The 72089-nt window shown below is 36.5% G+C and overlaps 1 protein-coding gene and 2 long non-coding RNA genes across 3 annotated transcripts; 2 read left to right on the top strand and 1 right to left on the bottom strand.

Annotated features, from left to right (window-relative positions):
- Positions 1-29537: 29537 nt before the first annotated feature.
- On the bottom strand, positions 29538-46168 carry LOC112205235 (uncharacterized). Its single transcript, XR_002939098.3, has 6 exons — positions 45900-46168; positions 42085-42169; positions 41708-41835; positions 41340-41466; positions 40727-41055; positions 29538-29942 (listed from the first exon to the last, which is right to left on the bottom strand). It is a non-coding gene; the product is annotated as an uncharacterized LOC112205235 (long non-coding RNA).
- Positions 46169-47250: 1082 nt separating this feature from the next.
- Positions 47251-56670, top strand: LOC107967923 (uncharacterized). The gene is made up of 3 exons (XR_002939053.3): positions 47251-47450; positions 53983-54056; positions 56362-56670. It is a non-coding gene; the product is annotated as an uncharacterized LOC107967923 (long non-coding RNA).
- On the top strand, positions 52500-52948 carry LOC104001860 (keratin-associated protein 21-1-like). The gene has a single exon (XM_009427032.5). It carries the CDS (start codon positions 52588-52590, stop codon positions 52855-52857), a length of 270 nt encoding a protein of 89 aa, XP_009425307.1. The 5' UTR covers positions 52500-52587; the 3' UTR covers positions 52858-52948.
- Positions 56671-72089: the final 15419 nt, after the last annotated feature.

Raw genomic sequence — 72089 nt, 5'->3', positions numbered from 1 at the left:
TTTCTTAATTTATACAATACTGTATTAGTAGGTGCATCCAGTTTAAGTGGTTATATTTTCCTGGTGAATTAAATATTTTTATTATTTTATTAAAATGGTGGTCTTCATCTTTCATGATATATTTCCCTTAATGTCTCCAATGTCTCATATCATTATAGGAATGCTAGCTTTCTTTCGGTTAGTGTCTATACATTCTATCTTTTTCTATCTTATTATATCAATATTACTGCACCTGAATAATTGAAATGTCTCATTTGTAAAGTGTATATATTTATTATTTTACTGAAGAGTCTGTCTTCTAAATGTATTAGTCTATTTACATGAAAACAATTTGTATTTAATATGTTTTAGTCATATGCCATTTATTTTCTATTTATCCAGTCTGATCTATATTCTTGCTCTCTTTTTGACTTAGAGTTTTTAAAATATTATTATTACATTTCTCTTTGTATGAGCTTGATAGTTGTATTAGTCCATTTTCTCACTGATGTAAAGAACTGCCTGAGACACAGAGGAAAGAGAGCAAGGTAGCTCTCTGATGTCATCTTATGAAGGCATGAACCTTATTCATTAGGGCAGCACTCTCATGACCTAATTACTTCCCAAAGGCCCCATCTCCAAATACCATCACATTGGGATTAAGATTTCAACATATGAAATTTGGGGGAGCACATTTAGTCCATTGCAACATCTTTAGCTTATCATAGAATACCTTCAAGTAATATTCAACTTCATCTACAGTATAAGATATCTATAATTGTATACTTCTCTTTCCCCTCTCCTAGGCTTTATGCTACTTTTGTCATACATTTACTTATTCAGTCTTATAAACCTTATAACATGTTTTAGTATTCAGGATACTAAACATGTATACTGTTTCAGTAAACAGTATAACATGTATAGCATTCAGGCTGCTATAATAAAATGCCATAAACTGTGTGGCTTATAAACAATGAAAATTTATTTCTCACAGTTCTGGAAGCTGAGAAGCCCAATATTAATGTACAAGCAGATTGGTTTCTGGTGATGGCCTGTTTCCTAACTCATAAAAGACGTATTCCTGCTGTGTCTTCACACGGTGGAAGAGGCACACTAGCTGTTTGGAGTCTCTTTTATAAGAGCATTAATCCCCAAAATTAGGGTTCAAGCTAATTACTTCTCAAAGACCTCACCTTTCATCATAGTGGTTAGTATTTTAACATATGAATTTTGGGGATACGAATTCAGAGCACAGTATAACACATTATTATTATTATTATTATTATTATTATTATTATTATTGCCTAATACCATCAGTTACCTTGTGAGGATACTTTAAAAATATTTCATATTCATTGGTATGTCAATTTTAATTGGAATCATAAACTTTTAAAGCAAGAGTAAATAAAATACATTCCTCAAGAATAGAATAAGACTTAAGTATTATAACTGTCATTTTGCCTCATGTCATTTAATAACATTAAATAACATAAGAAATATTCTTAAACTATTGCTAAAATTTAATTATCCATCTAAAAGGTTGTCAGTTTATTTAAAAATTGGATTATAATTATTTTATTATAGGACTAAGTCAAGTTAAATTTAAGAAGTTTCCTTATTCACTTTTGTAAATATCTTATATTGAAACACAAATGTGGACTTTCAAAAATATTTTCTGTATAAAATAAAATACAAATGCAAATGTTCATTTTGTACCGATAATAATTCTATGAATCAATCGTTATTTATAGCAGAGTATGTGAGAATTTGTTTCTCACAGTTTAACTCTTATTAAGAAACAAGAGTTTCTAAATTTCCTAATGTTCCAGGTTTAACTTTAATAATTATGTTTATAGTTAAAAATTAAACAACTAATTTTAAGCTTTATGGATACATGTATAAAGTTAAGATTATCTAAAATAATATTCAAAAATTTACAGAATTATTGCTTTTAGCACTCAACTTTTAATTAAACATAATTATAGTCTCAAATCTGCAAGAAATTTTGACCTCATAAAAATACACATTATACTCAGTGTAAAAACGGTAAAAAAGGATACCAATAGTTTCTTTTTACATCCCCTCTCAAACATACACACTGCCTGGTATCTTATTTACAATCATTATTTCTTATTCCACAACTGAAAGTTAATTTTGTAAAGAATGGCAAAATGGCTTTACCAATGAAGATTAATGTAACATTAATATAAGCAGAAAACTAACCACCTGAGAGGATTTTGATAGTATACTACAAAAATTATTTGTGTAATTGAAAAATATCCTTTTGAATGTTGATTTCTTATACATGGAACATATCAGTTGTTATTTTATATAAAAAGTGAATAGTAGATGAACTATAGACATAAAATAATTAGATACTAAAATAGCAAATCAGGCATAGATACTATGTTTATCACTATCTGTATAAATCCTTAAAACACAAACATGATTAAGACTGTTTAGGGTTGATTAATACTGTTTAAAAGTGTTTAAGAATGATTAAAAATGTTTCTTAATTAAGACTACTTAAAAATACATAAGGATTAAGGAGAAAAGAGATTAATTGTAATCCAACTTAAAATGTCAATTGTATTAAAAAGAGGCTGAAAAATAACTGTAGACTCATATAGTAATTACATTTTAATATCCCTATTTAAAAACTCACTGTGAATAGTGTAAGGAGAACATTTACAATGAAATACACTGCACAGGTGAAGGAAAATAAAAATATGGAGACAATTGAAATGTTGGCTCAGTTTTATAGGCACACATTTCAACACATTTAGTAGTATATTATTAATATATTATTGCTAACATAATGTTCATAGATAATTTCATAATATTAAGAAAAGTTAACCCATTTGAAAAATGTTTTCACAGATTATTGTCTTATATTGACAAATATAAGGTAAACGTTACATAAAATTTAACAGTGCGAGGCTAGTATGAGCTATCTCTCTAAGATTCATTGTTTCCCTCAGGTACAAAAATGTGATTGCAAATATGTTGAGTAGTCTCATAACTGTTATGAAGTGAATCTTGAACATACTTATATTAGATTGTGTTACTACTAGATTATGTTAAATTAAGTATTGGTGGTATGCCCAGCACTATGTTGAAGCATTAATACTGAAGGTATTGCCCTTTCCTAGAGAGATTGGTAATTGGCAAGAAAGCCTATTTATACTTGGCTCAAGAGATAATAATAGAAAATAAAGTGCCAGTGTCAAGTTAATTTTCAAAATTAACTTTTCAAAATTGCTTTTATTCAATTAAATTTTCAAAATTGCTTTTATTCAAGTATTTATGCCTCCATATTCTCTTTATATAGTTATATTACTTGACACCGTTAACAACCCAATGGGCAAGTTATGCAGAAATTATTGTCCCCATCTGACATTTGAAGAAAGTTCCTTTATCTAGGTGAAGAATTACATAGTGACAGAAACCTTGGGTTCTCAACTTGTAGTCCAACAAATTATCCAATCCACTTCCTTTGCTATATAGTGGGTATACATTTCAGGGATACACAATATGGATATCAAAAATTAGTAGTCATGTCATAAAATCAGTGATTGGTTTAATTATACAGAAATTCAGAGATACGTAGAATTATTTTTCATTAGCTACTTCAGAACAAGTCAGTTTTGAAGCTCTTGTGGATGAAGTTGAGTGAACTGCTCATCCTCATATCCCTAGGGTCTTTCTTAGTTTTAGCACTAAAATTCCTGCATCCTCGGAATCCTCTTAGTCCTAGATAAATCGAGATGTATTTCTTGAAACAATTGGAATATCCGTGTTTTGAAAGGAAAAGTCCTACATGATGAATCCTTCCCTCCACCAGTTCTAGGAAAAAACAGGAAATCTGGTCACCTTAAGAGAAAAAGTAAGCCTTGTTTGTGTGTGTGTGTTTTTGTTTTTGTTTTTGTTTTTTTGAGACGGAGTTTCGCTCTTGTTGCCCACACTGGAGTGCAGTGGCACGATCTCAGCTCACTGCAACCTCCACCTCCCAGGTTCAAGCAATTCTCCTGCCTCAGCCTCCCGAGTAGCTGGGATTACAGGCGTGTGCCACCGTGCTCGGCTAATTTTGTATTTTCAGTAGAGAAGGGGTTTCTCCATGTTGGTCAGGCTGGTCTCCAACTCCCGACCTCAGGTGATCCGCCCGCCTCGGCCTCCCAGATTTCTGGGATGACAGGCGTGAGCCACAGTGCCCAGCCTAAGCTCTGTTTTCTTAACTGTAAGGGCAAAGAGTAGAATTGACATGAGGTCAGAACATGAAGGAAAATATTAAAAGGACAATAGAAAATACATTATTAGAATTTATGTCCTGAAATAGGAGAAAAACCCTGAGGAAATTTCATAGATAATGATTTGTCTTGGTTTAAAGAGCGGGAAAGGGACAAGAATTTTTTGAGCCAGTCTAGAGAAAGGACAGGAAGAGAAAGCCTGCCACAAGTTCAAATAAATTATCAAAACAAAAAGAAAGCATTAAAAAGTTATAAGGACAGAAAATAACAGAAAAATGTATCTTTTTCTAATAGGTTCTCTTGCTGCAGTTGTTCAAATTTTATTCTAGCACATATGGCAGAAGGGTAAAGTTAACAAATTAATTGCCGGTAGGATAAAGAAGACAGGTTTTTAGATAAGAATAAGGGGATAAATCTTTTATTATTGTGATGGATTTATCTTCCTATATTTTTCCTAGGTGTTTTTACCCAGAATTTTTACCTTTATTTGCATTCATTCACTTATTCATTAAAAATACTTTTTATGAGAAGCTACAATATGCTACAGACTGTTGTAAATTCTAAAGGTATAGCAGTAAGCAAAACACAAAAAAGCTGTGTGTTGGAAATTATATTTCTAGTAGGAGATACAAAATACATAGCATTAGTTTCCTATTGATACTATAAAAACTAACACCAATTATTTTAGAACAACAAAACCTTTATTAATTTACAGTTTTGGAGCTTATAATTCCAACGGAGGTCTCATTGAGTTCAAATAAAAACACTGGCTGTAAGGCATTGTTTTTCAGAATCCCAGGGCAAAATCAATTATCTTGCCATTTCCAGCTTCTAACAGGAAAGCTGTTCACATTCACTGGATTATGTCCCCCTTTCATCTTCAAACCCAGCAACATTCAATTTAATCTTTTACACGTTGCATCACTCTGACATCTTAACACTTGTGCCTTCCTTTTTTGCTTTTAAAAGACCCTTGTGATTGTATTCGGCCCACCCACAAAATTCAGGGTACACTCTTTATTTTAATGTCGGCTGATTGACAGCCATAGGTCCATCCACAATCTTAATTTTGCCTCATCATACAACTTAACACATTCTCACATTCCAGGGAATAACACATGGACATCTTTGGACCATTATGACTCTTCCTATCACACAACTAATAAGTATAGCATAATGATTGTTAGATGCGAGTTAGTGTTTTGGCAAAATTTAAAAACAAGAAAGGAAGATAAAAGGTCGTAGTGTGGGAAGAAGGCACTATTTCAAAATAGGAGGACTTGAAAAGCTCTAAATGTAATATTTTTGCAAAAATATAAATGAGAGAAAGGAACGAGAGGCATGTATATTCTCATTAGAAGTGAAACAAGCAGTAATAACAGGAAATGGAAAGGCTCTGATGCAGCTAGATATCGGACATGTTCAAGCACAGTAAGGAAGCCAATAAGGTAGAATTCAGTGAAAATACAGGAAGGTAATAGATATTGCAGGCAATGTGGTAATGGAGTCTGAGAAGTGCAGATCACTTAATACATTGTGGAATTTGGGCTTTTGATTTACAGAATATGGGAAGTCACTGGGTAATTTTAACATAACAATTTCTAAATTCTGTTCAAGAGATATATTTCAGAATAGATTACAGGAGAAAAAGTTTGGGAGCAATGAGGCTAGTTTGAAGTCTCTTGCTTAATCACGTTGCAGGTGATAGTAACTTGGATCTGAATAGTATGACCGAGATGGTGGGAAGATTCAGATTCTATTTTCCTTTTGAAGGTCAAGCCAACAGATTTTGCCAACAAAGTAGATAGAATAGAAAAGAATCAGAAAAGTCTGTTTAATCTAAGTTTTTTTTGGCTCAAAAAATATATATATATACTCTCTCTCTCTATATATATATATATAGTATAGATATACTTGGAATTTTCTACTTTAGAATGTCAAGCAAAATAAACACAGAGAGGCTGTCTATAAGAAAATGATATTTATTTGGGAATAGGACATTGCAATGGGAATATGTGTGCCATAGTAAACTATGTGCATATTCAGGGAAGTAAAGGACGATAAAGTGTTTTTAAAGGTAAAATGAAGATAATTCATAATTGTTTATAGATAATTAAGCTGGACAGGCAGTTGCTTGGCACATGTCTTTGCAGAAGTAATTTCTGGGTAAGAGTGTGATGAAATTTATGCAAGGTTGCAGTATTTGCAGAGTCTTGTGATACTTTTTGCTATCACACATGTATGCATGAGAAGCCTATACTTACAGCCTTCCCTGACTGTCAGTTTTGGTTTTTTTCTAACACAAGTGACTCCATGTTAATTCTGACTACTTTCTCATTTTCCACTTTCGATCAAGATCTTTCTCTGAAAGCATAACTGATTCATCATTCTGTAATTAGGTTTTGAGGACTCTTGGTGCCAGGATGGACCTATCCCAGGTTGCTTACCTGGTCCTGTTAGAGAGAGTGAATGGCAGCTAGGAGTCAGTGTTAAAACCATTTTAGCCACATTTGACAAACAAGGGAGGTGTGAAGAGAATGGCTGTCAGGAAAAGTCTGATGAGAATTTATTATTTAGTTTTATTTTTATATGTTGTAGCCTTTTGTTATCTCAATGTGCTGGACCAACATTATTTTGTCAGGAGTTACACTTCTGCAAAAAATTAACGTAACAGATGCAAAGTTTAAAAACAGAAAATATGAAGTTAAACTTAGTAATATGACAATTCTAATTTACACAATAGTTTTGAGCCATATACCTCAACTTAAAAGCCGCCAATTAAAAAAAAAAAAGATAGGCATTAAGAGGGATAAGAGTTTCAGTATGGAGTCTTGTTCTGACATCTTGGTAATAGCTATTTTCAGCATGGAAATATCAGTCTCTCATCCAGGGTTGAAGTTTTATTGTCTCTGGTTAAGGCATTGAGCAGTTTGGTGAATTTTGTGTTGTCCACACATCAAACATGAGACTTCTTCCTTAAAATTTATCTTGTTTCAACTTATAGATCTTCAGGAAAAAAGAAGTTCCCATTTTTAGTAATTTTATGAAATAAAGTTGGGTTGCAGGAATCTAGAATAATTCACTATGTATTCTAGTGTATAGGTAAATAACAAGAACTCAAAAAGAATGCTCAGAGCTACATTCTATATACAATCAGGTATATTATACTTTCTCTTTTGAAAACTTACCTACATTGATCACATAGAAATCTCATATTTGAAAACATCTGGATGCTAGCAAGCCAAACCAAGGCAGAATTTAGATTTTACTTATAGTCTCAAAGTTCCTGGGCCTATTAGAAAGTGACAACTTTTACTGACTGTAAGGCTGAGAGCCCTTGAAACCAGATATTGCATGCACATTCTCAAGCGCTATATTTCAGTCAAAGTGTTGGTAGCATAATCAATGTTTCCAATTGTACCTGCTATAAAGAGAGAGTTAACTTTAGTGAACTTATACAAATAACCATATTGCCATATAAAACAAGAATACTGACAAATAATTTCTGCATTTTGTAGAAATCAAGCAGAAAGAAAAAACCATTTTTTGATCTTTGTTTACAGAAGTTATACCAAGTTGCATAAACTATAGATAGCTATTAAAGAACATTTTCTTAAATCTGGGAAACAAAAAATTTAAGTAAAGAACCAACAGCGCTTTAACTAAAACTCATAAAAACAATATCATCATCAGTTATTTAATCTCTTGTAAATGTTTTTCTACTTTACCTTGATTAGCAGTTTTATGAACCCTGTTTTTCCATTAGAATTTTGAAAAAATTATTTAGTCAATTGATCTTAAAGTTATGAGAAATCTGTATTCAAGAGTGCTTGTTAGCATCATTTCAATGAATCTGATTGTAAACACCTTCAGAGAAGAACTCAATGTAATAAGTACAAATGACAAAAACTTAGAATAATTATTGTAAAAAACATGATGAAAGTTTATTATCAGCAACTGACAAGGAAACTTAGTTATTTTTGTGGCTACAACAGTATTCAGAGGTATGACTGCTGAAATATATATCTAAGAGTTTCATATAATTTTAGAATATTTATATCAATGAAAAGCCCTTACATGCATTAAAAGAAGATTTAATATCACTCATCATTTGACAATGTTAACCATATGACTTACCAAAGAAGCCAAATTCTTTAATATCTCCAAAGATAATGTCCAACTAAAAAATACCAAAGTTAGTTATAGATCAGAAAGATTTAATTAGAATTTTGATCCTAAGGAAGATTTTCAGAATGTCAAAAGGTTTGAAAAACTTGAACAAAACAAGATCACAGGTCAATGTAAAATAACAGTCATTTATTTAGCAAAAGTCATTGTGAAACAATAGTCATTGGTGAAATAAATCATTCATTTAACAAAAGTGATAATCAAAAGTCTCCAACAGTCTTTCAAAAGAAAGCTACACAAATGTAAAAAATAATTAAACTTTTCAAAGCTCAGTTTTCCTAAACAATAAAAAATGAATAAATGCAACACCAAAAATTATCTTGATAAAATGTAAAATCTGTGTTTTTTACACCAGTTATCAAATGTAAAGAAAAACCTCCTGCAGTGCGATTGCTTTCCCTTGTAGAAAGCTCATTTAGATTACTTTGAGGTTAAGCCTAAAGAAAGGTACTTGAATTTGTCTAGACACGGGAAGAATGTGTCCAAGGTTGTAAGTATATACCACAACTTAAAGAAATATAAATAAGAAAACCATTTCCTTGAGCAAGGGAATATATGGCTCTGAAAAAAAGTAAAAGTATGTGAAATCTCCTGGTTACATAGAAGAATTCAGACATATCCAGAAAAGCCAAGCATACAGAATCAGGTTATCCTGTAGGAAAACATTGCTTTTCTATTCCTTTAAAACAAACATCTCAGTGGTAGGTAATGACATTTTAGTTAGAACCAGGGGGAGAAATGCTACATAAGCAGATGAAAAAGTTCAAAGTGAGTTATTATCACAGAACTTCTCAAGGAGAAAAATACCTGAAGAAAATGATGCATGACTTACAAATCATATACTACAAAATACTGCCAAAGTAGAACTTCTTTTATTTTATTTTAGGTTCAGGGGTACGTGTGTAGGTTTGTTATAAAGGTAAGGTAAGCTTGTGTCGCAGGGGGTTTGTTTTACAGATTATTTCACCACCCAGTACTCAATAGTTATTTTTTATTTATTTAATTTATTTAATGAGTACTCAATAGTTATTTTTTCTGTTCTTCTCCCTCCTCCACCCTTCACCCTCACGTACGCCCCAGTGTATGTTGTTCCCCTCTATCTGTCCATTTGCTCTCATCATTTAGCTCCTGCTTATAAGTGAGAACAGGCAGTATTTGATTTTCTATTCTTGTATTTGTTTGCTAAGGATAATGGCCTCCAGCTCCATCCATGTTCCTACAACGGATATGATATTGTTCTTTATGGCTGCATAGTATTCCATGGTGTATATGTAGCATATTTTCTTTGTTCAGCCTACAACTGATGGCAATTATATTGCTTTCATGTCTTTGCTATTGTGAATAGCATTGAAATGAACATATGCATGCATGTGTCTTTATGATAGAATGATTTATGTTCCAAATTTGAACTTCTGAAATATGAATTTGAGAAACTATAAGAGGAAAAGTCTACCTCAAAACATTGAATTACTATTTTGAATGAAAAGACAGCATTTCTAAACTGAAACTAGAAAAATTAAATTGATCTCAGGAAGAAATATGGCAAAAATAAAAACTGTCTGCAGGTTAGAAGATGGCAGGCCAAAAAAATTTTCAGAATTAAAAATTAAAACTTCTTGTAACATGTACTAAGAGCAAACCAATACTTTAAGAAAAACTTGTTGTTCTAATGTAGGGGACCATATTTTTAGTTTTGTATGTGTATTTTTAACATAAAAGCTCAAATATTTAGAAAGAATTAGAAATAATTCCCTCCTATTATAACCAACTTGATCACACACAAATTATTTTTATAAATTCATCCTTCACCAACCTTTTTACAACCTACTGAGACTTTTGACATCATGTTTATACTTTCTTCTATGTCCTATACTTCCTTATTCTTAAATAACTAGTCATTTTACTTTAGGACAAAAATGTACCACATAAGATTTTTTCCTCATACAAAATTTTACTCTTTTCTTATTAATCTTACTAGTCAAATATAACATTTTTATACTCATGACTTGCTTAACATCTGTCTCTCCTACTTACTAGTTCTTTCTTTCTATTAGGTTCCTATTTCTTGCCTAATTTTATATTTTGAAACAGCATTTAATAGCATTTAAATTTAGTCAAAATTATTATTTTTCCTCAATAAAGAATAAATTTTTATTTCTCTCTCATAATTTTTGTCATCAAAAACTCTTTTTTGATATACTTCGTATATGGGATTATATATAATGAACTCTTAGTAACCTTAATTTCCAGCGAAAACCTAGAAAGCAACTAATTTTGAACCATCATATATTAGTATTTTATAGATGAGAACCATTTTATAAGTTTTAAAAGAATATTTCTTCATAACACAATTTTTATGGTATTAATAGACTCAAATAAATGTAGTCTTTTTCTAAAATTTAAGAAGCTAAGCACAAACATATTTGTGTTTAACAAATTGTTGCAGTATTTTTATCTTAATTGAAAATGGCCCAAACATTTAATGAGTATCTATTATTTAATTTAGTATAGCTTTAAGACTTCACAATACATGGAAAGTTAATTTGTAAACATTTATCTCATTTACATTTACCTAATTTAATTTTTAACAATTATGCCTAGACTACTTATAAAACCTGAGATATTAGACAAAACTACTCATCATTTCATTACGTTTTTGTTAACCATTTTTATAATCTATGGAATATAAGTTGTTCAACTAAATAGGAATCTTAAATATGTACATATTCTGCCAACAACTCTGATGATCCACCTGTTTTCATTAAATCAACAATATTAGACTATTAAAGAACTGCACAAATAAAGATCATTCTGGTTTAGCCTAGGTTTGTAGTTTTATAAACTTTGTGTCAAATCCTGACACCTTTAAACATCTAATGAGAAAAACATAAAACTGTCTAGATGGGCATGGTGGTGCATGCCAGTAGTCCCAGCTACTCAGTGGTCTGAGATGGTAGGATTGCTTGAGCCCAGGAGTTCAAGGCTAGCCTGGGCAATATAGCAATACCTTACCACTTAAAAAACAAAATAAAACCCCAAAATTGCCTGACCAATAAGTAAAGCTATACAAAAATGCATGCTGACAATTTTGAAGACATTTCTATTTTTATGTTACTGACTACATTACAACAAGTTTATTTATCAAAGATTTACTTAATTCATGTAAACTAAAAGAAAGTTGAGTTAATTACTATATATTTTATATGAACATTCTTTTATGTAATCCAAGCTGCATAAACCATGTTTGGGGAATTCTGAATGTCTATGCTAGATTCTACTACGTAGACACAATACACAATGAAATATGCACACAGATGTAAACACATCTGTATTAGGCTGTTCTTGCACTGCTATAAAAAATACCTGAGACTGGGTAATTTATAAAGAAAAGAGCTTTAATTGGCTCACAATTCTTCAAGCTGTACAGAAAGCTTGATGACATCTGCCTGGCTTCTGGGGAGGCCTCAGGAAACTTACAATCATGGCGGAAGTCCACAAGGAAACCAGCACTTTACATGGCTAAGGAGGAGGAATAGGAAGAGAAGCGGGAGGTGCTACACACTTTTAAACAACCAGATCTCATGAGAACTCACTCACTATTGCAAGGACAGTAACAAGGGAAATGGTATTAAACCATTCGTGAGAAACTGCCCTCATGATCCAATCGCCTCCCACCAGGCCTCACCTCCCACTTTGGGAATTAGAATTCAAGATGAGATTTGGTGGAGACACAGATCCAAACCATATCAAGACCTAAACACATATATACACACACGAAGATCTTGTAGCTTTCCATTTAGAATTTTAGTCATGGCGTAGTAATACAACTCTCTTGTATATAAAATACACTTGAATCCAAATTACATTTCTGATACAATGAGGCCTGTTCACAGAGCTATTTTCCCTACTATGTAATCTAATGAAGACTGTGAACCAAAATTTTGGGTATAGCAGTTTGAGTAAACCATAGCACTTTGGTTTTAAAATAACATTTCTCAGTTTCAAATAAGTTTAAGGTTAAGCTTTCAATGTTTACATTTTAACTAGGATTGGCTGATTTGTACATTTTTAAAAAATAAAATCACCAAATTATCTTGAATTTGTAGTAACAAAATTATCTTTTGTTTGTTGGTCTAGTTTGCTTGACTAGTCAATGCAGGTGGGCAAGCACTTTAGTAGGATCTGTTTCATATTTTTCTTTTTGTCTCCTTCACGGCAGAAAAAGGAATTTTATACTGGACAGCGATATCTTATGTTAGTTCTCTGAGTTCAAAATTTTGACCTGTGTCATTTAATAGTCTAAATTCTATAAACATGTATCATTTACCTAGTTCTTTCCTTTTAGACTATCAATCATTCAATTAACTGTTCCATCACCTAAACAATTGTTAGTTAGAAAAACCTAAATTTACATTTCCAAAAGGTATCTAGGTTGTTGGTTGCCATGTAGCTGTTGTAATTTGTAAAGTCATATTTGAAAATTCTTTAAAACTTTAAAAAATAGTCTTGGCTAGAATGCCATTGGTAGTGAGTTTTATCTCCACACCAGTGTCTGAAGCAGATTCAAAGTGGGCAGCAGAAAAACTAGAGCAATACAGAATTATATACTCTACATGCTAACTTTACAGTTGCAAGTTATTTTTAGATAGTTTAAATAATAACCAAATGAACTCTAAGTTTGTGTTGATGTAATTTTCCCAGCAGTTAAAAAAATGTACGCAAATGTGGGTCATAATATAGCCAAGTGTATTCTCAGAAAACCTTGACATGCTTTAAGGTTTGAGAATCCTATTCGATTTCTTATTAATTTCTCAAGAGCAAAGGCCTATACATCCTGTCACAGAATGTCAGGAGTTTGAACTAGTTTTTGAAAGGGTGATGACTGCTTTAGTGGCTTTTAATTAGCCGTCCTGCACCCATTATTTTGGATGTTTATTTTTCCTCTGAGAATATTTTCAAAAACAAGCCAGGGAAAAGAGCTAAACCATTTACAGACGTGCATAACTAAAACAAAATAAAACCAAAATAAGATTGTTCACAAAATATTAACCCAGGCATGCAGATACAACAAAATATTAAATTAAATGCGCAGAAAGAACCAAAAGGAAATTCACCGGAAAAGCTAAGCCTCAGAGACAAATGTAAATCCTATAGAAACCAAATTACTCAAATCAGAAAAATACTTAATTAAAAAGGACTTTTGTCCAAAAAGGACAAAAAGTCTCTTATCATTTCAGGAGGGAAGTAAAGCCCTTTATTAAAGATGGCCTCATAACTAAACAAATTCCAAATAAAATGAAAAAGCGTCTACCAAAGAAAGGAAGGTTCAGCTTGAGAAGTCTCACCAGGGCAGAAGAGGCAAGCCATGGAACCAGAGAGTTCAAAGGGCTCAAGTGAGTACTCAACACCAGTTTCAAGAATTACTGATTCTTTCCAATAATGAACTTTTTTTGGTTCCATTACTGGACATCGTTTAGGTCAACTAAATAACAGAGAGGGTCTCTCTAAAAGAAAATAACATTTATTTGGAAATAAAGCATTGCAAATAGAATATGTCTGCCATAGTAAACCAGGTGTGTGTTCCAGGAGGTAAAGGAAGACAAAAGCTTTTCAGGAATGTATAAGAAAGATTACATAATTGTTTTGAGATAATTATTATCTTTTGCTACAAGGGCGATCCCAGCTCAAGGCTGGGCAGGAAGTTGCTGGGCAGATGTCCTTGTAGAAGCATTTTTAAAATTTTTGGATGTAGAAGTTTATTTTTTGCAGTCTTTCCTTATAGTTTTTGTTATCAGGCATGTATGCATAAGAATTCTCTCTTCATAGCTTTCCCTATCTGTATTTATCAGGGTGTGGATTTTTTTCAGCACGAGTTACTCCATTTTGATTCTGAAATTTTTCACAGGGGATATAATGAAAAGAAAAGTTTTGATGTTAAAGATCAAGAATTCGTTTGGGAACACGGTTACATTGAAATAACTAATGGACTTTCAAGTAGAAATATGTAGTAAATAGTTGAATATATCGGTCTATGATACAAAGAAAAGATTATAGCGACACATACAAATTGAGGATTATTTGCGTACAGACAATATTTAAAACCATGAAAGTGAATTACTTATATATCACATATGAAATATATTTAACCAGTATTCAACTTTGTTTCACCATATTAGAGGTACAAAATATGCATTAGATGTTAGATATACTAATGGTGGCTAATTCATCAGTTAGAGATTATATAGAAGGTGATCTAGGTGTTTTCTCCATCAATGTGTGTGTAGAGAGAGAAGAAAGAGGATATGATAGCTGCCATCTAGGATATTTCAATGTTTTATGGTTACATAGAAGAAAAGAAATAACACAGGAAATCGAGAGGTAGTAAGGGTAAAATAGGATGACAATTTCAAGAATATGGATCTTGAAAGTCACATGAGAGAAGGAAGATCCTGTTAAACTGGTGTTTTCCTGAGAGGCCAAAGGAGATGAAGACTAAGAGAGCTAACCATTGTGTTTAGCAATTTGCAGATCATTGGTGACCTAAAACAAATTCCTGGAGGGGTGACAGCAAAATCCTGACTGGACAAGTTGTAAGAGAAAATGGTTAGCAGAGGAATTGAGGAGAATACAGATAAACAACTCTTTCAAAATAAACATTGAAAGAGAAATATTGTGGTATCTGGCGTGGTATAAAACAACAAAACAGTGTTTTTTAAATGGGAGAGATTATAGCATATTTTATATTCATTAAAATTATTAATACAATTTGGTAATACAAAAGGAAAATGGTGCAATAGCTGAAGTCATGCCTCAAACAGTCAGGAGACAGAATTACATATTGGAGAGTTTACCCTTAGGCAATTCAACCACACTATCCAGTGGGAAAGACATAAAATCAGTAAACAGAGATGTGATAAAGTGATCTATACAGAGGTCCACAACCCCCAGGCTGCAGACTGGTAATCAGTCCAAGACCTGTTAGGAACCAGGCCACACAGCAGAGGAGGTGAGCAGCATGCCAGTGAGAATTACCACCTGAGCTCCCCCTCCTATCAGATCAGCCTGGCGTCAGCTTCTCATAAAAGGGTGAGTACTACTGTGAAATGTGCATGCCAGAGATCTAGGTTGCCTGCTCCTTATGAAAATCTAACTAATGCCTGATTATCTAAAGTGGAACAGTTCCATCCTAAAACCATCCTCTACCATTCCCCCTTCCTTGGAAAAACTGTCTTCCAGTATCCCTGGTACCAAAAAGTTTGGGGATTGCTGATCTTTAAGTCTCTTATTGCTTCAATTATCTAAGTGAAGTAGGAAGCACAACCATCTGCTGAGAAAGAGAGATCAAGTGTTGTTGACAATAGTTTGAACAGAAAAAGAGCATTTTGGATTAATAAACAATTACTCAAAACCTTTACTTCAATAGTTTTAAGAGCCATTTTGACAGGGTGTCAAGAAATACTCATTTATGAAATATGGACAAGAATTGAATTGATATACCATTTTATGTATAAAATTTTATGCTATGAACACAGATGATATATATCAGCAATTTAGTGGCATGGGGCATTAAATGTCCATGTTACAGTACGTTGTATGGACAGGTGTTGGGGTGTGAATAAATTATATGGTATGTTATAGAGACTTGAAATTCCTACAGATGGTATAAGGTTTAAGGGAGGAAAGTAGTGTGATGAAGCCATCAAAGAAAATCTTATGAAGTAAAGATGTTTTAAAATAATATAGTATGTTGTTCTTTTAGTCTCTGTGGATTGTAGAAGAAAATATAGAATTGTTTTTGCAACTACAATTTGATCCCTGCTTCCAACAAGAATCAGGTTAGAGTGGTAGTTCACCCTTGTTGGTATGGTAGTAGTTTCCTTTGATTAGAGTTTAGATCTTATTGGAGATTTTATGTAGTGGTAATTAAATTCTATTTTAAAGGTTGATCATTTTGAAAATGTAACTCAAACAAAAATTGTAATTAAAATCAGCATAAACCAAGTTGATTGATATATTTTAGACCTCTATTTTAAATCTCATAAAATTAGTAGCTCTGAGTAGAAATTTTTAAAATTTTTTATGATTATTTTATTTTTATTTATTTATTTTTTTGAGACAGAGTTTCACTCTGCCATCCAGGCTGGAGTGCAGTGGCACGATCTTGGCTTACTGCAATCTCTGACTCCTGGGTTCAAGCGACTCCCATTCCTCAGCCTCCAGGTTACAGGTTTACTGGGATTACAAGTTTCGCCATGTTGGCCAGGCTGATCTCGAACTCTTGACCTCAAGTGATCTGCCCGCCTCAGCCTCCCAAAGTGCTGAGATTACAGGCATGAGCCACCACACCTGACTGAAAAATTATTTTATGTCCTCATAAAAATTATTTTATATATTTGTGTAAATTTTGTTCTATTACTTACATAGAATATATTTTGGAAAACAATCCATTTTAAAATATAGGGTTCTTTAGAGAATGTTGTAAGAATTTCATCTTCTGTAAAGAATAAGGTAATATACATTTAAAAAGAGACAGACATATATATTCTAGGCTAATTCCTTTAGATTGGGGTTGACAATTTTTTTTCTGTAATGGGCCAGTTAGTGAATATTTTTGATCTTGCGAGCCAAATAATCTCAGTCACAACTACTCAGTTTTGCCATGGTTGTACAAAAGCAGCCATAGGCTTGAATGATAAGCATAGCTGTGTTGCAATGAAGATTTATTTACAAAAAACAAAAAAGAAAACACAAAAATAGCTGTTGGCCAGCCAGATTTAGCCCACAGACAGTGTTTGTTTATCCTTGATATAGATGATTATATTTAGTATTAGACATTAAGCATGAATAATATTTAAAAGAGAAGCAATCAATATCTCATGCACATTTTTTAACTAGAAATTTCACATTAAAAATAGCAAGGGAGCCAGGCATGGTGGCTAACAACTGTAAACCCAGCACTTTGAGAGCTGGGAGGATTGCTTGAGCTCAGAAGTTTGAGACCAGCCTGGGCAACACAGCCAGACCTCGTCTATACTAAAAGTCAGAAAAATTAGCCAGGCAAGGTGGCACACATCTGTAGTACTAGCCATTAAAAAAGTAGAAAATTAAAAATTAAAAAAATAAAAAGCGAAAGGAAATCTGCGTATGGTGGTGAATGGATATAGGGTTGTTTCTGACATAAGTCCAGAGGTAGGTGGCTGCCAGCCTTGGTTTAGCTGTAAAAGGCTCAAGCATAATAGAGCTAAGGTTTTTTAATATTGTTATGGTCTTTTCTTCATGGTCACTGGATAGTTTCTTCCTTCAAGCTATCATATCTATCTTACAGGAAGAAAGGAAAAAGAAAAATAGAATTATTTTCTAAAATTCTCTCCATACGTGCCATATGCCTCAACGAACACATCTTTGTTACACAGCTACAGTTGACTGAAAAATGCCTTAGAGGAAGGGGATAGGGAATTAGAATTTTGTTACTCACTCGATACTATATACCACAACACACAAGATTTCAAGTCAATACAGTTTCAGAAGTGGTAGTATCATTAGGAGGAATAGGGAGGAATATTATTTGTTTTTATGAAAATGGCAACACTTTGGCTTTTAATTTTTTTTATTGAATCAGTTTGATATAAAGGAAAAACATCTTAAAGAAAATTTCCCATGGAATACTGAACATATGAAAATGTAGAGCTCTGGGAGGATAAAATATACAATAGTAAAGCTGAGAATCACAAGAATTAAGTTATGATGAAACAATATTACAAGATAAAAAATATATAGAAATATAGAAAAATATAGAAGAAAATTTTCCAACACTTAGGGAATATTTTACACATGGGGTTTACACAAGCAAGAAATGTTCACCCAGTAAAAAGGTATGCTTGTTTTGTTTTTAATTCGGAGTTGTAGAAGTCTCTGACAACAAATTTTATTTAATTTGTCTAAAGGTGTATTAACTAAAAATGTATAGTAAAATATTTGAACTATGTAGCTATGACTGAGAATTCAAAGATTTCAAATTTACTGGATGAATTTTGAAGATTATTGTACCAATATAAATGAAAACCCATAGCCTGAATGAGTGTAGAAACAATGATAAGAATCATAATAAAATAGGGGAAGATTTGATAAACTATTTTATTCTTCCTTTTAATAGGCTAAGAAGGCTCTATTTTCTATACTTTTCTTAAGCCATTTAGTATTAAAGCTATATGTATATATATTAACTTCTACTCACATTCGAAATTGAACTTTGCATTTCTAGGGTTTAAAAATCCTGTTGGTCAAATGATCAGTGCTCAGTACAAAGGATATTAGAATGGTCTTTATAGTAAATGTAATTTTGGAAAAGAATTTGATTTTTGCTTTTTTTTCTCAATGACCTCTGTCAGCTACCAGAAACACAAATTTAAGAAGCTCTCAATACAACCTAGTCAATAACTTACTATGATTTTGCTTTTAAATGCCCTCCCAGTTTTACTAAAGTTCTAAAGTAGCTAATAACTTGTCCTCAGAACTGAGGCCAGATTTTGGAGAATATCTTTCTGAATATTGTCCTACACAGCAGTATTCTACACGTATTTGTTAATGTGTCAATCACCATGATATTGAACTTCTCTTTATACTTTGTTTCCATGTACATTGTATTATGTTTTTCACTGAGAAGCATCTAGAAAAATCAGAATACTTAAAATGTCAATTATTTGGTTTTTATGCAAGATTCCGAAGTGTTGATAATAATTCTTGGTATCAAAGCTCAGCTATCTCAGCTTAGTATTTGTGGTCATGCACAATAAACTCCAGCTGTTGTACCAATTTTGTCCCTCTAAATGGCCAAAACACACCCTCTTTAAAGGAAGAATTCATAATCCATATTAACTTTAAAATAAGGTTTACTCAAACTTTTTCCCCAACTTTAACAATTTGTCTCACATTTTGTTTGAATTTCAATACCTATTCATCTCATAACTGAAAAGCTCCATGTCCAAATAAGAACTTCTAATTTTCTTTTCTCTCTGAGCCTAAAATGACTGGACATCTATGAAATATGTTTTGGTATGTCAGGATATCCTACTTGAATTAATATCTATTTTCGATGTTTCCCATTTATCAAGTAGTTCCCAGAGGCAAATCATGCATTTGCTTTGTGTCCTATTCTATCAGTTGTTACAGAAAAATAATTGTGTGTAGCATGGTGGCACATGCTTGCAGTCCCAGCTACTCAGGAGCCTAAGCATAAGTTTAGAAGTTTGAGGCTGCAGTGAGCTATAAACATGCCACTGCACTGCAGCCTGGCCAACATAGCAAGACCCTGTCTCTGAAACAAACCAAAAATAAAAAAGTAAAATGTTAAGTGAATAATTTATAGTAAAAATTATATGAAAAAATATAATGTTGGCTAAATTCAATAATGAAAGTAATGTATGGACTTACAAAATGTCTGTTTGTCCTACTCTATATGTTAACTTATACATAAATATCATTAGAAAGTGATTTTTCAGGTTTTTTTCCGAGTCATCTTTTTTTATTTCTCTGTTACTTCAGATTAGAGACCCACGTTAAATGGAGAAACTATGTTCTATACACTATTTGTATCACAGGCAGTAGTAAAGCATACTGTAGATGTGAGTTCCTCATGAATATTTTATGATGTCTCTTCGATAACTCTCTTCCATCTTACATTCCCCGAGGGGCCCGAATCAGGTTCCCAATCCAGTAGTTTCTACCAGAGAAAGAAGAACTCATGCTGATTTTGATAACTGCTAGATCAGAAAGTGAATATGCCTTTCTCACTGCTGGAGACATTGTCTGTGACCAAAGGTTTTCCCGTTTTCTATTGATGAACATGTAGAACTCTCGTTAACACCATGGAACTTATGCATGCACTTCACCAAAGGTATGTACCTTAGTGTTGAAAGATGAACATTCCTAAAATAAACTCCTTTTACATCTAAATTGCAACACACAGGAGGTCTCACTCCTGAGCCGTGAACAAATAAGGAAGAGGAAGACTCTCGTGGATAATGAGTATATTCAAAATTCTTTAGTGAATAATCACAGACACTGGCTAAGGCAATATGCGACTGTGCATGCATAATAACAGTCTCAAAAGCTGAGCTGCTTGGATCATGGTTTGTTGCTGTGTAAAAGAAGTTAATTTGGGGATGAAAAGTTATTATGGCACTGGCTTAACAAACTATAAAATAAACTTAATGTAACTATATCTGATATGAATTTAAGTATGTGGCATAATCACTGAGTTTGAAAAAGATGAATCTGAGAGGATATGAAATACCTGTAGTGACAATTGTTTAATAATGTCTCAGGAAAACAGCTATTTAAAAAGTTCGGTATGCCTAAAAAGTTATATACAAACAATACATTATTCACATTTATGATAGATAGGATCTGAAAGTTATTCCTCTGCTGAGTAAGACCACAGTTGTTTTGGATTGGCCAAAACCGGGGCTGGGAGACCAAGATCTGACTTAAATAAATAGAAAATGGGAATAAAGCTGACTCTTGGACCCCCTATCCTGGCTCTTCCTCTCCTCTTTTTTTTTTTTCCTTTCTCACCTTGTTCTCTCCTTTCTGTCTCTGATCTCCTGCTTATCCATGTTCTTATCTCCTACTTTATATTTGACTTCTCTCCGCTCACCCTCATATTTTTTCTTCTCAGCAGTGTCCCTCCTTTTTCCTGCATCCTCGCCCACAATAATAACAGAGATATTTTTTTCACAGGGATTAAAAATAGGAGGATGAAAAAGCTGTATGCTTTTTTCTCCCCATACCATTTTCAAGAGTTACTGTTAGTTAAACCATGACTAGAAAAAGGAACCCCAGAAATATGCATAATTGACCATTGAATATTATGTGATCTATTGGGCCAGAGAGAGAAACTTGGTAAAAAACTTAATGATGTTGAAACAGCATGGACTCAAGCAGAAATCAGGCCAAACATTAACTCTGATATTTTGCCTATTAATTTATGATTTACAATAAAAATAGATGATGGATGTAGGCTTTAACACACTCTACAATCTACAGCCTAATCTAATATTCTTACTTTGCACCATTTATATTAATTTTGAATCACTTTTTTGTTGATACATGATATTTGTACATACGTATGTGATACTTAGGATATTTTGTTACCTGCATAGAATGTGTAATAATTAAGTCAGGGTATTTCGGGTGTATATCACCTTACATATTTATCATTTCAATGTGTTGGCCACATTACAAGTTCTCTATTCTAGCTATTTTGAAATATTGAATACATTCTTCTTAATTATAGTCACTCTACACTACTATCAAACATAAGAACTTATTCTTTCTTACTGTATGTTTGTACCCGTTAACCAATCTCTTTTTATCCCTCCCATCACACACACCCTTCCCTGCCTCTACTATCTATCATTCTGCTATCACCATGAGATCAAATTATTTAATTCTCACATATGAGAACGTGCAATATTTGTCTTTCTGTGCCTGGCTTGTTTCATTTAACATGATTACTTCTGATTCCATTCCCATTGTGCAAACAACATGATGTTAGTCTTTTTTATGGCTGAAAGATATTCCACTGTGTATATATACCACATTTTCTTTATCCATTTGTTCATTGATGGACACTGAGCTTTATTCCATATCTTGGCTATTGTGAATAATGTTAGAATAAGCACAGGAATGCAGATATATTTTTAATATATTGATTTATTTTGCTATGGTTAAATGCCCAGATTTGGATTGCTGGATCTTATGGTAGTTCTGTTTTTAGTTTTTTGAGAAATCTCTATATTATTTTCCATAAAGGCTGTACTAATTTACATTTCCACCAATTATGTATAAGGATTCTCTCTTCTCCACATCATCAGCAGCATCTGTTATTTTTGTCTTTTTTTAAAAAATTGTTCTAACTGGGGTAAGTAATATCTTTTTGTAGTTTTGATTTAGATTTTCTTGATGATGGTGATGATGAGCATTTTTTCATGTACTTGTTGGCCACTTGTCTGTTTTCCTTTAAGAAATATCTACTCATGTCCTTTTGCCCACTTATTATCATTACTACTACTACTTTGAAGTGTTTGAGTTTCTTGTATATTGTGGATATTAGTTACTTGTCTGATGAATGGTTTGCAAATATTTTCTTCCATTCAACAGGTTTTCTCTTCACTCAATTTTTTCTTTGCTTTGCAGAAGTTTTAAGTTTAATATAGTCCCATTTGTCTGTTTTTATTTTTGTTGCCTGTGCTTTTGAGGTCTTACTCATGAAATGTTTGCCCAGACCAATAACCTGAAGTGTTTGCCCTATGTTTTCTTCTAGTAGTTATATAGTTTCTGGTTTTATGCTTCAGTCTTTAATCTGTCTTGCATTCATTTTTACATATGGTGAGAGATAGGTGTCCAATTTCATCATTGTATATATGAATATCCAATGTTCCCAGTACCATTTACTGAAGACAGTGTCCTTCCCTCAATTTATGTTCTGGCATCTTTGTCGAAAATCACTGAACTCTAAACACATGGATTTATTCCAAGGATCTCTATTCTGTTCCATTGTTCTGTGTGACCTTTTTTAATGTCAATAGTATGCTGTTTTGGTTGCTATGCAATTACAATATATTTTGAGGTCAAGGAATGTGATGACTCCAGTTTTGTTCTTTTTGTTCAGGATTGTTTAGCTATTCAGGTTCTTTTTTATTGTTCTATACAAATTTTAAGATTCTTTATGCTTTTTCTGTGAAAAATAATATTGGTATTTTGATAGTGATTGCATTGAATCTGGAGATTGCTTTGAGTAGTGTGTTCATTTTAATGATATTAATTTCTTCCAATCCATGTGTATAGGATGTCTATCTTTGTGTGTGTGTGTGTGTGACCCCTTTCTTTTCTTTCATCGATGTTTTGTAGTTTTTCTTGTAGAGATCTTTCCCCTCTTTTGTTGTATTTAATCCCATTTTATTATTTTGTAGCTATTGCAAATGGGACTGCCGTTTTTATTTCTTTCTCAGTTAGTTCATAAATGCTACTGGCTGGGCATGGTTGCTCACGTCTATAATCTCAGCACTTTGGGAGGCCAAGATAGGCAGATTTCTTGAGCTCAGAAATCTAAGACCAGCGTAGGCAACATGGTGAAATCCCATCTCTACCAAAAATAGAGAAAATTAGCCAGATCTGGTGGTGCATGCCTGCAGTCCCAGCTACTCAGGATACTGAGGTGGGAAAATCACTTGAACCTGGGAGGCAGAGGTTGCAGTGAGCCAAGATTGCACCACTGCACTCCAGCCTGGGTGACAGAGCAAGACCCTGTGAAAGAAAGAAAAGAAAGAAAGAAAGAGAGAGACAGAGAGAGAGAAAGAAAGAAAGAAAGAAAGAAAGAAAGAAAGAAAGAAAGAAAGAAAGAAAGGAAAGAAAGAAAGAAAGAAAGAAAGAAAGAAAGAAAGAAAGAAAGAAAGAAAGAAAGAAGGAAAGAATGAACCACTGATTTTTGTATGTTGATTTTGTGTCCTGGAACTTTACTAAATTTATTTATCAGATCTAACAGTGTTTTAGTGAATTCTCTAGGTTTTTCTAGCTGTATGATTATATTGTCTGCAAAGAAGGGCAGTTTTACTTCCTCTTTTTCAATTTGGATGCCTGTTATTTCTTTCCTTTGCCTGATTTCTCTGGCTAGCACTTCCAGTACAACATTGAATAGAAGTGGTAAAAGTGGATATCTTTTTGTTGTTCCAGTTCTTAGAGGAAAGGATTTTAGCTTTTCCTCATTCAGTGTGATGTTAGCTGTGGATTTGTCATAGATGGCCTTTATTATGTTGAAGTACATTTCTTCTATGCCCAGTTTCTTGAGCGTTTTTATCATGAGATGTTAAATTTTATCAAATGCTTTTGCATCTCTGAGATGATTACATGGTTTTTCTTCTTCATTTTCTTGATATGATGTAACATGCTGATTGATTTACATATGTTGACTCATCCTTGCATTCCTGGGATAAATTCCAGTTGAACTTGGTGTATTATATTTTTGGTGTGTTGAAATATTTGGTTCGCTAATATTTTTGTTGAGGATTTTTGTGTTTATATTCATCAGAGATGTTGGTTCGTATTTTGTTGTTGTTGTTGCATCTTTGTTTGGTTCTAGTATCATGGTTGTATTGGCCTCAGAGAATTAGTTAAGGAGAAGTTCCTCCTCTTCAATTCTTTTGAAATAGTTTGAGGATAATTGGTATTAGATTTTCTTTGTAAGTTTGGTAGATTTCAGCAATGAAGTCATCTAGTCCTGGACATTTCTTGTTTTGGAGACTTTTTATCACCGATTGAATTCATTACTCATTATTGATATGTTCATCTCTTCTGTTTCTTGCTTATTCGGTCTTGGTAGGTTGTATGTGTCTCAGAACATACTCATTTCCTCTAGGTTTTCCAGTCAGTTAGTATATAGTTGTTCATAATAGTCTCTGTGGTATTGGTTGTAGTGTCTACTTTTTAATTTCTAATTTTATTTTGTTTATTTATTTGGGTCTTTACTTCTGGTTACTCTAGCCTAGAACCATATTAAATTTTTTATCTTTTTTACAAACTAAATTTTCATTTCATTGCTCCATTGTATTGTTTTCTTAGTTTCTATTTTGTTTAGTTCTCTGATCTTTATTACTTCTTTTCTTCTACTAATTTTTAGTTTGGTTTGTTGTTTTTATAATTCCTTTAGGCACATCACTAGATTCTTTTGAACTTTCCGCTTGTTTTGTGTAGGTGTTTATTGTTATATACTTTCCTCATAACACTGTTTTTTTCTGTATCCCATAGGTTTTGGTATGTTGTGTTTTGATTTTTGCTTTAAGATAGTTTCCTCTTTAATTTCTTAATGGACCCAGTCATCATTCAGGAGCATTTTGTTTAATTTCGTGTAACTGTTCCCAAAGTCCTTGTTACCAATTTCTAGTTTTATTCCATTGAAGTCTGAAAAGATACTTGATATGATTTCAATTTTAAAAAATTTGTCGAGGTTTATTTTGTGTCCTATCATATGGTCTAACCTAAAGAGTGATCCATGTGCTTTTAAGAACAATGTGTATTCTGTAGCTGTTAGATGAAATGTTCTGTAAATGTCTGTTAGGTCCTTTTATTTAAATGCAGCTTAAATCCAATGTTTGTTAATTTTCTGTCCAGATAACCTGTCTAATGCTAAGAGCGAGATGTTGAAGTTCCTATTATTGTGTTTTATTCTATCTCTACCTCTAAATCTAATAACATTTGCTTTATATATCTGAGTGCTCTGGTGTTGGGTGCATATATTTCTAGAATTTTTATATTTTCTTGCTGAGTTGATCCTTTTATCATTATATAATGACCTTCTTTCTCTCTTTGCACTGTTTTTGACTTATATTCTGTTTTATCTAAGTATAGCTCTTCCTGCTTTCTTTTGGTTTTTGTTTGTACTATATTTTCCATGCCTTTACTTTCAATCTGTATGACTACAGGTGAGATGAGTTCATTGTAGGCAGCATATGGTTGGATCTTGTTTCTTACACATTCAGCTAGTTTGTATATTGTAAGTGGGAATTTTAATCATTTTACATTTAAGGTTATTTTTGATATATGAAGGCTTTTTTCTGTCATATTATTATTTGATTTCTGTTTTTTTTATGATTCTTTCATTCTTTTCATTCTCTTTTATTGTTTATCTTCATGGTTTGGTGGTTTTCTGTAGTGGCAACATTTGAGTCCTTTCTCTTTTTTATTTGTGTGTTTGCTGTATCAGTGAGTTTTATATTTTCATGTGTTTTCATAATGGTAGGAAGTTTTCTTTCACTTCCAAGTATGAGTTCCTTAAACATTTCTTCTAGAACCAGTCTAGTGGTGATGAGTCCCTTCAACTTTTGCTTATCTGGAAAATATTTTATTTCTTCTTCATTTATAAAAGATAACTTAGTTGGATACAGTAGCTTTAGCTAGCAGGTTTTTTTGGTTTGGGTTTTGTTTTTTCTTTCAGCATTTTCAATATACTATTCTGTTCTCTCCTGGCCATTGAAGTTTCTGCTGAAAAGTTTACTGTTGGTCCAGTTATGGCTCTCTTATAAATGACTAGCTTCTTTTATCTTGCTTTTTCAATAATTTACTATATCTCTTTAACTTTTGACAATTTGACTATAATGTCCCATGAAGAAGATATTTTCAAATTGTATCTGTTGGAAATTTGTGAGCTGTCTGCATCTGAATGTCTAAATCTCTTGCTAGGTGTGGGAAGTTTTCAGCTATTTTGTTAAATTTGTTTTCTATCCCTTTTGTTTACTTTTCCTCTTCTATGATACTTAAAAATCTGAATATTTAGTTGCATTATGGTGTCCTATATATCACGTAGGCATTATCCATTCTTTTTCATTCTTCTTTCTTTGTTTTTCTTTGACTATTTCAGTTCCAGGATTGTTTGTGCCTTTTTAATGATTTCTGTCTCTTTGGTAAGTTTCTCATGTATGCACTGAATTGCTTTTCTGATTTATTTGTATTATTTTTCTGTGTTCTTTTGTATCTCACTGAGCTTTGTTAATATCATTTTTTTTCTGGAATTTCATAAGTTTCTTTTTCATTGGAATCTATTGCTAGAGAAACACCGTTTCCTTGAAAGGTATGATATTTCCTTAATATTTTTATGCTGTTTGTGTTCTTACACTGATTTCTGTGCTTCTAGTGTAAGGGTTGCTTCTTCCAATGTTTTGAAGTTGCTTTCATAGGGGCGGGCTTTATTCTGAAGATGTATCTATTATGTTAGTTGGTGTGTTAATCCATTTGTGTTGCTATAAAGGAATACCTGATACTGGGTAATTTATAAAGGAAAGATGTTTATTTATCTCATGGTTCTGTAGCTGTACAAGGAGCATGGCACTAGCATCTGCTTCTCGTGAGTACCTCAGGAAACTTCCAATCATGACAGAAGGCAAATGGCGGGGGGGCGGGTGTGGGAGGTGTCACATGGCAAAAAAGGGAGCAAGATAGAGCAATAGAAAGTGTGAGATATTCTTTTGAGCATCCAGCTCTTGTGTGAATAGAGTGAAAGCCCACTCATTATCTCAGAGAGGACATCAAGCCATTCATGAGGCATCTGCCCCCATGAGCCAAACACCTCCCATTAGGCACCATTTCTAACATTGAGTATTAAATTTCAACATGAGATTTAATAAGAACAAATATCCAAACTACTTCAGGTGGGTAGGGTACTTTGGCTTTGATTCTGGATGCATATAGTAATGTCGTCTCCACGTGTTTTCTTCAGCTATAAACAAGTACTACTGGTGCTGTGATTTCTTCAATGGCTTAGGGTGCAGTTTTAATGCAGGTTATTATAATCTTTTACTGGGAATTGTTATGCCAGGTGGGCCCGTAGTCAGGCCACAGTGGTTTCAGTGGCAGGTTGCTTGTCATTGGGCCCTTGAGTGGTATACACTGCCACTGGTTTTACCTGGGCAGGTGAGCTGATTCTTGGGCCACTTGCTTAAATGCTGGAAGTGGCAGCAGTGGGAGGGGTAGGTGGGTGGGTTCTTGGGACTTGTGACCCTGGGCAAAATGCATAGCATAGGCAATGGCAATAACATGGTCGGATAACCCTCTGGCTGTCAAAAGTGGTCCATATTGATTTTGGTGGTGGCTGTGTGGGCCACTCCTCAGGTCTGCAGGTGGCATGTGCAGGTGGGTTCCAGCTATTTTGGTAATGGCAGGTAGAGTGGTCCCAACCTCAGGTTCTTGTGAGGAATGCACAGGTACAAACCACATTGCCTTTGCTGGGCTATCCCCAAGTCTCAGATGGCATGCTTTGGCACTCATGGGGGCAGAGCATGGGCAGAACTGGGCCAGGTGCACCTGTCCTCAGGTCCCACATTGGCGGGTGTAGGTACTGGCTGTGGTAGACAGGTGCAGGGTTATCCCCATTCCCTCAGTGGAATACTCAGGTTGGGGTGACAGTGACTGTGCTATGGCTCTGCTATTGAGGAAGGTAAGCAACGTTCCTTCCAATGGCAGTAACCATAGGTAGGTGTCTAGGGAGCACGTACTAAGACCCCAGTTGGTGACTACAGGTGAGGTAACCTGTTCCCAGGTCCCTTGTTTATGCACAATGGCTCTGTTGCTGCAGGGGTCACTGCAAGTGGCTCACGATTCAGCCCTGGCAGCAGCAGCCAACCACAATGGTGGCTGGAGGTAGCTAATGTCAATGGGGCTCCCAGGATGTGGAGATGCAGAAATTTTTAGTCCCCAGGGCAAAATGAAGTATGGTGGGGGCTTATTTCTCAAAATGGTGCCTTGCTGTAGCTGCTTATGACTATGGAGATATGTGGGACCCAGTGTGAGCTTCCTCTTTGAAGCAATGTCATTGCATGGTTCCCATGCACCTTCCTATGTTAAGTCTCAGGGACCAGAAGAGTCAAGGGGCACTCCCATGGCAGGAATTGCAGGAGTTTTCCATGGTAACATAGACCACTGGGGTTCTCTCACTTACTGTATCCCATACTGGGGAGCCTCTCCAGGCTTCTAGGCAATCCAGGCCAGTCAGGCTGCCTCACTTCTGTCTCCTTCCTTGCTTTTGGTTTTTTACATCACTTCTCAGTTGAATCCCAGTGTCCAGTCTTAAATGAGATATTTGAATTATCTACTTGCTATTTTGTTTCTTCTTTATGGAGAAGGTAAGTACCAGAGGCCTCTAGTCAGCCATCATGAAGCCTCTCCTCCATTTGACTATTAATGTGTATGTTTTTTAACATTTAGTTTTCTAAATAAGAAGTAAACCAATGAGCCCATATAATTTCTCTGTGAGAAATACCTGTAAACTAAGGTAACTAGTGATAGAAAGTTCTACTCTATAACCTTACTTGATTAACTCATCCAAAACAAAGTTCTATTTTAAAAGTTCTTATTAATTATGACTCATTGCTATTAGCCAGTGAGGTTAATTCAGAAGACCAAGGTGTGCTACTCTAGTCACTGGAGCATACAAACTTTCTTCCAAGTAAGTGGTTCCCAAACCTGGCTGCATATTTCAATTATTTGGAGAGAATTTTAAGAATACATGCTTTGGCCTCACCTCAAAATCATGGAGGATGGGTTCTGGACATCAGTATATCTTTAAAGATTCAAAGATAATTCTAAATAATGCTGCTTTATTTAAGAACCTCTGCTACAAATAATTGAGTTAAATTTATGGGTTGAAATTCCAGGTAGGTAGAGCCAGACAATTCTGTTTTCCATAGGGTGGCTGAGAGACAATCATGTAATGTCCATACTCCAAATTCTTCGTGTAAGATGTCAACTGCATACATAATATTTTGCTGATCTCAGTCTCTACCATCACAATACATGAACACCAATCAGTCTATCTTCATAATCTTGCCAGAAACATCTGAGCCCCTATGATGCATTTATTGTGTGTTTAAGAAAAGTCTCTCTCAACCTCCAAAGTAAATTAAATAATTGCCTCTTATTTCTGTCAATTTCATCCGTTGGCAAGGCCTGTACTATTCATGAAGGAAGCACCATTCTTGATACCTGAAAAAGATGATCATAAAGGAAACTAAATGTTATTATAATGCTTTTGAATCATGTTCCTTTTAAAGTTACCAGAGTTACTTTCTGGAGCTGCTAAAATTATTCATATGTATTAAATACAAGTTCTACAATTCCTACCACCTGCACTGCTGCACCACTCAAGACATTGTTAGTGCAATTGAATAAATCATTATCTCTTTCTTAAGCTAGGATATGCAACAGTGTCAGTTCAGTTTCATTGATTACATACGTATTTAATTAAATACTAATAGGTATCAGGCTCTTTGTTAGATGCTGCTCAGTAACCCTGTTTTTGCAGAAGGCAACACATGTAGCACAGCATCTGCCTTCTGTTAGTATCACAGAAATAATCTGACAACATCACTGCCCTGCCCTGAATTCATCCCACCCAAGGAGACAGAACTCCTATTTCCACTTCTGTGACACATTCTATTATTTTGGTAGAAAGGCACCATTGGGTTGTTATTGGAGTCTTCTCACAGCTATTTAGTTTGAAAATTTTTTTTACGTTCTTTTTAACAATTCACTCTACTTATTCCCTAGAGAGTTAGAGGTGAAGAATGTGTGTGTTTGTGTGGAAAATGGGTGGGAGACTTTTATTCTAAATGACATGCACCATGGTCTGTTAAATATCTTTCATTTTCTTTCTCTTAAACTTACAGCACTGCACATAAAAAACATTCCTCACTATCTTTTCCACTTTTGGGGGGAGTTTCCTCAATCCTTCATGCAGATAGACTCCTAGAGAAATTTTATGGGCCATAGAAAAATTGAAGTTGGCTCATGATATCACACTTACTATAATTTATGAAATTATTCCATTTATCAATTTTACTCTATTTGTAATTTAAAATTTCAGTATCGTTTTCAATTTCTAACAATATACATTGGTTTTCCAAGGAGCTATTTAAAATTATTTTATAACACTATATAACTCATGTCTTAATAAATATTGATTTTCTTTAGGAAATGATGCTCAAGTTTTTGACTGATTATATTCTATCTGCAGGTCAGTCATAAGAATCTATCAGAGAGAGCTTTGGTTTCTCAGTTCATAAGCGCAACACATATAAATCATTAAAAGCAAGTGATAACTAATGAGTACATCTTATTCGATATTTTAGAAGGAGCATTTGTAATCATTACCAACTCTATATTCGTGTTATCAAATGTGGGGATGCGTTATGTATATAATCTCTACATTTATGTTGTTAAAATCTATAATAATAATAAACACTATGGACAGAGTAAAGTCTTTTATTTTGAAACCCAAGAAATGCAATGTACAAACAATAAAAGGCAGTGGGAGAGCACCAGCCTCTCTATTGACACAATCCTTTTCATTTTCTCCTAGGGTCTTGCTGATCATGGGATTGTATCAAATATTCTTAACAGCATGAAATAATCAACATCCTGAACTAGAGAAAGAGCAAGATCAGTAGGCAGAAAAATGTTATGTAACCATGAAAATAGTTATGAAATTTGATGATAATCTCTCTTTTCTTACAGTTTTATTAAATGCATATATATGTAATAATTATTAAACAGCATAATAATATAGATAACAATTTTTTTAAAAAATCCCACCCTCTACTAAACTTCCTGGATGTGATTTATGATATGTAAATGTCTTAAGTTTAAAAATACAGAAAAAATATTACCTTCAGAAAGAACAGAAATTGTAAGTAACCCTTTCATTTCCCCTTACATATAGGCATCTCAAAAATCTCACTCAAAGAAGAAGATCCTGCCATTTGCAACAACAATCACTAAGTAAATAACTCAGACAGAAAAATGAACACTGCATGATCTCACTTTTATGTAGAATCTGAAAAAGTAGAACTCATAAAGGCAGAGAGTGAAAAGGTGGTTGTCAGAGGCTGGTGGGGAAGTGGATTGGGAAAATGTTGGTAACTTTCAGTTGTAAGATAAGTAAGTTATGGGACTAACATAGAGCATGGTGAGTATAGTTGACAATATTGTATTGTTTATTTGAAATTTGATAAGGAAAATTTTAAGTATCCTACACAAACACACACACACACATGCACATGCATGCATACACACAAATGGTAACTGTGTGTGGTGATAGATGTGTTAATATATACTATACATACAATTGGTATGCAATATATATATGTATACATAATATATATACAATTTTTATGTCAACTAAATATATTTAAATAAATTAATCTTATTAAATATACAATACAAATTATAACAAACTGCACACTTCTTAAAATTTTCTCCAATTCACTTCAAACTGTTCTTTCATGAAAGCTCTTACTTCTCATTCCAATATCCTATATTATATTCTTAGCAATATTTCACATAAGTACTTTTTGGGGGAATGTACCACATAGTGATAAACACAGGTCTATTTTTATTTCACAGAGGTCTGCAGATTATCCTTGTCCATTTTTAGTTCTCAATGATAAATTATTAATTATATACATCCATTTTAATAACTATTTATTGTTAAAACAGTGTCTATCACCCAGATAGACAAATTTTTTAAAAAGAAACGCTACATGGTTTTAGTGCTAGTTAAGGTCAAGTGATAGAAATAGAAAATAAATAGTGATAAAAAATAAATGGTGATAGAAAATAAATGGTGATAAAAAATAGCGTTACCGCTTGAGTTTACATCCAAATGGTATTTAAATTACATTTTACCATTGCTTATGTCAATTTAATAATACTCTTTGCAGATAAGGTAGATTTTCACAATAATGGTCCTGACTAAATCACCCTTTGTCTGTCTACAACCCAGTAAGTTGATTGCTGCTGAGTAGCCATTTTCCCACATCTAATACCTGAACTGGCCTTGTGACTCACACAGACCAACACAAAGTCGCAAAATGATGTTGTGTAACTTTGAGGCCTTATGAGGTCTTATAGTTTCCATTCTTGCTTCCTTGCAATGATTCACCCTAAAGGTTTTCTATCAATTGCATGAGTCTGCTGAGACAGAATACTGGCACAACAAGTTAAGCAAAGTATACATATAATTCGCAGATAGGCATCAAGGATAAACAAGCCCTAGGATCCATTGCAAGCTGAACTCCAAAGTTCAGGAAAACTGCCTAGGTTAAATAGTCTCGTCTGTGCATGCCTCACAACACACTGCAGCTAAGGGACCTGAGAGCACTCCATTGTGGGTTTTACATTGGAAACGACTTGTCACACTGAGTTCAGGTTTGCAGAACATCCTGTTCTGAGAGGAATAAGGACATAGTCTGGGTTATTTCAGACATCTCCCCTTTATCTCTGGATGCTGCATTCTTGATAAATTCTGAGAACTGCAAGCAGGAGGGAGAAGAGCTGAGGAAGACTTAGAAAAAATAAAATCTCTGAGCCTCTTTGTATTCCTAGAAATAGTGATTTAAACAGGCCTTTTTCACCATAAGAATACATTTGGGGAAGAAGCATTCTTCTCTCACTTTTGTATTTGCTTTTCATGTTATGACATTTTTTGCTTGACCATACAGTCAATAATCTGTTATTAATGGAATATTTTATACTCCTAGAACTACACTTCTAAGAATTATAATCTCACAGTTGGAATTATCTTTCAGTAGAAATTTTTGATGATGGACATCATTATATTATAGTAGAAATCTCTCTTGTCATGCTCAAGAGAAAATATTGATGAGCCTGGATAGCTAACCGGGAGGAAGAAAAATATCAAAAGCATTTTCCTTCGTGGGGAGGTTTTCTGGATGATATAAATCAAGAACTCACAAGGAAGTGCCCCCTTCAAGTAAAAAATTTGATTATGAGATATTGCGACCCTGAAAACCAGCATCTGTTTTTTGATAATTTATTTTATTTTCAGAACTGTGTTTTGAGATACCATTTTTGCCTGATGCTTTATATATCCCATATGAGGAAAGATGACCTTTTCACATATTCCAGATTAGTTATAGAATACTAAAAATAATCAGTATAAATGAATGTGACAAAGTGTCATGAGTGGGAAGAAATACTTTCATAATACTTTATGGGTTAAGTTCAGGTAAAGTAAATGTAAAACTTCGAATTTAAAGTTTCTTCATTAGCAAAGTTTTGGAAAGACATAGACATGATCTCAGACAATAATATAATAAACGCATAAAATTAAAATGATTATTTAGAAATAAAACCTTAAGAGTAAAATATAGTAGTACAAAATATTAAGTTCAGTGTGGATTTTAAAGCTACATTAAAATCTGCCAGGGAAACAAAACTAAACTATGGAGTGCTTTCTCATCCTTGCGCTGGATTATCTTCACATTAAATAAGGAGTAAGTATTTATATTCTCAGATTCTATAATAAATATTGGCATGACATGTAAGACATGAAGTCAGAGCATTTATTTATAAATATCTTGATAAATATCATTCTCATGTCTAATCTTTTCATTGTAATACACAATAGAACCGACTTTCTCCTTCCTGAATTTTCACAGTATGTAAATGATGCAATTATCACTTCAGGCAGACATCGCTTTTTTTTTTTTTTAAATTATGTCATGGCAAAAGCAGAATAAAGCCAAAGCTTCAAAAAGTTTAATAGTTAGCCATCTATAAGAAGTGGCACCTCTTAAATAAGCAAGTCACCAAAAAAAACACCTGTGTAAGAAATGTCGGAATGAAATACAGTAAATCCGAATTTGTACTGAGAATCTTTATCAGAGTGCATAAGTCTTTTCACATGTGGCCTGTTATCCTAGTGTTAAGATCATAGGGGAAATAATTGCTAAAGGGTGCATCCAGCTGAGTCTCTATTTTATCTCTGTATTTATGAGAAAGAAGATAAAAGGCAGTGCTCAATCTAGCAAGATCAGAGTTTACGGCTCCTGTTGGATGTTAGTTTTGAACTTGGGTAATACAGGTTGCTTTTCCTAATGAAGTGATAAAATGTGAAGATGAACAATTTAAACCTTCTCTAATAAAAAAAAATCAGTGGAATATAAAGGCATCACAATTAATTAGTCTCTTTTTAAATTTTCCTCTTTGATTTACTTTCAGGTTATTATAATATGAAACTCGAGTCTATGTTTAGAACATTTAAATCTAATGAAGATCAAGGTAATTAAAACAATTGAATATAACAGCAGAAACTCAGGCTGTGAAAACACCTTTAATGGAATCATTCGATTAACCTGATTCAGTAATATCATTCAAAACAAGAGTTTACTCAGAAAACATTAGGTGCTTGACAGGATATGCCATTCTCTGTTTTGGCAGAGGTAATGTCAAACTTGGTATATATAAGGACAGATAGTAAGAAATCAGAATGCGTACCTATATTACACTTTTAAAAATGTTTCAAGAAACTTATCTTCCGTTATACTTTGTTAAATGGACTCCTGCATAGAAAAAAAAAGTAAATATGTTCTTTATATTTATGTATTCATTTACTTATAGCCTTCTCTTATATGGGAATATTCTAAGGAAGCTAAATGTTACATTAATGTGCATATATTTCATATTTTAAATAAATGATGTTATTCCAAATTTTCTATGATATCTCGAAAATTAAAGATTATTCGTTGCTATTTTAATGACTATTCATTATTCTTGATTATTAATGATTATACACCAATAGAGTACAGATCAATATTTTAACTTTCACATACATTGATAGGCAAAATGCAATAGGGAATGTAATATAAATAGTACTACCTTTGCTAGATGAAGTTTACACTATCCCACTGTGTTGAAATGTAAATGTTTAAAATGTAATTATTTGAAAGTGTTATATGAAAGATTTACATGTGGCTTAATCTATATTGATGGGCCATTATTGACATTAAAGTAAATTCAATAGGTTGTTTATATGAATGGTTTGACAATTATATCAACTCTCCTAAAACTACAAGAAATATTTTCTTTTGTGTTGGAGATAAAAAATCTAAAATTTTATCTAAATTTTACTGAAAAATGTAGAGTTTCTACTAGCATGTGAATCCATCAATGACCACAATACTCAAAGGGGATCTTTATAGAGTATTAACTGTCAACTATATTTTAATCAGTGTAGCATAACATCTTGACAAGGTCAATAAAAATGACTTTCAAAGTGTTTAGAATTGACGGCATATGCAACAGTAATTAATTCTGGACAATTTTATGTTTTAGAGAGAACCTTGGATGATAGGAACATTACAGACTTTAGAAAAAAAATTTAAAAAGGAGATTCTCATCCCAGCTGAGCTCTCAGCTAGGAGTGAGTGCTATGGGATACTGACCTAACTTCATTGTCTCAGTTTCTTATGTGTAAAATAGTAATAAATGGGCATTACTATCCTTGGTTGCTAGCAACATTTAACATACTGATTCTTATTTAGAATATTTTGAATAGGAAATAAAATAGCAATTTACCTATTTTCTTTCTGTCTTCTTTTAAATAACTTAGCTTTTCTTAAATTTTTGTTGTAATTGAAAGGCAAGAGATAAAACAATCAAGCATAAAAACATTCACTATTTTACTTATATCAATATAATATCACATTTGTAAAGTTGGTAAAATGAAAGAATTTTAAGTCATCCTAAAGTGTATAATTGTCATTGTTAGCCAAAGCATCTAAAGAAGAAGCTTAACTTGGAAACTAAGTGTCACTGTTAATGTGCCATCAAGTTCATGTTTATTGTATCATAGATATCTAGGAGACTTGAGAAGGATGCTTACATACACTCACACAAACATATTCTCTATCTTTTGCTTAATTTTTTGTGATGCTTACTTTCCTGAATTTTCAGTCTGTAAGTAAAGCCATTGCATATATGCTAATGTCCACGAAGTGTAGGGGTGTACTAAAATTGAGTATGTATAAGCAGGTTTCAGAGGCCTCATGAACAGGTGACACATGCTAATACTACTAAAACTTCTATTTTGTCCTTGAATCCCATTTATATCAGTTTGTAACTTATAAAAATCATAAGGTGTTTGTTTCACTTATTTTCTTTCTCTTTGTCCTTTTCTTCCTGCATGCATGCTTGCTTGCACACAGTCATTTTGATAGAAGATAGTCACTAGTAATTGATTAACTTCATATTCTAACCCCCAAGTGTTGCCTACAAGATTAATGAGATTGTTTTTGTTTTAAAGAACAATAATCTTAGGTTATGCAGACCTCCTTGATGGCATCCAGAAGTCTGATCAGAGGAGGGATGGACACAGCTTTGACCAGGAGATCTCACCTCCCGCATACCGACCTTACTCATAAAAGCTTCTGGTTATGTTCAAAGGCAAGTCGGATTTGAAAATTTGCCTCTCGCACTCTCTCATTTTGGCCAAATCAAATAATGCCTTTCTCTCTTCCTAAGCGCTGATGTATCAGTGTTTGGCTTATTGTGCATTGGGTACTCACACTCAAATTTGGGGGTTTTGTAACAATTTCAGTCTTCTGCAATCAATTGAAATAAGTTTTCTCCTTTGATTTCTGTTTGTTCTTTCACTCACCCGCAATGATTCTACCAGAAATGTTTTAATCAGTAAAGATATAGCTCGAATTTTTATACTTAACTCAATTTACATGTCAAAATAAAAAATGAAAACAATAAAAAAAACTATGCATGCCTCTCCATCTACACATTAATGGCAAAAGTGCAAGATATAGAAAGCATGGCTTGAGTGCTGTGTGTGTACTGATTATTTCATACATATGTACTCTTTAGACTTTATCTATGTAGAGAAATAAATTCTAAGATTACTGCTCTTTCTCAAATAGTAAAAAGCTCAAGAACTGCTAATCACAGGAATAAAAAAATTCCTATATAATATTTCATTAGTGATATTTTCAGCCCGAGTGCTTCTATTACCTATATTTTTTGGTAAGTATACTTTTATATAGTTATTTACGGAATATCTGATTTACTATAATAATAAATTTGTGTTAACAAAAACTTTAAATATTGAATGCATTAAATAAAATCTAGTTACTTGTCTAGGAAATTTTCAAAGCAAAACTTACTCAAATATTAGTTGACATTGTGAAAATAGTTCTGAACATAATGTCTCAGACATAACATAAAACTTTTTAAATGAAAGCGAGAATTTATGTCTAACATGTAAAATAAATTGTGTCAGTATTAGAATAGTATTTTGACCTTGAACAGAAATATATCTGTAATAATCATCACTGTTGCCAAAATGAGAGAAAATAACACTATATAAATACTTAATCAAACAGTGCTTTATCTTTTCATCTAATAATATAGATATACCCCTAAAATTTACCATTCTAAGAATGTGTACATGATGTATTACTAGCCATATAAAAATAATTGTGGTGGGCATTTTTGAGGGGTCGTTTTAGAACTTTTCAAAATTCCCCTGAGAATATTTTGTTAGAATAGGTGCCATATATTTTTAGAATCTTGATTTGGGAGCTATTTCAATATAAGTATTTCTAGTTATTTAAAACGAATAATTTTAAAAAGAACAGCAGTAAGGCAAGAAATAAAAGGTTAAAAACTTTTAGATTTTTATTTAAGACAGTTAATGTACATTACAGTCACATAGCACGTAATGAAGTTTCAGTCAATAATCCACTGCATATAGGATGGTGGTTCCATAAGATTGTAATGGAGCTGTAAAATTTCTGCCCTCTAGTGATGCTGTAGCCATCACAACTTCATAGGACAACACATTACTTACATGTTTGTGGTGATGCTGGTGTAAATGAACCTACCTTCATAAATGTATAGCACATATAATTATGTATAGTATGTAATACTTAATAATGATTATAAACTACCATGTTACTGGTTTATGTATTTACTCTACTATACTTTTATAGTTATTTTAGGTATTCCTTCTACTTAAAAAATAAAAATAAAGTTAAGTGTAAAAGATCCTCAGGCTGGTTCCTTAGGGAGATATTCCAGAATAAAGCATTGTTATCATAGGAGATGACAGCTCCACACATGTTGTCCAACATGACCTTTCAGTGGGCAAGATGTGGAGGTTGAAGACAATGATATTGATGATCCTGATTCTGTGTAGGCCCAGGCTAACATGTGTGTTTGTGTTTTCATTTTTAACAAAATGTTTTAAAAGTAAAGAAAATAACAATTAAAATTGAGGCGGGTGGATCATCTGAGGTCAGGAGTTTGAGAGCAGCCTGGCCAACATGGCAAAACCTCGTCTCTACTAAAAATACAAAAAAAAAAAAAAAAAATTAGCCAGGTGTGGTGGCATGCACCTATAGTCCCAGCTACTCATGAGACTGAGGCAAGAGAATCGCTTCAATCCAGGAGGCTGAGGTTGCAGTGAGCCGAGGTCCACCATTGCACTCCAGCCTGGCTAACGAGCTAAACTACATCAAAAAAAAAAAAAAAAAAAGAAAGAAGGAAGGAAGGAAAGAAGGAAGGCAGGAAAAAGAGAAGGAAAAAACAGAAAAAAACTTATAGAACAAGGCTCTAACGAAAAAAATGCATTGTTAGCATGCCACTCCCACATAGAAAGACAAACTAATGTGTAGAGTCTCACACTATGAACTTTTTTCCAAAAAGAGATTCAGGAACTTAGAAAAACTAAAAGAAACCCCAGACTCTTTGGAAAAAAAAAAAAAAAATCAGGCTGCATGCATGCTATACTGTGAGCCTGGTGGAAAACTGTAAGTTCCCAGAATCTGAGAGGGAGATGAACTACCTCCAGGATATATACTTCCAGCAGGGAACCTGGCAACCCAGGCCACGAGGGAAGGCCTTAACCCTACCCAGCTCTGGAACTGATTTAGGAAGCAATGGGGAATATAAAAGTAGGTACAGCTACTGGAAGAGCCTTGCGTGCATTCCCAGTCTCCAGTGTAGTTGGAGGGAGACCGTTTCTGACTCTACCTCATAGGAGATCTCAAGGAAGTCTGCCAGCTAAATAAGGCAGTGGTAACAGCTTAAGAGAAGCTCCCAGCTAAAATTCACAATATAATTGAGTGGTCATGAACTCCCTTGGCCAGAACCAGGAGGTGAGTGGGAAGTCTGTTGCAGCTACTGTGATGGAGCTGGGTGCCATTGCTTAACAGTTGGTCAAGGAGGAGCATGATCTGAAAGTCAGGCTTATGGCCTGGGACAGTTTTGATTTCTAAGTGCAGAATGCCTGGAATTTAGCTAGCTGTATCTAGCAGAACACTACAGGGGTGAGACCTGCCTTGCCAACTACATGAGAGCTGGGTGAGGCTTACTGTTGTCTGCTACTCCACACTCCCTATGTAAACTGTGCAACAAAGGCAGCCTTGCTTCCCCCTAGAACATTATCCCAGCAGCCAGAGAATCATCAACAAATCCCCACAGGGGCTATTGCTTGTCCCATGCATGGAAAGACAGAATACGGACCTATCTGATCCAGCCCCCACCTGGCTTTGCCCCTGAGCCTGCCCTGGTAGTTTACCACAACAGACAGAAACTTTTGGGAGCTCTATGTCCCTGGTCATTCCTTGAGAATCCAGAATAACTCCCTAGGTAACATAAGGCAAACACAAATCCCACTGTTACCATCATAACTGACACTTTTTTGCAACTGTCATCTTCTGGCTGGAGGTCAGCTGGCACAGTTCATTATGTCATCTCCAGGCAGATTAATGCAGTGCTCAAGAAGGAGAAAATTTGTGCATAACCTCAGCTATCATCATTGCCTTCAACACCCTGGCTAACCAGGAGGTCCTGAGTCTTTCCACATGACCAGTTAATTCCTACTACAACCAGCATTGGAGAAATCCAACACACTAAGGCTATTTATAACCAAGGAATCTCACAGGGTCTATGTCACTAACCTGTCACCTCCATCAGAGCTGGTGTTGGTACCCACTGCTGTGGGTACCTGCAGCTCTATCCAAATAGTCAGGCAGCCCTGATACTTGTGAGACGTCTGGGAGAAGGGGACTTCTTTTCCCACTCATTCATCACTACAGACACAGCTGGGAATTCTCTCATGGGACCCCAGCATGGGTGTAACTATAAACAGACTTGAGGACAGGTAACATCACTGGATCCCTTGCAGACATTCCGAAGCACCCACATGAAGTGTGGCAGCCCCACTGTACGGCTAGACCCAGAGGAGCAGCAGCATACACGGTAGAATAGCTCTCAGGGCTTTCTCCTCCTAAGAGAAAGAAGAATGCACCACATCAAAGGAACATTCCATGGGACAAAACAATCCAGATGGCAGGCTTTGAGTCCCAAAATTTTTCTGCCGGTGGGAAGTTTCTTTTAGTAGAGGCATAGGTGCAGTGCTGGGCTCAGCGGGGAATACCTGCAGCTCTATCCAAATACTCAGGCAGCCCTGATACTTGTGAGAGGTCTGGGAGAAGGGGACTTCTTTTCCCACTCATTCATCACTACAGACACAGCTGGGACTTCTCTCATGGGACATCAGCATGGGTGTACCTGTAAACGGTCTTTCTGGAACACTTCAGGGCAACTGCATCACCACCAAAGGAGTGCTCTTCAGGTTCAGGCTTGCATGAGGGGTAAGGTAACAATTCCTCTCTATTTGAATGTCCTCTCGATATTCCTACAGATGATAAGAGGTGCCTGTCTGATCTGAACAGCCAGAATACTGGGCCAAGAGAATGACTGTGATATGGTTTGGCTCTGTATCCCCATCCAAATCTCATTTCAAATTGTAATCTTCACATGCTGGGGAGGGCCCCGGTGAGAAGTGATTGAATCATACAGGAGGACTTCCCCCTTGGTGGTCTCCTGACAGTGAGTGAGTTCTCATGAGATCTGGTTTGAAAGTGTGTGACACTTACCCCTTTGTGCTCTCTCTCTCTCTGTGTCTTTCTCCTGCTGCCATTGTGAAGAAGGTCCTTGCATCTCTTCCACCTTCTGCCATGATTTTAAGTTTCCTGAGGCCTCACAGTCATGCTTCCTGTTAAGCCTGTGGAACTGTGAGTCAATTAAACCTTTTTTCTTCATGAATTACCCAGTCTCAGGTAGTTCTTTATAGCAGTGTAAGGATGGATTAATACAACTGTAAGATGTATCACTTTCCTGCTGGCCTGGCAGGAGAGTTGAGGTGGCTCCCACTCTTCCCTCTGATAAGACCTCAACGTGTTACATTGGGAGATCCCTCAGTCACCCTCAAGGCTGTGACCTCTGTCTATCATTGCATATTGCATTTACCCACCTGCTTTAGTGACAACTTGTTTCTACCCAGGGACACCTTCCCTACTGGACTGCAGCTTGAACGATTCAACCTAATAAATAAAATACTGTGGAAAAATAAATAAAGTGAAAACCACAAGGGAATGAGATAGGCTTCAACAGACCTCTGCCATTCTAGCTTCATTGGAGACAGTAAACTTGCTCATACACCATCATCTGAGGAATCCACATACACAGGCCCTCTATAACCAAGGAGCTGATACAGTCTTCACCCCTGAAAACATCAATAGCTGAATTACACCACAATTAACTATAAACATGGAAGTCACATCCTTAAGGGGAAAAAAGAAATTAAAAAAAAAACACAGTCAATTCAAAAATAATTTGAAGAAATAGTCTACCCAAATGAGGAGCCAGAAAAATAATTCTGGCAATATGACAGTATGTATGTAACACCTCCAAAAGATCACATTACCTCTCAAGCTATGAATCTATATCATTGCGAAATCTTTGACATACCAGATAAAGAATGCAAAAGGTTGATTATTAAACTACTCTATGAGATAAAAGAGAAAGGTGTACACCAACATGAAGAAATTAAAAATAATAATTCAGAATATGAATGAAAACTTCCTAAAGAGTTAGATATTTTAACAATATCAGAACTTATGGAAATGAAAGACACATTTAGGGAATTACAGAATGCAGTGAAAAATTCCAACAATAGACTAGATCAAGTTAAATAAAGAATTTCAGAGCTCAAAGACAAGGCTTTGGAATTAACCCATCAGAAGAAAATAAAGAAAAAAGAATATAAAGAAATGCACAGTCTCCAAGAAATAGGGGATTAGTAAAATGGCCACATCTAAGAATAACTCATATTCCTGAGGGAAAAAAGAAGGCAAAAAGTTGGAAAAATTTATTTGGGGGAATAATTGAAAAAACTTCTGTGGCCTTGCTAGAGATTTAGATATTCAGATACAAAAAGCTCCAAGAACTTTTGGGAGATTTAATGCAAAAAGACATTGCCAAGGCATGTAGTTATCAGGATGTCTGAAGTCAACCTGGAAAAAAAAAATCTTTTTTTAATCAAGGTTTCAGAAATTGAATATAATATATAATAGTAAAATCATTTTATACAAGAGCAATGAACAATATGAAATTGAATTTTTTCAAATGGTACTTATAATAGCAAAAAATACAAAATACCTCCAGATAAATCTGATAAAATATGTGAAAGTTTCACACAGCTAAAATTATAAAACACTATTAAAAATTAATGATTACCTAAATAAATAAAGATACTTTTTCTGGTAATACAATAGAATGATATTTTTATTTTTGTTTTTGTTTTCAATTTTACCTTAAGTTCTGGGATACATGTGCAGATCATGCAGGTTTGTAACATAGGTATACATGTGCCATGGTGGTTTGCTGTACCCATTAACCCGGCATCTAGGTTTTAAGCCCCACATGCATTAGGTATTTGTCCTAATGCTATCCCTCCCCTTGACTCCCATCCCCCAAAAGGCCCCAGTGTGTGATGTTTCCCTCCCTGTGTTCATGTGTTCTCACTGTTCAATGTCCACTTATGAGTGAGAACACGTTGTGTTTGGTTTTCTGTTCCTGTGTTAGCTTGCTGAAAATGATGGTTTCCAGCTTCATCCATGTCCTTGCAAAGGACATGAACCCACCCTTTTTATGGCTGCATAGTATTCCATGATGTATATGCACCACATTTTCTTTATCCAGTGTATCATTGATGGGCATTTGAGTTGGCTCCAAGTCTTTGCTATTGTGAACAGTCCTGCAATAAGCATACATGTGCATGTATCTTTATAGTAGAATAATTCGTAATCCTTTGGATATATACGAAGTAATGGGATTACTGGATCACATGGTATTTCTTGTTCTAGATCCTTGAGGATTCGCCACACTGTCTTCCACAATGGTTGAACTAATTTACACTCCCACCAACAATGTGAAAGCATTCCTGTTTCTCCACATCCTCTCCAGCATCTGCTGTTTACTGACTTTTTAATGATTGCCATTCTAACTGGTGTTAGGAGCCAGCCCCTCCTAACCAGCGCGCCTATGCATCACACCCCTGCGATGGGGGTCCTAAGAGCCAGGGGGGGGAAGAGGGGCTGGCTCTTACTCCCCGAATCGCGGGGGGCGCCTCACCCCCCTGCAATGGGGTTCCTAAGAGCCAGGGGGGAAAGAGGGGCTGGCTCTCAGTCCCCGCCTCTCGGGGGGTGCCTCCCCACCCTGCGATTGGGGTCCCGAGTGTCGGGGGGGAAGAGGGGCTGGATCTCAGTCCTGGGCACGCGGGGGCTGCCTCCCCCCACTGCGATGGGGGTCCTAAGAGCCAGGGGGGAAGAGGGGCTGGCTCTTACTCCCCGCATCGTGTGGGATGCATCGCCCCCCTGCGATGGGGGTCCTAAGAGCCAGGGGGGAAAGAGGGGCTGGCTCTCAGTCCCCGCATGGCAGCGGACGCATCACATCCCTGCGATGGGGGTCCTAAGAGCCAGGGGGAGAAGAGGGGCTGGCTCTTACTCCCCGAATCGCGGGGAGCGCCTCGCCCCCCTGCGATGGGGGTCCTAAGAGCCAGGGGGGAAAGAGGGGCTGGCTCTCAGTGCCCGCCTCTCGGGGGGTGCCTCCCCACCCTGAGATGGGGGTCCCGAGTGTCAGGGGGGAAGAGGGGCTGGATCTCAGTCCTCGGCGCGCGGGGGCTGCCTCCCCCCACTGCGATAGGGGTCTTAAGAGCCAGGGGGGAAGAGGGGCTGGCTCTTACTCCCCGCATCGCGGGGGGCGCCTCGCCCCCCTGTGATGGGGGTCCTAAGAGCCAGGGGGGGAGGAGGGGTTGACTCTTACTCCCCGCATCGCGGGGGGCGCCTCGCCCCCCTGCGATGGGGGTCCTAAGAGCCAGGGGGGAGGAGGGGCTGGCTCTTACTCCCCGCATCGCGGGGGGCGCCTCGCCCCCCTGTGATGGGGGTCCTAAGAGCCAGGGGGGGAAGAGGGGCTGGCTGTTACTCCCCGCATCGCGTGGGGCACCTCGTCCCCCTGCGATGGGGATCCTAAGAGACAGGGGGGAAAGAGAGGCTGGCTCTCAGTCCCCGCCTCTCGGGGGGTGCCTCCCCACCCTGCGATGGGGGTCCCGAGTGTCGGGGGTGGGGAAGAGGGGCTGGATCTCAGTCCTGGGCGCGCGGGGGCTGCCTCCCCCCACTGCGATGGGGGTCCTAAGAGCCAGGGGGGAAGAGGGGCTGGCTCTTACTCCCCGCATCGCGGGGGGCGCCTCGCCCCCCTTCCAAGGGGGTCCTAAGAGCAAGGGGGGGGAAGAGGGGCTGGCTCTTACTCCCCGCATCGCGCGGGGCCCCTCGCCCCCCTGCAATGGGGGTCCTACGAGCCAGGGGGGGAAGAGGGGCTGGGTCTTACTCCCCGCATCGCGTGGGATGCATCGCCCCCCTGCGATGCGGGTCCTAAGAGCCAGGGGGGGGAAGAGGGGCTGGCTCTTACTCCCGGACTCGCGGGGGGCGCCTCGCCCCCCTGCCATGGGGGTCCTAAGAGCCAGGGGGGAAAGAGGGGCTGGCTGTCAGTGCCCGCCTCTCGGGGGGTGCCTCCCCACCCTGCGATGGGGGTCCTGAGTGTCCGGGGGGAAGAGTGGCTGGATCTCAGTCTCGGCGCGCGGGGGCTGCCTCCCCCCACTGCGATAGGGGTCCTAAGAGCCAGGGGTGAAGAGGGGCTGGCTCTTACTCCCCGCATCGCGGGGGGCGCCTCGCCCCCCTGTGATGGGGGTCCTAAGAGCCAGGGGGGAAGAGGGGCTGGCTCAGTCCCTACCTCGCGGGGGGTGCCTCCTGCCTCTGCGATGGTGGTCCTAAGAGCCAGGGGGGAAAGAGTGGCCGGCACTCAGTCCCCGCCTCGTGGGGGGTGCCTCCCCTCCTGCGACGGGGGTCCTAAGAGCCAGGGGGGGGAAGAGGGGCTGGCTCTCACTACCCTCCTCGCGGTGGGTGCCTCCCCGCCTGCGATTGGGGTCCTAAGAGCCAGGAGGGAAAGAGGGGCTACCTCTGAGTCCCCGCCTCGCGGGGGGTGCCTCCCCACCCTGCGATGGGGGTCCCAACTGTCAGGGGGGAAAGAGGGGGTGGCTCTCACTCCTCGGCTCGCGGGGGCTGTCTCCCCTCACTGCGATGGAGGTCCTAACAGCCAGGGGGGAAGAGGGGCTGCTTCTCAGTCCCTGCCTTGGGGGGGGCGGGTGCCTACCCTTCTGCGATGGGGATCCTAAGAGCCAGCGGGGTAAGAGGTGCTGGCTCTCAGTTCCCACCTCGCGGGGGGTGCCTCCCCCCCTTCGATGCGTGTCCTAAGAGCCATGGGGGGAAAAGGGGCTGGCTGTCAGTCCCCACTTCGTGGGGTGTGCCTCCCGCCCCTGCGATAGTGGTCCAAAGAGTCTGGGGGGAAAGAGGGGCTGGCTCTCAGTCCTCGCCTCGGGGGGGTTGCTTCCCCGAGGTGCGATGGGGGTCCTAAGAGCCAGGGGGTGAAGAGGGGCTGGCTCTTTTTTTCCCTTCGTCACGGGGGTTGCCTCCCCCCCGCCTGCGATGGGGTTCCCAAGAACCAAGGGGGGAAGAGGGACTGGCTCTCAGTCTCCGCCTCACGGGGGTGCCTCCACCCCCTGAGATTCGGGTCCCAAGAGCCAGGGGGGAAGAGGGGCTGCCTGTCAGTCCCCGCCTCGTGGGAGGTGCCTCCCCCCCCTGCGATGGGGGTCCTGAGAGGCAAGGGGGTAAGAAGGGCTGACTCTCAGCCACCGCAAAATGGGCGGCCTTTATGTTCAGTTTTTGTCCAAGAGTCAGCTTATTTGCGTCTTCTAGTAGCAGGGTAGTTGCTGCCACTGCCCTCAAACAGGGGGGCCATCCTGTAGAAAACCTGTCTAGTTGTTTAGAGACGTAGGCCACCAGCCTCAGCCAGGGCTCCACACTTTGGGTTAAATGTCCAGCTGCCATCTGTTTTCTCTCTGATGCATTCAATGGAAAAGGCTTTGTCAGATCGGTTATCCCAGGGCTGGGGCTGCCAGAAGTTTTTCCTTTAACTCATGAAAGACTTGCTGTTGTTGGGATCCCCATTCCAAAGGTTCCCGGTCCCCGCCCCCTTTGTGACCTCATACAAAGGCTTGGCTAATACTGCAAAGTTTGGGATCCACAGTCTACAAAACCCCACAGCTCCCAAGAATTCCCTCACCTGCCTTCTGCCCTTAGGCTCCGGTAGATTGCAAATAACCTGCTTTCTTTCTGTTCCCGGGCTGAGTTCGGACCCCTGTCGGAGAGTAAATCCCAAGTAAGGTACCTGCCGTCGGCAGATTTGAGCTTTCTTCTTGGACACCTAATACCCACAGTCCTCCAGGTGGGTCCTAAGGTTCTTAGGATCCGCGATGGGGGTCCTAAGCCAAGGTGGGACAAGGGGCTGGCCCTCAGTCCCCTCCTCGCGGGGGGTGCCTCCCCCCCTGCGATGGGGGTCCTAAGAGCCAGGAGGAAAGAGGGGCTGGCTCTCAGTCCCTGCCTCGTGGGGGGTGCCTCCCCCCCCTGCGATGGGGGTCCTAAGAGCCAGGGGGGGAAGAGGGGCTGGCTCTCAGTCCCCGCCTCGCAGGGGGTGCCTCCCGCCCTGCGATGGGGCTCCTAAGAGCCAGAGGGGGAAGAGAGGCTGGCTCTCTGTACTCGCCTCTCGATGGGTGCCTCCCCGCCTGCGATTGGGGTCCTAAGAGCCAGGGGGGAAAGAGGAGCTAGCTCTGAATCCCTGCCTCTCGGGGGGGTGCCTCCCCACCCTGCGATGGCGGTCCCAAGTGTCAGGGGGGGAAGAGGGGGTGGCTGTCACTCCTCGGCTCGCGGAGGCTGCCTCCCACCACTGCGATGGGGGTCCTAAGAGCCAGGGGGGAAGAGGGGCTGGTTCTCAGTCCCTTCCTCAGTGGGGGTGCCTCCCCCTCTGCGATGGGGGTCCTAAGAGCCAGCGGAGGAAGAGGTGCTGGCTCTCAGTTCCAGCCTTTTTTTTTTTTCTCAGTGTTTTAGACGCCCAGCTGCACAATTTGATTGCCTTACAAATGACCTGCTTCCAGGATGCGGAAATTCCTAATTTCTTCTGTGACCCTTCTCAACTCCCCCATCTTGCATGTTGTGACACCTTCACCAATAACATAATCATGTATTTCCCTGCTGTCATATTTGGTTTTCTTCCCATCTCGGGGACCCTTTTCTCTTACTATAAAATTGTTTCCTCCATTCTGAGGATTTCATCATCACATGGGCAGTATAAGGCCTTCTCCGCCTGTGGGTCTCACCTGTCAGTTGTTTGCTGATTTTACGGAACGGGCGTTGGAGGGTACCTCAGTTCAGATGTGTCATCTTCCCTGAGAAAGGCTGCAGTGGCCTCAGTGATGTACACGGTGATCACCCCATGCTGAACCCCTTCATCTACAGCCTGAGAAACAGGGATATTAAAAGTGTCCTGCGGCGGCCGCACGGCAGCACCGTCCAATCTCCGTATCTTCTTATCTGTTCCATTCCTTTTGTAGTGTGGGTTAATAAAGGCAGCAAGGTCAAATAAGAATGATATCACAGGGCGAACACCCAAAGTGATATTAGGAGTAATACTCCCTAGGATATAGAATATACTGTCACAGAGTATACACAGATGGGGTACACCCACTGTCATATTAGAAGCAATATCTCCCTAAAGTATGAGGAAAAATATCACAGGGTGTGCACACTGTGTGATATGAGGAGTAATATTTACCCTGGATATTACGACTAATATCAAGGGTGTACACACACGGGGTACACGCACTGTGATATCAGGAGTTGTATCTCCCTAGGATATTACGAATACTATCACAGGGTATATACTATGTGTGTACATCCACTGTGATATTTGAAGTAATATCTCTCTATGAGATTGCAAATAACATCAAAGCGTGTACACCCCTGTGACACATTAGGAGTAACATCTTTCTAGGGTATTACAGATAATGTCACAGCGTGTACACCTCTGTGACGTTTTGTACACACTTTGTGACATTAAAAGAAACATCCCCCTAGGATATTGTGAATAATAACACAGGAGGGGTACACACATGGTGTACACCGCCTGTGTCATCAGGAGTAACATTCCCCTAGGATATTATGAATAATATCACAGCAGGTGTACACACATGGTGTACGCCCCATGTGACATTCAGAAGAGCATGCCCCTAGGATATTAGGAATAGTATCACAGGCGTTGAATACGCATTTTTAATGTATAATGTCACCCCCGGTGACATTAAAAATAACATCCCCCTTGGATATTATGAATAATAGGACCGGGAGTACACCCCGTGTGACATTAGGAATAACATCCCCCGAGGATATAACGAATAATATCAGAGGGTGTCCATGCATTGTGACCTTAGTAGTAACATCTCTTTAGGATATTGCAAATAGTATCACAGGGTGTACAGGCATTGTGACATTAGTAGTAACATCCCACTGGGATATGACGAGTCATATCACAGGGTGTACACCCCGGTGACAATAATAACAACATTCCCCTAGAATATTAGGAATAATATCACAGGAGGTACAGCCCCTGTGATTTACAAGTAACATGTCTATAGAATATTACAACTCATATCACTGTGTGACTCTGTGTACACCCCGTGTGACTTTAGGAGTAACATCCCACAAAACTATGATGAAAAATATCACAGGGTGAACACCCCCTGTGACCTGAGGAATAACATAGTTTTAGGATATTATGAATGATGTGACAAGGTGTATACACCCTGTGACGTTAGGAGCAATATCCGTCTAGGATGTTAGGAAGACTATCACACGGAACACACCCCCTGTGACATTAGGATATGACAAATAATATCACAAGGTGTACACGCATCGTGACATTAGTGCTACTATCTCTCTGGTACACTATGAATAATATCACAGGGTGTACATCCCTGTGTCATTAGGAGTAACATCCCCCTAGAATAGTAAGAATAATAACACGGGGTGTACACCCCTTGTGACATGAGGAGTATCATCTCCCTAGAATATTATGAACAATGTCAGAGGGTGTTATCGTCTGTTCCAATAGGAGTATAGACCCCTGGGAAATTATGAATACTATTACCGGGTGTACAGCCCTGTGACATTAGGAGTAACATCTTTCTAGAATATCACGAATAATATCACAATGTGTACACCCACTGTGTCATTAAAAGTGAAATTGCGGTGGGATATTACGAAATAGAACACAGGGAGGACACCCCGTGTGACATTAGAAGTAACATCCCCCGAGGATATAACCAATAAGATCAGAGAATGTACCTGCATTGGGACATCAGTAGTAACATCTCTTCAAGACAATACTAATAATATCAAAGGGTGTACACACATTGTGAAATTAGTAGTGAACTCCCGCTAGGATATTAGGAATTTTATGACAGGGTCTACAGGCCCTGTGACATTAGCAGTAACGTTTTCCTAGAAGATTACGAAGAATATTAAAGGGTGTACAGGACCTGTGAATTACGAGTAACATTTCCATAGCATATTGCACGTAACATCACTGTGTGTACACGCTGTGTGACATTAGGGGTAACATCCCACAAAATTATAACGAATAATTTCACAAGCTGTGCACTCTCTGTGACATTAAAAGTAACATTTCCCTAGAATATGACGACAATATCACGGAGTGTACACCCTCTGTGATATGAGGAGTGACATCTTATGAGGATAATACGAGTAATTTCACAAGGTGTACAAACTCTGTGACATAAGGGGTGACATCCCTCTAGGACATTATGGATAATATCAAAAGGAACATACCCCGTGTGACAATAAATGCAACCTCCCATTAGGAGAATAAGAATAACACCACAAGGTGTACACACAATGTGACATTATTATTAAGGTAAAGCTAGGATATTGGGAATAACATCACAGTGTACAGAGTCCTGTGACATCAGGTTTAACATTCCCCTACAAAATTACGAATAATACTGAAGGGTGTATGCCCCCTGCGACTTTAGAAGCCGCATCTTGCTAGAATATGGAAGATAATGTCCCAGGGTGTGAACCGAGGGTGGCAGTATAGAAAGGATCCTAGGAAAAATCCGGGAGTAATATCACCCCACTATCGCCCCGTGGATTTGACCATCCACATCGCGGGGGGCAACTGCCCCCTGCGATGGGGGTCCTAAGAGCCAGGTGGGGGAGAGGGGCTGGCTCTTACTCCCTACATCGCGGGTGGTGCCTCACCCCCCTGCACTATTCACAATAGCAAAGACTTGGAACCAACCCAAATGTCCTTCAATGATGGACTGGATTAAGAAAATGTGGCACATATACACTGTGGAATACTATGCAGCCATAAAAAGGATGAATTCATGTCCTTTGTAAGGACAGGGATGAAGCTGGAAACCATCATTCTCAGCAAGCTATCACAGGGACAAAAAAAGCAAACGCCTCATGTTCTCCCTCATAGGTGAGAATTGAACAATGAGAACACTTGGACACAGGAAGGGGAACATCACATACTGGGGCCTGTCATGGGGTGGGGAGAGGGGAGAGGGATAGGATTAGGATATATACCTAATGTAAATGACGAGTTAATGGGTACAGCAGTGTTGGTATAACATGGGACATGTATACATATGCAACAAACTTGCACGTTGTGCTCATGTACCCTAGAACTTAAAGTATAACAAATATATATATATATAACAAATATATATATATATATAACAAATATATATATATATATATTTAAAATGAAGCTGGTTAGGTTTTAAAAGGCTCCTCAATGACAATTACTTATATAGCTGAAGAAATGGGAGACAAAAGGAGGGCTTCTCTGCCTCCCCAGGGTCTTGGTTTGCCTGGAGGATGGAAGGAAAATATAAGAAGCACTTGCAGATAGCATACAGTCTGGCTTTGAATGATCAGATGTGAATATGTTTCTTGGGATTTGAGGGAGGTTGGACAAGGGGTAGGTGTGGAAGTGCAGAGTGAGTTGGAGAAAGAAGTCTGGCAAAGAAGTTGTAATGACTCAGGAAAGGGAATAGGGTTGTCTCTTTCCCTATGGGTAGAGGTAGATATTTTAGGAAAAAAGAGAGAGAGAGAAAAAGGATAAAATTTTGTTATGATCCCCCCAAAACTTGTTATGTAAGATATAGATCTACTGATAGGACATTTTGAAAATTAGTATCAGCCTTATATTTGGGCACATGATTTCACTGAGATGGTTCTTTGGCAGAGCAGATTAAAATGATGTTCCTGAAATGAAACTCGAGTCTCCAAAATAATTGGCTCATTTTAAGCAAAATATTATTGATGATCAACAGTGACTGGCACATAATAATTGTTTAAATATTTGTTGGCTAAGTCAGGGAATGAATGATATGCTTTGGCAATTACTGACAGTATATAAAGGTCTCAGGGAAGTAGAAGACGTCCACACCTCAGAAGCATCTTCTTGAAACCCATCTCAATTCTCTCCTCTTGACAACATGTGTTGCAACTACTACGGCAACTCCTGTGGCTATGGCTCCAGCTATGGCTGTGGCTATGGCTCTGGTTATGGCTGTGGCTATGGCTCCAGCTATGGCTGTGGCTATGGAACTGGCTACAGCTGTGGCTATGGCTCTGGCTCTGGCTGTGGCTATGGAACTGGCTACGGCTGTGGTTATGGAACTGGCTATGGCTGTGGATGTGGCTCTGGCTCTGGCTACTGTGGCTACCGGCCATTTTGCTTTAGAAGATGCTATTCTTCCTGCTAAAACATCACTGTCGTCAGAGGACCATTTGCTTCTAAAATGACACGTCTAAAGATAATACTGATTCCAGGATTCATACTCCAAGATTTCTATATCCAAGAATTACATGCTTGACAGAGTCTTGGACCTCTAGCCTCACATTTCTTTGAATGAAATCATGGCCATAGGATCCACGGTGTCATCTGACTGTTTTCCAAATGTTATGTTTTGCTCCCTTAATCTCTGATTCTCTGTTATGACTGTGTTAATGATCATAACATCTACAATTGGGGAAGTCAATCATTTGTAATAAAAATGGTTCTTTATTCCAAAAAAAAAAAGTTTTAGTACAAAAGAGTCAAAAAGCTGAAATAAAATATAGTTTATAAAGCAAAACATTATCAGTAAGCTAAGTTTAATGTATTATTGAAGAAATAAAATGTATTTTATACATTTACCCTAATGCCTAATGTTTAAGACATCTACTGTAGTGTACAGTAATATCCCAGGCCTTCACATTCACTCACTAATCACTCACTGATCCACCCAGAACAATTTTCAGCCCTGTAAGTGCCATTCGTGCTAAGTGGTCTATATAGGTACTGTTTTATTATTATTATTATTATTTTATACTGTGTTTTTACTGTATCTTTTCTAGATTTCAATAAGTTGAGATACACAAATATTTATTATTGTGTTACAATTGCCTATATTATCCAATATGGTAACATGCTGTGCAGGTTTGTATTCTAGAAGCAATAGGCTATACCTTATAACCTAGGTGTGTTCTAAGCTATATCATACAGGTTTATGTAAGTACACTGTGAAATCTGCATGGCAAACATCATTGCCTTATGATACATTTCTCAAATTTTCAGAACATATCCCTGTTGTTTAGCAGCACGTGAATGTATTTGATTTATTGTCTTGATGTCCCTTTGCTTTCCCCATGTGTTACCATCAACTGCCTAATGAAACAGCCTGGGATTGTGTAATGACTAACTTAGTGCTTTGAGTTTAATTCTTTTTCAGCCACTGTGGTTTGTTGATTACTATACTAATAATGTGTCTCCTTTATGTGTTTTTAAATAGTTACTTGGTCATGAACTATTTATAAGCTTTGGAAACATGATTTCATTTATTCTGCAGGATAACTTCAGGAAGTGGGTATTAATTCTCACTGTATAAGTGAAGACATTAAGCACCAGAGTTTAAGTAGCTTGGTAAGTGTTATTCCAGTAATTAAATAGGCATAAATAGAGTTCAACTTTCTCAGTTGTATCTATAATTTCTCTCTATGTATGGGCTTATTTATATCAACCAGTATACACCTTGGTTTCGGCAATCAGTTATTGACTTTCTTTAAAGAAGGAAGAGAAGGAAAAAAAGGGAAGAAAAAAAAAAACCATAACCCTCTTTTACTATCAGACACCACATTTTTCTCTTCCACATTATCTTCTTTAAAGAACTGCATGTTGCAGAGTCCATGAGTGCAAGTGCTAGAAAGGCCAGGTAGAAATATTAAAAGTGATGCAGTTCAATACTGACAGTGATGAAATACAGAATGTATGGACCCTAATACACCGTGGAATACTATGCAGCCATAAAAAAGGATGGGTTCATGTCCTTTGTAGGGACATGGATGAAGCTGGAAATCATCATTCTCAGCAAACTATCACAGGGACAAAAAACCAAACACTGCATGTTCTTACTCATAGGTGGGAAATGAACAATGAGAACACTTGGACACCGGAAGGGGAACATCACACACTGGGGCCTGTCGTGGGGTGGGGGGAGGGGAGAAGGATAGCATTAGGAGATATACCTAATGTAAATGATGAGTTAATGGGTGCAGCACACCAACATGGCACATGTATACATATGTAACAAACCTGCACGTTGTGCGCACATACCCTAGAACTTAAAGTATAATAAAAAAAAAAAAAGAGAGAGAATGTATGGACCCTATAATCTCAAGGAGGGGCAGCAACCCGGTTGAATATTTTTTCAAGCCAGTTTAGGGAAAGATTGATAAGGTTTCCAATTTTTGAAAAGGACCCATAATCCAAATTTTTATATGAAATCTAATTTTTAATTTGAGTTGGAAATTAAAATCAATGTGTTATTTATGTTATGATCTCCCCTTTTGGTTCTATGAGATTATTACTTGTTTAACTCCCTGTAATCTGAATTCTGCCACCCACAAGCCATATTAATAGAGATCGTGAATGACTTACATATTGTCTTTTGAATACATATTAATTTGCATCTTAATTGACCTGCAAGCAGTTTAAAACTCTTCAGGTGTGTTTATCAAAAGATTCCTTCATGTGACTTTTTATCTTTCTCTACTCTTTCATCAGTCTCATTTATTATTAAATTTCGGTTATCAGCTGCCTTGCCAATAACTGCCAACTCTAAACATTTATCACAGTTTACTATGCAAGCTTTATAGGAATATTAATATACTTCATATTCACATATTCAGTATACATCTTAAGTATTAATTCCCCAAACATATGATTGCCGTTCAGGAGACTTTCTTTGAACCTCAATAAATGTCATTCCACTTTACAGCACTCTATTTTTGTTTCATAGAACTTCACTGTTTTATTAATCATTTCTTTGGATAATATCATATATCTTCTACAAAAGTATAATTTCTATAGGGAAGATAATTTTATTTCTCATGTTTACTATGACATTTTAGCATCTACTATGCTGGCCAGCACGCCACATATTTGTCAATAAATAATGTATTGCCTCTCAGCTCCAAATTTACCCCGCAATCACTCTGCCATAATGTGTGGAATTCCTCTTGTATTTACTTCCTCATAGTGAGCACAGTGTTCAAGCCTTCTCAGTAGAGGGCACCGGAAAGATGTTGTAGAGGAAAGGGCTCTCCTATGGTGCCTGGCTCCTTACAGTGAGTGGGTGGTGTGAGTGTGAGAACATCTAGAGGGGCTATACTTCAGAATCTGAGGTCCCTCAGGCATCTTACAGTTGGGGCTGGCTTCCTGCAGCCTTCTCAGCATGGACACCACAATTTCCAGGCTTCATACCTCCACAGGTTTTTTGATTCCCTCTGCCCACCTGTGTACCTGGGCCCTTGCTAACTTTTGCCTGTGGCCTGCTTGCAGTTAAGAATTTGTCACTAAAAAAAAAAAAAAAAGAACTTGTCATTGGCAGCCGGGCGCGGTGGCTCACGCTTGTAATCCCAGCACTTTGGGAGGCCAAGGAGGGCGGATCACGAGGTCAGGAGATCGAGACCATCCTGGCTAACACGGTGAAACCCCGTCTCTACTAAAAATACAAAATTTAGCCGGGCGTGGTCGCGGGCGCCTGTGGTCCCAGCCACTCTGGAGGCTGAGGCAGGAGAACGGCGTGAACCCGGGAGGCGGAGCTTGCAGTGAGCCGAGATCACGCCACTGCACTCCATCCTGGGCGACAGAGTGAGACCCCGTCTCAAAAAAAAAAAAAAAAAAAGACTTTGTCATTGGCTCACTCCTTCTATATCCTTTTACCTAGATCCACTGAAAGAGATTCAACTGTGTGGAACCTATACCGCGGAGAATTGCTTTCTGCCATTGTTATTGTCCAGCAGTTGCCGAATAGCTCTGACCTGAGCAAAGCAGTGAAACGCGGTGCTGTTGAGTGGGTTGCCACTGCACCTTTTTCAACTACTCTAGTCTTGTGGAGAAAACACCCCTTCTAAATTTTTTCTTCATTGAATACTCTCCCTCAGCTCCAGGGTACCATATAGAGTTTTCTTGTATTTTAGAGTTACTGTTTTATCAAAGTTTACCAGTCTTTTGTACTACATTTCTCCTGTCTAAATCAACTGTGTGGTTTCTACTCATTATGGATATAGATTGATACAAACTCAATAAATATTTTTGAATGAATAACTCCACAGTCCAAGTTATTTTAATCACTATACAAAATCTCCAGAGTTTCTTCCATATTTCTGAACATGGTAACTATGTATCAAGAGACAAACCACAAATTTAAAGAAGGTGTGGTCAAATTTTATAAGTGTTTATAACATTTGTAAATGTTTGGCATCTAGAATACATGTATAATTCCAACAAATAAATAAGAAAAAAATAAATAATCCAGTGGGATATTGGGCAAAATATTGAAACCAAAGTGTCATAAAAGAGGAAATATTACTTTTTAATACACGTGGAAAATGTGTACCCACCTGAGCAATCACATAATGCAAATGAAAGTTAAAACAAAATACAACAAGGCAAAAAAAATTCCCTTGCTTAAGCCTAATGTAAACAAAAAAAAATTCATCAAAAGACTATTAGTTTCTATACAGTCAAGGATAATGTCCAAAATCTGGAGCCGGGAACTGATTCAGTGAGGAAACCACGCTCACCACCATTAAAGATAAGTTGCTATAACTTACATGGGTGTCACTATTGTTTCAGTAACTTGATCTTGCCCCTACTGCTATTGCTACCAGTGAGAATTTTATAATGCTTAAATGTATCATTATATCATAATTAAAATTCTGGGGAGTGGGTTAACCTAATTGATAGAGCTTAGGTCATCGGGCATACCCTAGCTGCAACAGAGACTGAGATAATGATTACCGTTATCTTCAGCTTCTATAGTAGGTGGCAAGCTCTGCATTGCAACAACAGGCACAAAATAAAAGGTTTCTCAATCATATAAAGGTGATTAAGATACTGAGCAGCCGAAATGCACATATGTACATAAACAGACACTCTCATTACACATATGCCCAAAGAGATTTGTCTCAGTATTCTATATAATATTAAAAAGTTGAAGAAAATCTAAATATTGGCCAATACAAAAATGCTTGAATAAATGGTGACATGTTATTGGCAGACGTTATTATTAGCAGCCATAAGTCAGTCTCTATATGCCACTTTCTCTGGCATTCTACTATGGAAAATAAACAAATAAACACTTTCAAAGTTTCTCTTTTGCCTTTTAGTCCATGTAAATTATATCTTGGTTAGTAATATTTGAAGAGAGATCTCCTGCGAGGTTTATGAGAAAGTTATTTCTCTTCCTATAAGGACGTGTGTGTGCGTGTGTGTGTGTGTGTGTGTGTGTGTGTGTGTGTGTGTGTTGAGGGGCTGTACATAGGAGACCAGCCTAGTTCTTGCTTAATAGTGAGGGCATAATACGGTGAATTGAAGCAACTACCTTTCAGTTATGAGGCTATGGGTCTAAGAATGAATGTGAGGATTGCTGATGGAAAGAAGTGAGCCTGGCTTACAATAACATTATTTAGGGACTGACTCTCTGTCCAAATCTTTATTATTTGAGAAAACAACCCCTAAATTTAAATGGAAGGTTGTCGGGAATTTCTATTAAGTAAACTGAAAGTATCCTTAATTACTCAACATTTATTTCATAGAATATTAAACAGCACTTGATTATGCTGGACCCAAATGCATCAATGGGAATAAATCTTAAAAGTATAATGTTGAGTAAGAAACCACTGTGTTTGGAATAAGTATAATATGATGAAATGTATTAATTAAGAAAAATTATAAAATATTTCTGAATATTGTTCAAGCATACATATTTAATGATAATGTGAAATATGAATAAGAAAGTTGCACAGCGACACCAGAGAGGGAAAGAATAAAATAGAAATCGTTCAGGAGAGGAAAATTTTGACTCCCTCTTTAATACTCAGAAATAATATAAAGCAAGTTTAATTAAAATTGTTGAATATGGAAGTAAATACGTGGATGTCTATTATATTATTCTATTTTGTTTTGTATGTTAGGCATATTTCAAACTTAAAAACTTTTAGAGTGCTTTCCAAAGTAATGTGCAATTAAATTCTTAGAGAAACACTGTAAAGAAAGTAGTATTTTCTCATACTACAGAGTAAACTACTGAGCCTCACTGACATGAAGTAATTTGCACAATTGTTTCTACTCCAATTGAAGTATTTTACAAATTGTTATGTCACAACCTGGGATTTTTCTTTTGCGTTATCATCATAGATATTCAGGAAATATCTACTCATATGTTCATAAAATTGCCTTAAAATGTTTTTTACCAAAGAGACAAATGTTTTCATAGCCTTCATTCTTCGAAAAACCATCTATAACTTTAAACTCATGATAATGTGTTTCAAGAAATACGTGAAATATGAAATTTTCCCACAGATTAAGTGGTAAAGATGAGAGCTCAGTGGTGGATAAAGGACAATAATAAATAGCTATTTTTGTATTTCTCCTTTTTTACATATTGCTTTTCTTCACTATAAATCAAATATACATTAAGTATTTTATTAAAATAAGTGAAACACTAGAATCTAAATATCTACAAAAATTAAGTGAAGAAATATATCAGAACCCGTTGTAGGTTGAGCAGTCTGAATCTGAAAATATGAAATGCAAAACGCTTCAAAATCTGAAACATTTTAAGTGCTAATATGATGCCACAAGTGGAAAATTCCACACCTAACTTCATGTGATAGGTTGCAGTCAAAAGGCACAACCCACAGTTTATTCAGCATCTCCAAGGAAAAATGACCATCTTAGCCCACTTCAGCTGTGATATATCTTCTCCATGCCCTTCTACGAAGGGTAATAAAATGGCACATGCACAGGCTGGATGTGTGTTCCCACCAGTGCCCTACATGGGGCCAAGACCTACGTGCATTACTGACTGTGCTTTTTCTTGCTTATTCTCTGCTCTTTGGTGTAAAGACATCACTGAAAATGTCAAAAAGGTCTGCAAATACCTCTGTGGGTAATGGTAATAAGAAAAAATAAAAGCGTTTCTGTTTATCTATATAAGAGAAAGTCAAGTTGCTAGAGAAACTGGACAGCAGTGTACGTGTGAAACGTCTTACAGAAGAATATTGTGGTAGAAAACTGTCATATATACCCATGGAGAAACACAAGGATAGACTGTTGAAGATCTGTGCTGAAAGTGATGAGCAGAAGATATTGAAAAATACGAAAACACTGCAAAAAACTAAAAATAAATATGTAAGTTGTGTAACCAAAGTGGATATGTTAGTATCCCTGAAGAAACACATATATACCCCTGAAGAAACTTAAGGGTAAACTGCTGAAGATCTGTGCTGAAAGTGATCAGCAGAAGATAATGAAAAATACAAAACCACTGAATAAAGCTAAAAATAAATATGCTTTATTTATAAAGCATGCCACTTAATGGTGTGTGGATCATGACATTAGCAAAGATCTATTACAATGAACTAGAAAATTGAAGAGAACTCTGAATATTAAACAGATTGATTGCAAAAAATTAAGAAAAGTCATGACATTACATTTTTAAAGATTTATGGGGATAAAGCATCTGCTGACCATTAGGCTGTAGATAAATTTATTAATGAGTATAACAAGATTATCGCTGATGAAGACCTGATGCCAGAACAAGTCTATAATGCTGATGAAACATTCATTTCTGTTTTGGTGGTGTTGCTCTAGAAAGACATCGACTAGAGCTGATAAGACAGCCACTATAGGAATTAAGTATGCCAAGGACAGAGTAAGTGGCTGGGATGTACTAATGCAACAGGCAAACATAAGTATAAACTTCCTGTGATAGGAAAAAGCTTGCATCCTCACTCTTTTCAAGGAGTAAATTTCTTAGTCCATTATTATGCTAACAAGAAAGCATGAATCATCAAGGCGTCTTCTTTGACTGGTTTCACAAACATTTTGTACCAGCAGTTCAAGCTCACTGCAGCGTCGCTGGACTGGATGATGATTGCAAGATTTTGTTATTCCTTGACAACTGTTCTCCTCATCCTCCTGTTGAAATTCTCATCAAAAATAATTTTATGCCATGTGTTTTTCCCCAAATATGACTTCATTAATTCTGTCATATCACCAAGATATTGTTAGATCAATAAAGAGTAAATATAAAAACACTTTTTTTGAAGAGCATGCTAGCAGCAGTGAACAGAGATGTGAATGTAGAAGGTTTTCAAAAGAAGTTTAGCATGAAGGATGCCATCTACGCTGCTGCCAATGCTTAGAATAAAGTGACTAAAGACACAGTTGTGCATGTCTGGAATAGCCTCTAGTCTGTAACCAAGTTTAGTGATGGTGATGAATAAGGTGGTGGGTTTGAAGGATTCCACATATCAAGTGAGGGAAAAAAAACGATGTCTGATCTCCTTACATATGCAAAAAATACCTTCAGAGTCCCTTAGTAAGCCAGAAGAAGTGGAATTTAGGAAGTTTTTAACAGTGATAATGAGAATGCAGTTTTTCATTCATTGACTGATGATCAAATAGCCAAAATGGTTCCGAATCAACGTGATCATGAAAATAGTGATCATGAAGATGATTTATACGTTGCAGAAAAAGAGCCCACGACAACATGGTGAAAATAAGTGATGAGCTTATTGAAGGCCTAAAGCAGTGTGCACTCATAACAGAAACAGAAATCTTCTCAGTTCATAAAATCAGAAAGTGACTTCTAAGACAAAGAGTGTTGTTAATGAGACAGATGATTCTGGAGGAAGCATTTAAAAAAGCCATCCAGCTGAATGTCTCCTCATCCCTAGAGGATCCACTTCCTGGTTGGCGACTGTTTCTAGTGTTTTTTTCTCACCTACAAAAGATAAAATACTGTCTACAGTAACCTTTTAATCAAAACACAGCTTCTTATGTGGAGACTGAAAGCCTGCTCTTCTTTTTTGTTGCTGTTGTTTAACAGCTGTTAAAGGTATTCTGGTGAGGCTGGTGTGCTGATTAGTTACCCTAAACCTATTATGTTTTCACTGTATTAATATTATGTCATATTTATTATGGTTAAGTGCTTATGTGTGAAAAAAATATAAGAAAATGCTTATCAGTAGTTATAAATTCAGAGTTAGGAATGATAGTGTTGCCAAAAAAAAAATCCCCACAGACTGTTCACGTGGGTGGCTGAGATAGTAGCACTTTTGGTTTCTGATGGTTCACTGTACAAGAACTTTATTTTATGCACAAAATTGTTAAAAATATTATGTAATGTTAGCTTCAGACTATCTATGAAAAATAAATTTTGTGTTTACATTTGTGTCTCAACCTCAAGACATCTCATTATATGTATGCAAATATTTCAAAATCCCAAACAATTCAAAATCTTACACACTTCTGGTTCCAAGAATTTTAGACAAGGAATAGTTAATATGTATGAATAAACAGCACTTAAGAGAGAAATGAAATTAAATAAAAGCTGAAAGAAGAATAAAGAAATTTTGCTTAACTAAGAAAAATAAAAATAGCAGAGAAGAAATATGATGTGTCACTGTGCTAACCTAGAGTTAGAGTTATGCTACCATTGCAATGACTTTCAGGAATATTTGATGATATCAACAAGGTATTGCTTCTGCAATACGTGGAAAAGGGTATAGAGATAGTTTCGGCTTAATTGAAGTGGAGCTAACATTGTTAGTTTTACTAACAATGGAAGTGATATGCATGATATTAGAATTATATAATTGTTCTGCAGGTTTTGATTGCATGCTCTATGTCACCAATTTTTAATATTACAAAAGTATAAGAGTGGGAAAAGTACAAATGGGCATTATTGTTTGTGTGTGCTTAATGTGTTGCCAAAATGTAAGGGCTGGTGATTGGTAATTCTATCAAAAAGAACACACACACTGCATACATACATATCCTGGAAAGAGAAGATTTAAAAGAAAAGTGAAATTAAGATCAATAGAGTCTGTGCTAAATAATAGTTGACATAACAGACATTGTATACTATTTCAAATAATAATTTCCATAATAGCTATAAGATAGGTTACCATTATTATTCAAATTTTAGAGATAAGGCAACTGAATTATGGTTTTATTTATCACTGGAGAAAGCACAGACAGTAAGTAGTAGATATTTACTTAAAACAATATTCCTATTTTATCTAGAGCCCACAGTTTGAACATAATATCATAAAGGATTAAGTTGGAAAAATTAAGAACTATTAGAAGGTGATGACAGTCATAGGTTTACATCATATTCTTATAATTTATTAATTTTTCTTCCATATTTATGTGTATTTTCTGAACCCGTTTCCTTATCTTAAAAATGGAAGTGTTAATACTAGTCTTGTAAGAGTTATTCTATCTTTCCCACAATTTTATCATAGACAAAAAAAAGCTGATAGCTACATATAAACGCAGGAAAAATGAAACGATATTCATTGTTCAAATATTTTATCACATATATGTACACCTCTTATTAAACTTTATTTTTTCACAGAAAATGATACAAGTTATTATTAAATTTGTTGCTTAATCAATGTCTTATAAGCTTAATTTATAAGTTTGTAGTTGGCCATTTTATTCTCTATTTTATTGAGAATTATTCACTAACCATGCAGTAGTATTGTTAGTACCTTTCTTTTTGATCATATGAATGATTTTTTAAAAAGTGAAGATAGAGTTTTGTGGATTAAATACCATTCAAATTATAATTTATTGTTTTATTTCACTGGCACTGCTAGAAAACTAGTAGGTTTAACTATGTAAAGATGCTCCATGTTTTTCATATTTTAACTAAATGATATATTTAGTTTAACTATATAAATATTAACTTCCTAATACCCCAATATATTACTCACAAGCCATGAATGAACATACTTTACATGGTAGTCATTAAAAAACAACTTTTACAAGTAGACTCAGATGCCAGTATGTAATTCCCAAAAGGCTAAGAGGCTAAGAACTTGGTCTTGTGTACTGCTGTATTACTAATGGCTGAGAAAATGCCTGGGACTCAGTGAACACTCCATAAATATTGATCCTATGAGCGTGAGAGTGTGTGTGTGTGTGTGTATGCACGCATGTGTCTGCGTGTGTATGAGAGAGAGAGAGAAGGAGAGAGAGAGAAAGAAGAGAGATCAACTTCCATCTCATTATTTCAGGCAAGAGCCACCATAAACAATGTGTACTAAGTCGTAAGAAGAAATGGAATTAGAGCTTTATTTTGGAATGAGTACTCACTGATATTAAGCAATGTCAAACATACAGAATATTAACGTAATGTTCAGGATTTGAGTAAAAATAAATCAGAAGAACTGGGAAAAGAATATATCTGCTTAAGTTTTGAAACCCTACAAAACAAAGTAGCAGCTTACATATATCAAAGTCTGGCTGTTTAGTAACTATTTTCTACTTCTGTTTAATTTTTATTGTGTGTGTGTGTGTGTTTGTGTGTGTGTGTGTGTGTGTGTTCGTGTAGCCTTAAATTTGCAGAATAACTTAGGACCATTTCACATTATTATCAAATTAACGCAGCAAATGAGGAAAAAAGTCAGTGTATCTACATCAAAAAGCAAGGGTTATTTTTAACATTAATAGTAATGAAATGTTTAAATGCATTGTTTAAAATTCAAAACAGAAGTGATAGGTGCCCATTTTTAATGAGAGGAGGCAAATGAACATTTGGGAATTTTCCAACAATTCCACAATTAAAGAATATATAAAAACTACATATTGAAAATGTGTATATCATCAGGGTGTTTGACTAAAATGTACTGTCTGTTTTGATGAACCAAAGCAAGGAAGTGTTTCAGGAGTTCATCAGTGTTGAACAGTTGCTGACAACTTTGTTCTAATTTTTGAAAACAATTGTTTGCTAAATTATGGGGTACCTGATGAATAGCTTTAATTAGATTAGCATCAAGAAAAAAGAATAAAAAAGAATATATTCTTTAACTACATCAAGATCTAAGCTTATGTTTATATTCAGTGAAAGAAATCTATTAATGAGAAAACCTTTTTGTTTTTCCCAAAAAATACAATTTAAAAAGCAGATGTCTATCTCTTACAGTCCACTGTTTTCCTGGTTTTAATACCGGGGTGTGCTTCCAGTTTTAAACTCCTTTAGTCCCCTTGATGGTAGAAATCTTTTTCGGAGCCAACATCATCATTTCTTAGGGCATATATCAAAAGCTTAACATATTATTTCAGGCTGAAAATATATCAGTGCAAATGTAATTGCAATCTCTGCAGCATCAAAGTAGAAATACCCAGAGTTCATGATTGGTCATTCTTATCCATGAATGTATCATAATAGGCTGATACGCTCCCTTTCCCAGGAAACAAATTTTCTTTTGGACATGGTCCTTCTGATTAAATAATATCTTATCACAAAGAATGACACTAATCGTAGAAATTTCAGGCCTTGGACATTTCATCACTGATCCAACCTGGTAAGTATAGAACATTATTAAAGGGGAAAAAATGCTTATAAGTTGCTTAGTAATCAATCAACTAGCATTTACAACCATCATTTGATTATTACTGTCTGTGGTACTGTAGTGGAAGGAAAATCTAAGCCATCCATCCACTCCTAAAAGAGATTTGAATTAAGCATATCTGATATATCACATCAATTTAATGAGTAAAATTATTCAATTGAGCACTTTCTGTTGAATATTTTCAAAGAGCAGCTTTGGACACTGTCAGTGTTATGTTTAATGCTTTTTCCCAGAAAGTGCTAGCCAATCTAGTATTCAATGATCAACTCTAGTCACATCATTTCTAAATTATATCTATAAATGTAAACTTTCTTTAATATTCCAGAAATCTATTTTCGTATTTAATATATTTCATTTATTCAAAAAATACATTTATTAGTCGCCTATTTACATGTACCTCTCTAAGCTCTGTAACAATTTTACCAGTTTTGATAGCTCAGTGTCGTAATCGTTGATTCTTGATCATTGAAATGTTCAATAACATGGACATCAAGTCAAGCAATCATAGACACTTAAATTACTTATAAAAGCCCCTAGACAATTAATTTTCACTTACCAATCCTTATTTGCTAAAAATTTTGTCAGGATTTATTCTTTCTAGAGTGTTCAGATGGTACTTTTATGAAACTTAACCTGAGTTTTTCTATTTTTCAAAAAATATTTATTCAAATTTGTATTTTCTAGAGTAGTTATCCAATTTTTATCTAGAATTTCAGTTTCTTAAAATTTTTACTTTTCATTTTTTAAACCTGATTGTCACCAAGATAATTTTTATTTAGTACAGTAGGCACACAATTTTTCTGCTAAATATATACCTAGTTCTACCTTTCTACCTTTGATTCCACCAGAGCAAAAAAACAAAGTCTGGCATAACCTCCTCCTTTTGTTTCAGCTTTTTTTCTCATAGATATTGGCCTGTAGCTTTGAGTTTATTTATTCATCTGCATCATTTACCTATTCCAAGTATTGTTGCAAAAATGTGCCCATCTATCTACCTTTTTCTTTACTTCGCATTTTACTGCCAACTTCCTTTTTCTTCTCTTTTCTAATTGCCATCAATAAGTATAAAGCATCACAGATTTCAGTGTGAAAATTAATGTGGCTGAAAAAAGAGATGTTAAGAAATAAATGCCTATAAATGCATTTTAGGTAAGGAAAATATTATCCTGTGTAAAGATTCCTGAATTACTCTGGTGGAATTTACTTTATTCTTGTTTGTGGAGCATGGGAATTATTAAGATAAATAGAGCTTTGTTGATTCCCTTCCCCTAGTGAATGGATTCCTCCCCACACATTCACAAATTTGGTAATAGAGAATATGTTACCAGAGAAAAAGGAATACTTTTATTGATTTTTTCTTTTTTACAAACATCATGTGCAAGCACCACAGTATGATTTTATGCTATCTTTATCCCAGAATGAATGAAATGTTAAATTTTATCTAATATTGGCTTCTAGGGGCAATAGGGAGTGAAATAGATTAAAGTGGATTATCTCAGAGGCGGGGCAGATTGAAATTCCAGTGCTTTGATGTGGGAGACAGGAGTAGTATGGCATTAGAAATAGTGCTGGAAATCCTAAACTGAGACCATTAGGTATTTGAATGCTGTTTGCATGAATAATACCAAATAATTTGCATATATACGTCTTTGCAGAGGCTGAAAATGAACATGTAGCACTTCTGCCTTGGGATTCTAAGCAAAGGCCTTGTTGGCTGAATGTTGCCTTTGGGAGGAAAGATCATTCTAGGGGAGTTTACTATTGAACTTTGAAGGGGCCATGTGGGCACAAGAAAGGTGCCATGTTGGCCCAGGAAAGGTGCATGTCAGCCATGGCAGCAACAGGAAGTTCTTCCCATTTCCCTGAAGTGTATAAACTTGAGGACACTCAGGATGCTCAAATGCTTTCAACTGGCAATCTTCATAAACAATTAAAGATTAACTCTGGAGAGAGTAAGGGGAGTGGGACAGATTTATTTTGCTCAGGAAGAAAAAAAGGAATACAATATTTCTTTCACCTGCGGATATTTTAAAACTGTAAAATTACCCTTGAATTTCAGTCAGTTATGAACTGAGATTAAATGTTACTTAGAATATTGTTCTACTTCAGGAAACATGCACTGTGATTCTCTAATGAGAAAAAGCAATATTGTGCTATGTGTTCTATAAAGATTATTAAATACATGGAGGGAATAATGTTTACTTAGCACAATTAAAATAAACATTATGATAGGTGAGGATTGGTATCTTATTGTTGTTTAATTTGAAAGACTCCAAAGATTAATGAGCAAGTTGGAATATGTTTAGCTTTCAGGCAACTTGGTTATACTCTTTTTTGCAGTACCCAGTCCAGTCTTGGCCCCTGTGCATGTGTGTATACACACACACACACACACACACACACACAGACACACACACACACGCAAAGAGAATGATTGAATTCTCTTGAATTATTAGGAAATCATGACTTTTGTTATGGATTGAGGTTAAAGTTCAAGGTGTTTTTAAATCCAATATGAATATCAAATTTCTTCAGCATGACTTATTAAAAAATAAGCTATACTTTTTCATATATATATATTTAAAGAGAGAGACAGAGAGAGAGAGAGCGAGAGAGAGAGATCATGAGCCTATAGAGGTGAGTCTTTTTCTGGACTGGCTTTTGTTCCATTAGTGTACATCCTATTTTTGTTTAATACTACACTGTTTTAATTATTGCAGAATAGGAATCCTTGATATATTGTGGGGCATAATCTCCATCTCTGCTCTTTTTCAAGATTGATTTGGCTCTTCTAGATTCCTTAGGATTTGCTTAAAGTTTCCACAAAAAATAAAAATGCAAACAATCAAATAAATTTTATAAAAAGAAAACTTTCCATGACATAAAATATCACAGGATATAGATAAAACTTTTTCACAATTATAAAGTAAATAATTAAATGTTCATTTAGGAAAAGAATAAATTAACTAAGTATTCCAGTTGGCTGAAGGAAAGGGAGAATGACCATATTATAGGAGGAAGAACAAAAAGTAAATTAAAAAAAATACAGTAATCACAGTGATTAATGCAAACACTTTAAGGAAAGGTAAACCAGAAAATATCTAGAAAATCTAATCATATTTTTTAATAAACAAACTTCAAATAAGATAAGAGCATTAATTTGCACAGAGGCTACTTACAATATATAATACATTTCAAAGTACATTAATATGACATATGTTTAAAAATATTTTTATTTTTGTGAATAAGATGGCAGAAACAAAATGGCACAAAGCAAGAATAATAATAGGGTAAAGAAGCAAAGAAGGAAGGTGAAAAATTTACTTTGTATATTAGAGACCTTTGAGGATTATAATATATATTATGAAGATACGAGAATCATTACTTCATTTTATGCTCTAAAAATGAAATATAAATTCAAATAATACTATCTTAATCATTCTTTTCAGTTTTTCTTAAAAATAAATAAACTGATGGTGCATTCTTAGGTGAAGTATAAGTGAATTTGCAAGTTTAGAGAAATACAAGATTATATATTTCTCATTAAACGCATGAATTATTCAGCATTTAGAGAAACAAATTCTTAACCAAACATTATGGAACCATCCAGAATCTGAAGTAAAAGGTTATGATGTGCACAATGGAATAAATAATTTGAATAAAGATATATTTTAAGCAAAAGTTAGGTATTAAAATTAAACCTTTTAAAAATTTATTTAAAATATTGAAGCTAACTGAATATGCACAGAAATATGTGTTTGCACAAGCAGTAAAAGGACATAAATATTCATTAACAAAGTGTTGAGGCATCATTCTGTACTTAGCTTATGCTTATTCAATGTTACCTTGCTTCTAATTATTCTTCATTTAACCAATTGTGTCTCAAAGGTTTTCTGATATAAAGGAAAAATGCAGCTTGAAGCAAAAACCAAATGCTCGAATGCATTCAAATTTGTACACCTGGATATACTTTCTCAACTTACAGAGGCACTTTTGTGAACTACCACTTCATCAATGAAATGAGGTGAAAAACTAACATTGCTTTTACCTTAGGCATTCTCTTCAAGGGAACATTAGAAGCTGAAAAATGAGACTCTTTAAGTCTTCATTTATCATATTCTCCAAAATCTTAAAGTAATTGTATGTCATTTCACATATAAACACAACATATCCACTTCCCTGGATATTCTAAAAACAAAATCACAAACTATCTGTGAAAACTGTTATATTAAAATGTGGATCAGAACAGCTGTTAGCATTGTTTTATTTGCTTTCTTAAAAATCTAATGTTATGAACATTAATTATCCATAAAATATCATCATTATGTAAAAGACATAATTTCTCAAATCACTTTTTGTCCAAACTAATTTCAGTCGAATAAAACCATGCTTCATCACTTTATGAGAAAAGAAGGGACACATTAAAAGTGTAAGCTTAGAAGCCCCATCACAACTTATAAGTAAATACTGACCTAAAAATAAATCTACTTTGACCTGTCTCTGTTCTGCTTGTCACTTCTTCAAGGAGTTTCTGTAACTTCTCTAATCCTCTTTTGTCTCTCTATCTTATGCTCTCCCAATTCCACACATTTTTATTTTATTCAGAAATTAACTTAGGGAAACATGACTTTTTTTCTGCTTATGCCTGTGGCATCATAGAGATTGCTGATTTTAGCATGCTGGCGTTTCCCCATTTTCTAGAAGACCATGGTTTCAAAAAGGTGAAACCATCACTTCTATGTGAGAACATGGTAAATTAGATAATTTATTCACTGACTATGTCAATAATAGTGGAAGAGAAGGATAGTTTTTGAAACTATGGGAAATATTGTCTTAATTCTTTAATTCTAGTTATATATAAGTGACATTAAAATGAGTTTCACTACATAACTCATTAGATTTTATTTTTAATGAAGATTTCAAACTGAGTTTGAAAACAATTCATTTTCTCATAAAACACAAAAATGACTGAGACTTTAAAACATATAAATGTATTCACATATATAATTGTACCTAGAGTTATGGAATAAATACTTTAAGACTATTAAGGAAAGTTAAAAGAACTTTCCATAATTAAAATATTATATTTTTGATGTAGAATATAATGAGTTTGTTTTGGGAGCCCTTATATAATAGGGAAAAAAGGATTTCATTAAAACATAGAGGATGCAAACATTATGGTTAATATCTTACAAATCTCATGGATTTTGAATTGCCTTGCAGAATAAATGAGGAGAATAAAAGTGTTGACACAGCTTGATGAGTTGATATTTTTTAATGCTTACTTTAAAAGAGTGCCTGGTGCAAGCTATTTGGCAATTTTGCCAAGTTTCTAATTTCTGAACTCTCATTTGAATTAAACTGTCTACCAACCTCTTGCTCCTTGCATGAGGAGACATAAAAACTGAATTAAGTTGATGGAATATACATTTTAACTAAACAGTTTTTTAAGTGTATTGTATTAAACCGGAATTAAAATTTTAGCAACTATAAAGACACCCCACTATCCAAAAATGAATAGATAATAGCTCAACTTATAACTTTATAACTATAGTCACTAATTCTGTCTTAAAATATTTCCTCTTATAGTATATAATTATTCAATGCTAGCGCTAAATGGTTACAATCTAAGATGTAGTATTTGTGAAATTACATTAATAAAAGATGCTATCGGTGGTGGCGGGAGGCAGACAGGTTCCTAGGCAGAGCAGGTCCCTGGTGGGGCCCAACCATCAAGTCAAGGATAACCTAAAGCCTGGGGGCTGGGCTTCCAGTTCCGGGTAGGGTCTGCAACCCAGAGTGGGAACTTCCTTGATGCCTTTCAGCCAGTCAGTTGGCGCTTTTTCCACACTCACCCATGGACCAACTCAGAACCACTTCCTCCTGCCCATGGACCAATCAGCATGCACTTCCTCCATTCTGAGCCCATAAAAACCAAGGTCTCAACCGGACTCAGGCACCTCACAGGCTACTCGACTTTGGGTAGGGGGCTGCTCTCTTTGGGTCCCCTCTCTGCTAAAAACTGTGCTGTTGTCCCTCAGTAAAAGTCTCCACCCTCCTCATCCTTCAGTTATCAGAGTAACTTCATTCTTCTTGGAAGTGGGACAAGAACTTGGGACCTGCCAAACGCTGGTATGAAAAAGGCTGAAGCACTGTAGCCCACGGTCCTCCACCAGTGTCCGGTGGCTGCTCTAGACAACAGAAAGTAGCAGTGGGGCTGGGTCTGCCCAGGAACCACAGGCCAGAGTTGGGCAACAGGACTGAAAAAGATGTTAACACACCCCTTACACTGAGCTGCAGAGGGTGGGAATGATACCCCCTCAATAATAATACTGGAGTTGCTGGTGTCTCCGAGTTTCTTGGCAGCCACTGCATTCCCCTCATCCAGATGCAGGTGCCCAAGGTGGAAGAAGGTTGCTGCATGCCCGGCTGAGCTGCAGGCTGAGTGTGGGATCCCACCATGAGTGCTCGATCCAGCCTGGAGCACAAGCCAAAGGCAGCCCACTGAACCAAGTGGGTGGGGTACCTCCTGTGGCAATCCAAGGGCAATCCTGGGTAGGGGCGTCACCAGCCTCAGAAGTCACCAGCTGGCAAAGCAGCACCGAAAATTCCTGTGTCACTAGTCTACTTTCTTAGTTTAAGATACTGGGAGAAGACATAGTTCTTTGCTCCGCTGATACTAATAAAAAAATACCTTTTGAATATTAAGCCTCCTTCTTACTTGTGCCTCCCCCAACAATTTGCTCTATAAATTCAGACAAATGTCTTAGCATCATCAATGCATTTTTCATTAGCTCAACCTATTTCTCAGTTCCTTCATGATCTGGCATATTTTTTCAAGGTGACCTATTACTGTATAAATTCTATTTAAGCAACACTTGAGCAGGACACAGTGCTTTTCTAAGTAAGTATTCATTGACAAAATGTATTTTCTAACATAAGTAATTCTCTAAAGGTCACCATATATTGAACTAGAATTCTTAGTATTTGATGTACTTAACCTAAATTTTATATTAACTTA

Source organism: Pan troglodytes, chromosome 14 (genome assembly GCF_028858775.2).
Source record: "Pan troglodytes isolate AG18354 chromosome 14, NHGRI_mPanTro3-v2.0_pri, whole genome shotgun sequence".
Lineage (NCBI taxonomy): Eukaryota > Metazoa > Chordata > Mammalia > Primates > Hominidae > Pan > Pan troglodytes.
This window is presented reverse-complemented; position numbering and strand designations above follow the sequence as displayed.

What these genes read in the sequence shown, in the direction of transcription:
- LOC104001860 (XM_009427032.5), top strand. Translation starts at nt 52,588, where the DNA reads ATGTGTTGCAACTACTACGGCAACTCCTGTGGCTATGGCTCCAGCTAT.